This window comes from Arachis hypogaea, chromosome 7, assembly GCF_003086295.3.
Source record: "Arachis hypogaea cultivar Tifrunner chromosome 7, arahy.Tifrunner.gnm2.J5K5, whole genome shotgun sequence".
Taxonomy (NCBI): Eukaryota; Viridiplantae; Streptophyta; class Magnoliopsida; order Fabales; family Fabaceae; genus Arachis; species Arachis hypogaea.
The window spans coordinates 65,320,910-65,392,998 of NC_092042.1; the positions used below are offsets into that span (position 1 = coordinate 65,320,910).

Genomic DNA, 72,089 nt, shown 5'->3' on the forward strand with positions numbered 1-72,089 from the left:
ATGTGATGTTATTCATTGATGGGAAGGTTGAGAGGTTCCCGAAGATAGATATTGACCATATTTACTTCTTTGACAAACTCTTTTCAAAAGATTAGGAATACAGTGATTATAAGATAATATATTGATTTGATCCTGCTACTTCTGACTTTGAGTCCGAATTACACCCAATTAATGGAGATAAGGATATAAATGAGCTACAAAAGAATAAACAAAAGAATAAGAAAACTGAGAAATTTCACTTATACTTTGATCATCCAATAATGGACACTCTATTGTATCACTCAAAATTTGAGTTTAAGATTGATATAGATGAAGGTAATAATGACTCTAGTGATTACGGGTATGATAGCACAGAGGACAAGCCATATAAACCACTTCCACCAGAAATAGAGGATGAAAGTAAAGAAGATTGTATAATTGAGAAAAGGAAGATGTAAAAGAAAACAGAGAGAAAGTTGTTGTCTAAAAAGAAGGTAAAGACTCGCAGCAAAAAAAAGGGATCCAAAGCAAACAAAAAAAGCTTATGTTGAAGAAAGTTCCAGTAGACCCAACAATATTAGAAGAGAAAATTTTGATATGACCTATTGGGGCGGGTCAGAATCTATGGTGCCAAAATGTGCAACACCAAGGACTATAAAGCCCAATTCTAGAGCACTAAAAGTTGTCATGCCTAAACTTATTGATGCAAGGTCCAAATGTGTAGCAACAAAAATTTCCATGCCCAATTCTGGAGAGCTAAAAACTATTGAGCCCGAAGTAGGTGGATCAAATTTCGGGTGGCACACATAATGACGAAGAAAATAAAGATAATGAAGGGCATGAGAAAAAAGAGGAGGACCCTATCTTTGATGAAGAGTCTGAAACATTGTTAACACCAGAGAGCTTAGAGGATGAACGTGACAAATATGAATGGCCACAATTCAATGAGGAGGCCAAATTTGGTAAGGTCTGGTTTCAGTTAGGAATGGAGTTTGCAGCCTTTGAGTCATTCAAGAATGCATTGAAAGATCATGTGATTTATGAAGAGAGAAGGATTAGATACATTAAGAGTAATCAGAGAAGAGTTACATGTGACTGAGAACATGGGGTGGAAAAGGTAAAGAAGCCTAGGAAGAGAAGAAGAAGAAAGAAGAAGCTACCAATGAGTACAATGATAAAGAAGATAACAATGACGAAAAAGCTACCATCGGTGATGATAATAATGACGAAGAAGCTGCTATTGGATATGTTAACAATCATGAAGAAGATGCAATTGGAGTTGGGGATAAGAAGAAGCAACCTGGTGTGAGTAGTGCTAATAATATAGAAGCTACCAATGAAAGTAATGGGAGAGCGTTATTACTTGTGTTACAGATACTAACGAGGCTTCAAAGAGTCCACTTTGTCCCTGGCTCATATAATGCTCTTGGAATTCTCAGTCAGAAGCTATCAAATCAAAACGTACATTCCTAATCACACATGTGAAAGAGAATTCAAGAGTAACATGGCGGATCAGAAGTGGGTTGTAAATAAGCTGGAACAGAGGCTACAAATCCAACCCCACATGACACTCAATAAGGCTTATGACCACATAGAAATTGATTACAATGTAGTGGTGAATGGTAAGATGATTTACAAAACTCTTAAAGAGGCAAAAGATCGTGTAGTTGGTAATGAAAGTGTCTAATACAGTAAGCTGTGAGACTACTTACATGAATTGTTGAAGAGTAATTCGAGAAGCAGAGCCTTATTGGATGTGACTCCAATACCCCAATCTTCCTGTTGTTTGACAAACTACATATATGCCTCGATGTGTGTAAAAGAGAATTTAAGGTTGGTTATAGAAAGTGAAATGGTCTTGATGGTTGTTTCTTAAAGGGATATTTCGGAGACCAACTACTATGCACCATTTGTCAAGATGCTAATAATCACTTTTTTGTGATTGCATATCCTGTGATTTATAGTGACACAAAGGAACATTGGAAGTGGTTCCTCATATTGCTATAAGAAGATCTTAGAGATAAGTACATCCATGTCTGGAATTTCATATTGGATCAATAAAAGGTAACAATTCTAATCTTAGTTGTTATTTATATTTTTATTCTTAGTTAATTCAAATAAAAGTTGTAATCTTCTGTAAGACTCCTGATTTTAGAAATTAAATTATGAGCTAACCAAGGTTGCAAAAACCGGATTGGTCATTGAACCGACCGAGTAACTGGTTCAGTGATTCAATGGTTAATTGGGGTCGAACCGTGGTTGAACCGGTTTAATTAAAAGGCCAGGAATTTGGTTTTAGAAGAGTTATCTTAGCAATAGACAGTCTCATCGCATACAAGTTGTCTCTCAAATGTTGATACGGAACATCATCAAAACAAGTCTCAAGACACAAAATGCAGAAAAAAATGTTCTTCTTTCCAAGCTTATGTAGGGATGCCCTTGAGCTCTAACATTTCCTCCAAAAGTAACCAAATCCAAGATTCAATACTGCAGACTTCAAGAACCACCACAAACACTCAGATACAACGAGAATTGCTCTGAAATTACAAAAAAGTGAAAAACGCATGCTTCTAACGCTTCTTCCAGATCAAGATTCCACAAAAGCTCATGCTAGCTCAGCTCCAGGAATTCTAATTTCCACAACAGCAAGAAAGAAAAGATTTCTCATACTGACAATAGCAGGAATTCAAAAATTGAACTCTGCATTAAAAAAAATAAACAAGCAGATGAGCAGAAACCAGTACCTGGCAAACAGATCAATAGAGTAGTGGGTGAACAAGAAGGAGAGGTAGATCTCAGATCTGGCTGCCGTGATAACACTGGATCTCAGATCTGGGGAGCTGTAAACTTGCTGGCTACTGCTACTAATTGAGGGTTAGAGTCGAGGAGTTTATCGCCGACGACATTTAAGAAGCATGCAGGGACACTCGCCGCGGAGAACGGAGAGGCGAGCAGAGAGGCGATTTGGGCGGCGAGCTGACGACAGAGACGAAGAGGCAAGATGACCGATGTGCAACGGTAAAGTGGGCGCCGCGAGCGATGGCGATGTTTCACGATGAGGAGAAGAGGGTGAGTCGGTGAGAAACAGCTGTTGGTGGGGGTTGCTCTTATCTGAGTTCTCAGATTGGGGTCAGGTTGTGTGAATTGTGAAAGTGAAGGGAAAGGGAGCCTTCTGTACTGACCGTATGTGTTTTCTCTTTTTTTTTTTGTCTGTGTCAAAAATGACGCCGTTTCAAGCAACAATAAAAAACTGGAACCTTTAAAAACCCGGCCGGTTCACCGGTTCGACCGATTTTTTCACCGATTTTTTACAGAACGGTTTTAGGTGTCAACCAGACCGGCTAAGTGACTGGTTTCTGGTTAACCCGATTGAACCGGTTGGTCCGGTCCATTTTTTAGAACCATGGAGCTAACTAAGATTTATTGATATTTATTTATGATTTATACTTTCAAAAAATTATCTTATTAAAAGGTGGTTAAAGCTAAGTTATGAGGTTTTGAGTTTTAAATCAATTAGTACGCATATAATTTCATAATAATTAGATATTTTCTTATTTATGATTTGAAGCTTTAGTAATTGAAAGATAATGAGACTTTTGTATGCTATATTTTGAATATTTAGACTTTGAACCTTATTTTATAAATAAAGGAGAATTAATTTGATTATCTCCAATTTTCATTGAATTAGTATTTATTTGAAAATAATTTACAAGTTGATAATTAAATGTTATTTCAAAGATAATTATTTTGTATTTAATTTGGTTTTAAATTATTACTCTACCCTTTTATTTTTATTAAAATTCTTAACTCTACCAAACCCCAAACCCCCCCCCCCAAAACAAACCCTAATTTACACTACCCCTAATCCTAACACAACACACTCACACTCTCTCACAAACCCTAGCCGTCACTCACCTCATCCCTCACACCCACGGCACACACACAACAACACAACACACCCACGCAGAAGAAGAGAGAAAGGGAGGTGTCGCGCCTAGCTGCTGTCCAACTCATTCCACCGATGTGAATCTGTCACTGCTGTCATCGTCATTTGTGTTGCCATCGAGAAGAGCGAGAACTAGTAAGGAGTTCAACAAAGACCCGCAAGGGAGGAGGAGAAGGACGATGTCCTGCCATGCACCATCGTCATTGGAGCTAGGCCACCATCGCAGGAGGGAGGTCTCGCTACCAAGCCACCATCGCCAAAGCTCGTGTCGCCATTGTGCCTTCGTCGCCGTTGGGACGTGCCAAGAGGGAGATAGCCCACAAAGATAAAAGAAATGCGATGGTAGTGGGTAGTCACTGTGATGCCACCGCTGCCATTATTTTCGTCATTGTTGTTACTACTTGGGCGGTTATTAGAGGAAGCCGTCACTGCTGAATGTGTGAAAAAGCTGTGGAAGGAGTTGATCTGTGACTATTGTTGTTGCTTCGTCATTGTCGGGCTCCTTGTTGTCGTTCTAGTCATTGGAAAACATAACCGGAGCTATTGCAGCTTTGTTGTCTTATTTCTCTTTAGCCATAGTAAGTTCTTCTTGCCTTGAAACCCTCATCGCTAATGTAAGAGTGTTTTGTTATAAGTTTGTTAAAGATTATGAGGTTTTGGTAACGTAGGGTTGAGTTATGGGTATTGCATGTCGCGATTAAAGTTGCTACGAAAGTTGTTTGGAGCTGTGGTTGCGGTGATGAGCGGATGTTTTATACGCTTTTTGACATCATTTTCATATTATTTTAGTTATGTTTTGTTTAAGTTTCATTATATTTTCATAGGTTTTAGTGAAAAATTTATATTTTTGGATTCTACATTGAGTTGTTTTGTTTTATGATGATTTTAGGTAATTTCTGGCTGAAATTGATGTGCTTTGGCAAAGTCTGATTCAGAGGCAAGGAAAGCATAGCAGATGCTGTCAGAACCTTACCTCCATGCACTCAAACAAGCATTTCTAGATCAACAGAGGTCCAAATGATGTGTTCTCAGCAGCGTTGGAAAGATAACTTTTAGATCTTTCTAGCAATATATAATGGTCTATACTTTTCTTTAAAGGAGCCTGCCCATACTGAGCATTGAATGCCAAAGAGCTACCCCCTGGTTAGCGTTCAACGTCCCAAGGAGACAAGCCTGCGTTGAACGCCGAATAACCACCCCCTTTGGGGCGTTCATTGCCCACCAAGACACAAGGCAGCACCAAGCACCTCCTAATGGGCATTCAACGCCCATTCCTCAAGGTTGGACGCCAAGCTCAGCCTAAGTACTCAACCAAAGTGGGTCCAAGGATAGATTTTCGCACTTCTAGTCTAGTCTGTCATACTTTTTGTACTTCTTAATCATTAGATTAGTATTTAAAGGAGAAGATCACCCATGTTTAGGATTTTCTACCTCATCTTTACATTTTCACGTTTTACTTTCTGAAAAGCATGAGCAACTAAACCTCCTAAGTTAGGGTTTGGAGCTCTGCTGATTCTCATGGATTAATAATATTACTGTTCTATTTTGATACACGTCTGATTCTATTCAGTTGTGCATTTTCGTTCTTCATCTCATGAATTGAGGATGACCCGTGACAACCATCCTTGTTCTTCATGCGTTCCGTGTGAGTCCTGCCCGGATAGCATTGAACCACAAGCTAGAGGATGCACTACTGATTCCAAGAGCGTGCCTCGACGACTTTAGATATGTGACATATAATCCTGTTGACCATGGGTTATTAAGGTTTCTGTGGCATTAAGGCTATAGCATGAGAAGCAGTGTTCCCTGATCTGGAATATCCGACCTTGTCTATAGCATTTTGAGTAGGATTGTAAAGAGGAGTGGATTGCTTAGGTCTTCACCTTCGACTATGGTGGGAAGCCATGAGTTAACTTGATGAGGATGCTACATGAGTTGCTCGGATATAGTGGACTGCTATAGTTTAGAAGAGACTAGCTTGATGAGGATGCTACATGAGTTAGTCAATTACGGCTGCCATTGAATGAATCGTTCGTTGTTGAAGTAGACAGTAAGAAAGGTAAATCCAGAAAGAATATGCATCTCTGAAGCCTTAACTTATTAAACATCATTACTTTTACACTAATCTGGTATTTCGTTCTTTACTTTTCATTTATGCTTCTTAACAAACAACCATCTTTTCTAATCACCTGACTAAGATTTACAAGATAGCCATTACTTGCTCAATCCGACAATCTCCGTGGGATTCGACCTTCACTCACCTGAGGTATTACTTGGACGACCCGATGCACTTACCGGTTTAGTTGTGCGGAGTTCAATTTCATGCACCAAGATTTTGGCACCGTTACCAGGTATTGTTTTGAGTTTGACAAACTACTGGACTATCTTGTTGCTTAGATTAGGTACTTTTTGAGGTTTTATTGCTCTTCTACTTGTGTTTCTTGTTTTCTTTTTCAAAAACTTTTTCAAAACCTTTATCTCTTTTTGACCATTTATTTTCTTTTGATTTTCTTGTTTTGAGTCTTTCCTGCTTCTTATTCTTTTTCAAAAAAAATTCAAAAAAAAACCTTTTCTTTTCTTTAGTAATCTTTTTCTTTGTTTGAGTCTTATGTCAATTTTTAAGTTTGGTGTCCCTTCTTGTGTTCATCTTTTATTTAAATTTTTGAAATTGTCTTTAAGTGTTCATCTTAGTATTTGAATTGTTCTTGGTAATTTTTCTTGTTTGATTTCAAAAATTTTAAGTTTGGTGTCTTTTTTGGTGTTTTTCCTTTAATTTTCGAAAATTAGTGTCCTTTGATTTTAAAATTGTTAAGTTTGGTGTCTCTTAGTTGTTTTTCTTTTTCCTTAAAATTCGAAAATAAAAAAATTTCTTTTATCTTTCTTTAATTTTTCAAAAATCTTGACTAACTTTTCCTATCTTGTTTTAAAAATTTTAAGTTTGGTGTTTTCTTATTAGTAAAGTTTAAATTTTGAATTTCAAATCCCGTCTTTTCAAATCTTTATCTTATCTTTCTATCTTTCTTTAAATTTCAAAAATCCTATCTTATCTTACTTTAATTTCAAATTTTAAATTCAATTTCAAAATTTAAAATTTGAAAATTCAAATTTCAAATCTTATTTTTGCAAATTTTTCAATTCTCTATCATATCTTCTTGTTTTAAGTCTTTACTATCTTATCTTCTTTTTAATTTTAAAACTTTTAAATTTCAAATCTTTACCTTCTTTTAAAATTAAATTTCAAAATCAAATCTTTTAATTTGTTTTCAATTCTTGTTAGTTGGTTAGTTACTTGTTTTATCTTATTTTAATTTTGAAAGTTTGGTATCTCTTTAATTCATCTTTCTCTCTCTTATTTTTTTGAAAACTTTTTCACTTCTTTCTCTCTCTCCTTTTTCAAAAATTCTTACCTCTTTCTCTCTCTTCTATTTTCAAAAATCTTCTTTTTCCTTTTCTATTTATTTTTTTCGAAAACTCTTTTAACTTAAAAGATATCTTTCTTTTCTTCTCTTCTAACTCTCTCAAAGGACCTCTATACTCTGACATAGAGAATCATTTTCTTCTTTTCTTCTTGTATTCTTCCTTCTTGTTTATGAGCAGGAACAGAGATAAAGAACCTCTCTTTGATCCTAACCTTGAACTTGAGAGGACTCTAATGAGGAGTTTACAACAAGTAAGAGCACAGCACTCCGGAGGTAACTTTATAGAGCTTTTCGAACAAGAAGCTAAAATACAAACATGGCACCCAATCCTAATGGTGGAGGAGACGTAAGAAAGGTCCTAGGTGACTTCACTGCACCCACTTCTAACTTCTATGGAAGAAGCATCTCTATACCTACAATTGGTACAAATAACTTTGAGCTGAAGTCTCAACTGGTCACTTTAGTTCAACAGAACTGCCAGTTTCATGGACTTCCACAGGAAGATCCCAACAGATTCATCTTTGATTTCTTGCAGGTCTATGATACTGTCAAAACTAATGGAGTGGATCCTGAAATTTACAAGCTTATTCTTTTTTCTTTTGTTGTAAGGGACAGAGCTAGGTTATGGTTTGATTCTCAGCCTAAGAAAAGTATAGACTCTTGGAAAAAAGTGATCAATGCATTCTTCACCAAGTTCTTTCCACTTCAGAAGCTGAGCAAGCTCAGGGTGGAAGTTCAGACCTTCAGGCAGAAAGAGGGTGAATCCCTCTATGAGGTCTGGGAGAGGTATAAGCAATTAATCAGAAAGTGTCCTCCTAACATGATTTCAGACTAGACCATGTTAGATATCTTCTATGATGGTCTCTCTAAATTATCCAAGATGGCTTTAGACCACTCTGCTGGTGGATCACTCCACTTAAAGAAAACGCCTGAAGAGGCACAAGAACTCATTGACATGATTGCTAACAACTAGTTCATGTACACTTCTGAGAGGAACCCTATAAGCAATGGGGTAGCTCAGATGAGAGGAGTCCTGGAAGTTGACTCTCTAAATGTCATATTGGCAAAGAATAAGATCCTAACCCAACAGATCAACATGATCTCTCAGTATTTGACTGGATTATAGGCTGCAGTTGGTAGCACTCAAGAAGCCTCCTATGAAGGAGATGCATATGATCCAGATCAACCCATGATGGATGAGGTTAACTATTTGGGAAATCCTAATAATGAGCCTTTTGGCAACACCTACAACTCATCATGGAGGAATCATCCCAACTTTTCCTGGAAGGATCAACAAAAGCCTCAGCAAGGCTTCAATAATAATCAAGGTGGAAGAAACCAGAATATGTTTCTTAATAAACCATTCCCATCTTCTCAGCAACATATGAAAACTTCTAAGCAGAGCCTCTTTGACTTAGTGACTATAGTCTCCAATCTCTCTTAAACCACTCATAGTTTCATTACTAAAACAAGATCCTCCATTAGCAATTTGGAGGTACAGATTGGTTAGCTGAGTAAGAGAATCCCTGAGACTACTTGTAACACCCTTCTTAGTAACTCTGAAGTAAACCCAAGAGAAGAGTGCAAGGCCATCACTGCAGAAGTTGAGGCCAAAAATGAATAGGAGAAGCTGGCATTGAATGCCAACAAGGGAGTAGCTGGGCATTCAACGCCCAAAGAGGAGCAGTTATTAGCGTTGAACACCGGTAATGGAGTAGAGACTGGGCGTCCAACGCCCAAAAAAGGATAAATTCTGGCGTTGAACGCCACAATAGCAGAGGCTGGGTGTTCAACATCCACTAAGGATCCCCTTGTGGAAGAACTAAAGGAAACCAAGGCTCATGAGGAGACCATAGAGGTTTCCTTAAATGCCTGGTTGCAGATTAGAGAATCTGAAGAATACTCCTCCTCTGATGAGGAAGAAGAAACTAGGAAAGAGCAAATTGCTCGGTACCTAGGGATTCTGATGAAGTTGAGTGCCAAATTATTTGGAACAGAGACATTAGAGGAAGAATCTCCAGTGCTCACCAAGGAACTCAGTGCCTTAGTTCAGAAGAAACTACCTTAGAAGTTGCCGGATCCCGGATGCTTCCTAATTCCTTGCACCATAGAAACAATTACTTTTGAGAAGGCTTTATGTGAACTAGGGTCAAGCATAAATCTCATGCCTCTCTCTATAATGAAGAGGCTGGGAATCTTTGAAGTGCAAGCTTCTAAGATCTCATTGGAGATGGCAGACAAGTCACTGAAAAGGGCATATGGCCTGGTAGAGGATGTATTAGTAAAGATTGAAAACTTTTACATCCCTACAGATTTTATAATCTTAGATACTGGAGAGGACGAGGATGAATCCATCATCCTTGGAAGACCTTTCCTAGCTACAGCTAATGCCATAATTGATGTGGTAAAGGGAGAGCTAGTTCTGCAATTATGGGAGGATCACATCTTATTCAAGATGCCCAAACCTAACTCCTTCCCTAAGGGAGAGACAACTATGCAACACTTAGTGTTCCAACCCTCTCTCTCAGTACAGAGCTATATAGAGCCACCAGACACCAAATCTAAGTTTGTTGTTGTGAAACCATCCACAAGCACTAAGGATAAGGGTACTAAAAAGAAGGTACCTAAAGGCTGGAGGGATAAGAAAATTCCCACTGAAGGCCTCTCACCTGACATGAGAGTTATTTTCACAGACAGCCCAGTGATTCCACACTCTGTGAACAAGATCCTGTCTCTAGAACATGTGAAACTCATCCATGAGAGCACAGGGAAGAAGTTCACTATAAGGGGTGACATTCTGAGCCCCTATCTATCTCTGAAAAGGAGTTAACCGTCAAGCTAGTGACGTTAAAGAAGTGCTTGTTGGGAGGCAACCCAACCATAACTAGAGTCTTCCTATTTCTTCTTAAGTTTATTTATCTAAAATTAGTGTATTTTCATAATTGTTTTTTTAGTTGTGATCATGTGCAGTAGTTAGAACAGAGACAAAGACATCCAGAGATGGAAGCAGAACACCCTAGAGTACACCCTTTGGCAAGCAGGGCGTTCAACGCCCATGAGGGAGCAATATTACTGACGTTGAATGCCAAAGGAAAAGTCCCTAATGGGCATTCAATGCCCTATCTGGAGCAGGAAGCTGGCATTCAGAAGAGGCTGGGCGTTCAACGCCCTATATAGAGCAGGAAGCTGGCGTTGAACGCCAGCCAGGGAGCAAAGGTTGGGCGTTCAACGCCCATAAGGAGGCAGGGAATTCGAATTCCCTAGCCTCTCAAGATTAGTGAGTCCTACAGAATCTTCTCATACCCCACACTCTTCTCTCTCTTACTTTCCCTCTTCTCCATATACACTCCTCCCCATACACCCTCAATCAATTACATACACATCACCTTTTTCTCTTCCCAACACCCTTCATCACTACCATCTAACCATTCGCACCAACCCCACCCACTTCAAATTCAAAACATTTCCCTCCTAATTCCCCCACCCCATAACCGAACCCTAACACAAACCCCCTTATAAATACCCCTTCCATCACCCCTTCATACCCACACATACACAACCCTCATACACCATAAGCCTCCCACTTGGCCGAATCCCTCTCTCCCTCTATCTCCACTATTTTCTTCTTCTTCTACTCTATTCCTTTTCTCTTGTTATTTGCTTGAGGACGAGCAAAGCTTTTAAGTTTGGTGTTGGAAAAGCCTTGCTTTTTGCTTTCCATTCACACTTATGGCACCCAAGGTCGAAGAATCCTCTAGAAAGAAGAAAGAAAAAGCCATAGCTTTTGCTTTCGAACCTAGGAAAAATGAGAGATTCTTTACTAAGACTCATCAAGACCACTTCTATGAAGTAGTGGCAAAGAAGAGGGTGATTTCTGAAGTCCCCTTTAGGCTAAAAAAGAATGAGTACCCGAAGACCCAACAAGAAATCCAAAGAAGAGGTTGGAAAGTTCTTACTAACCCTATCTCAAAAGTTGGAATCTTAATGGTACAAGAGTTTTATGTCAATGCGTGGGTTACCAAAAATCATGACACTAGTATGAAGCCACACCCCAAAAATTAGCACACCATGGTTCGAGGGTGTCTCTTAGATTTCATCCCAGAAAGTGTAAGTTTGGTGCTCCAACTACCATTAATGCAAGGAAGCCCACACCCTTACACTAGAAGAGTCAATTTTGATCAAAGGCTGGACCAAGTCCTTTTAGACATTTGTGTGGAAGGAGCACAATAGAGAAGGGATGCTCCCGGCAAGCCTATCCAACTAAGAAGGCTTGTCCTCAAGCCCGTAGCTAGAGGATGGTTAGAATTGATCTAATGCTCTATCATCCCTACTAGCAACCAGTCCAAAGTGACCATTGACCGAACTATCATGATTCATTGCATCATGCTTGGGGATGAGGTGGAGGTACACGAGGTGATACCTCAAGAGCTGTACAAGGTGGCATAAAAGACCTCCACTAAAGCAAGGTTGACATTCCCTTACCTCATATGTCACTTATGCAATTCAGTTGGAATTGTCATAGAATGAGACATTCCCATTGAGGAGGACAAGCCCATTACTAAAAGAAGGATGGAGCATGTGGAGCTACCTCAATAAGAAATTCCTGAGACGCCTCAAGGGATGCATTTTCCTCTCCAAGAATATTGGAATCAACTGAATACTTCTCTAGGAGAATTAAGCTTCAATATGGATCAGCTGAGGATGGAACACCAAGAACATTCCACTATCCTCCATGAAATCAAAGAGGATCAAAGAGCTATAAGGGAGGAGCAACAGAGACAGGGGCGTGACATAGAAGAAATCAAGCGCTCCATTGATTCTCTAGAAGAAGCAGTAGTCGCCGTCACTAAGGTGGTCATGTTCCATATCCCCTTTTGTTTATGCTATTTTTCTGTTTTCTATTGTATTTCATTGTTTGTTTCTTGTTTCTAAGTGCATGATCATCCTGTGTTTTGTCTTAAGCTATGAAATATTCCATGCATCTCTCACCATACTTAAAAGAAAAATTTTATTTGAAAAAGAGAAGTAAGATGCATGAACTTGAGTTATATAATAAGAATAGTCCAATTAATTGATGTGGTGGCATTACTTTTACTTTCTAAATGCATGAATCAATAGTGCATATTTGATGTTGGAGTAAAGAATGTTAGTTCTCGAAAGAATGATGGAAAAGGTGAAGTATTATTGATAATATGAAAAATTCAATTATTGATTCTTGAAGCAAGAAAAAGCAGCAAAAAGAAAGAAAAAGAGAAAGAAATGAAAAAAAAAAAGAGAAAAAGCCAGTAGCTCTTTAAAACAAAAGGCAAGAGCAGGGATCCAAGGCTTTGAGCATCAATAGGTTAGGAGGGCCTAAAAGAAACAAAATCTTGGCCTAAAAAGTTCAAATGAGCTCCTCCCCTAACTAAATGCTTGTGGTGTGAAGGTGTCAAGTGAAAAGCTTGAGATTGAGCAGTTAAAGTCATGATTCCAAAACCAAAAGAATGTACCTAAGAACTCTGGACACCATTGGCTGGGGATTCTAGCAAAGCTAAATTACAATCTAATAGGGTTCACCCAGCTAAGTGTCTGTAGCGTTTATGTATCCGGTGGTAATACCGGAAAACAAAACGCTTAAGGTCACAGCCAGGCTCTAAAAGAAGCTGTGTTCAAGAATAAAAAGAACTAAACTAAGAAAGTCAATAATATCATCCAGATTCTGAATTCCTAAAAACACCAACACTTCTGAACTCCAAAGGATAGTGAGATGCCAAAACTGTTCAGAAGTAAATGGTTACTAGCCCCGCTCATCAATTAGAACTAAGCTTCGTTGAAAAACTCTAAGATCCATTGTATCTTTCTCTTCTTTCTGATCCTACTTTGTTTTGGTTCCTTGGGGACAAGCAACAGTTTAAGTTTGGTGTTTTGATGAGCGGATATTTTATACGCTTTTTGGCATCATTTTCGTATTGTTTTAGTTATGTTTTGTTTAAGTTTCATTATATTTTCATAGGTTTTAGTGCAAAATTCACATTTTTGGATTCTACTTTGAGTTTTTGTGTTTTATGATGATTTCAGGTCATTTCTAGCTGAAATTGAGGAGCTTTGGCAAAGTTTGATTCAGAGGCAAGGAAAGCATAACAGATGCTGTCAAAATCTGACATCCATGCACTCAAACAAACATTTCTGGAGTTATAGAGGTTTAAATGACACATTCTCAATGAAGTTGAAAAGCTAACTTCTAGAGCTTTCCAAAAATATATAATGGTTTATATTTTTTTTCGATGGGGCCTGCCCATATTGGGAGTTGAATGCCAAGGAGCTACCCCTGGCTGGCGTTCAACACCCCAAGGAGACAAGCCAGCGTTAAACGCTAAATAACCACCCCCTTTGGGGCGTTCAATGCCCACCAAGACACAAGGCAGCGTTAATCACCCCCTAATGGGCATTCAATGCCCATTCCTCAAGGTTGGACGCCAAGCTCAGCCCAAGTACTCAACCAAAGTGGGCCCAAGGTTGGATTTTTGCACCTCTAGTCTAGTCTATCAACTTTTTGTACTTCTTAGTTATTAGATTAGTATTTAAAGGAGAAAATCACCCATGTTTAGGATCTTCTGCCTCATCTTTACTTTTTCACATTTTACTTTCTGTAAAGCATGAGCAACTAAACCTCCTAAGTTAGGGTTAGGAGCTCTACTGATTCTCATGGATTAATAATATTACTATTCTATTTCAATACACATTTGATTCCATTCTCTTGTGCATTTTTGTTCTTCATCTCATGAATTGGGAATGACCCGTGACAATCTTCCTTGTTCTACATGGGTTCTGTGTGAGTCTTGCCCGGATAGCATTGAAGCACAAGCTAGAGAATGCACTGCGGATTCCAAGAGCGTGCCTAGGCGACTTTGGATATGTGACATATAATTCCGTGGACCATGGGTTACTGAGGTTTCTGTGGCATTAAGGCTAGAGCATAAGAAGCAGTGTTCCCTAATCCAAAAGATCTGACCTTGTCTGTGGCATTTTGAGTAGGATCGCGAAGGGGAGTGGATTACTTAGGTCTTCACCTTTGGCTATGGTAGGAAGCCATGAGTTAACTTGATGGGGATGCTACATGAGTTGCTCGGATATGGTGGACTGCTATGGTTTAGAAGAGACTAACTTGATGAGGATGCTACATGAGTTAGTCAATTACGACTGCCATTGAATGAATCGTTCGTTGTTGAAGTAGAGAGTAAGAAAGGTTAATCCAAAAAGAATACACATCTCCGAAGCCTTAACTAATTATCCATCATTGCTTTTACACTAATCTTGTATTTCATTCTTTACTTTTTATTTATGCTTCTCAACAAAAAACCATCTTTTCTAATTGCCTAACTAAGATTTACAAGATAGCCACTGCTTGCTCAATCCGAAAATCTTCATGAGATTTGACCCTCACTCACCTGAGATATTACTTGGATGACCCAGTGCACTTGCCGATTTAGTTGTGCGGAGTTAAATGCGCACCATGTGGCTACCACTGTTGCGGGTTGGAAGAATAAGGATTTTAACGCGTTTTATGGCTTAAAGGTTTCGACGATTCGAGGTTGGGATTTTTCTTAAAACATATTTTATATTACGGAATTGTTATAAATTGATATTGATGCGAAAAATATATATTTTGTTATTATATAAGTCTTATGGATTGACTGGTTTATTTTGGACGAATATGACTATTTATTTGATTGAATTATTAATTGATTGAGTTGGCGTGTGGTAGTTAATGAAAGTTGATTTGGAAAGTTGATTAATATATATATTGAAATGTGATTTTATGATGAAAATTAGATTTAATTTGTAAATTTATATTGAGATAAATGGTTTTGTATTGAAATTTTGATTTGTATGTTATATTGAGAAATGGTTTGATTTTTGAATTTGTTAGAAGGGTTGAGAAATGTAGTTTGGATGGAATCTTTGAAGGGTGCTAAAGTCTGGATTTTAGGGGAAGTGCTGCCAAAAAATTTATAAGTTTAGATTTAATTAAGTGATTGATTTAAAGATAAATGATTTTTGAGTCTTTTGAAAGAGGTTTAAACTTGAAATGGTTTTAAAATTAGTTCGAGGATTTTGGTTAAGTGAAAGTTAGACTTTATAAAAGAGAAATTATTTTAAGTGAAGTTATTTTGGAGTTTCCAAAAAATATTGCAAAAGTGGTATTGGTTTTAAAGGAAAAGAAATTTGGAAAAAGGATGAAATAAGGATTTAATTTGCTTTTCAAGAGAATGAATTTTGAAATTATTTATTTTCAAATGCACTAAGTGTTTGGGTAAAAAATGATTTTTGGTTAAATTCAACAGGCAATAACTTGGTCATTGGATCTCAAAAAATTGTGAAACTTAATTTGAATGAAAACTAGGTTTGTCTAGTTTATGACGTTCAAAAAACGGACGAAAAATTATTTCTGTAGTAAAAGTTACAAAGGTTTGAAAACTGGGCTTTAAAACTGAATTTTAGAATTTTGTTGGTGTGCGCACACACAGAGACATGTGTGCGCAATAGACAAGAGTGTGTTGGAGGTTGTGCATATGTACAAGGTGGTAAGTACGCATGCTAATTAAAAGTTGCAAGTACGCACAGGGTGGTGCGTACGCACCCGTCGAAAATTGGTTATGATCTGTGTGTACACACATAGGTATGCATGCGCACACATCCTGCGTTCTTGAAAGAACTTTGTTTTGACTGTTTAGCCTTTCCAACAAGTTTGTCATCCCCTATGGACCCATATGATGTTTGATAACTGATTTTTAAGCTTTGAAATGAGAGTGGGTAAATCCAATAGATTAAGTTTGTAAATCGTTTGTAAATCTAATTGTAAATTTTGATTGAATGAGATATGAAAATTATTCTTGGCGAGAAGTGGACTAAATATATTTTGTTATAGAAAGTAAATGGACCAACTATGATCCTTTAAAAGAAAAGGTGTTTGACTATGCTTATGCATGTGATTGAAAAGTGCGTCAGGCACTATATCCTAAGAGTGTGCATGGACACTATATCCCAATTGTATATGTTAGAGTGCGACCCCAGTAAGATGGTAGAAGGAAAAAATCCCCTTTTTTGTTCCTTTTGAGAATGTAAGATCGCCTCCAAAAAGATGATAGAAGGTTAAGATCCCCTTCCTGGTTCCTCCTGGATATGTGTGACATCCGAACAAAGGTTGTTTGGTTAATCCCGCTTATTCAAGGTATCCGGTAAGGATGCTTACTCGTCGTTTGATTAGATTGCAAGGACAATTTGGTGAATCCCGCTTACATTGGTAAGAACGTTCCGGACAAGGATGGTTGGTGAATCCCACTTGCTTTTACAGAACCTAAGAGTGAGGACAATTGTTTAATTCTGCTTCCTCAAGTCAGGTCTGGCAATATAATCGACACGTGAGCTCATGTTTAGTAGGACAAGCATACATCATGTGCATCTATGTGACATTATTTGAATGTGCATATTGTATTTGGTTTGCCTATTGAATATTTATGTTTAACTGCTAATTACCATACTTGCAGCACTTGCTCTTCATTGTGTTTAAACTCCATTACTTATGATTGTGACTAGTTAGCTCGGATTGTGATGATTTAAGTATTGATCTAATTACTTGGGCCGGAAGCCATCATTGATTATGTGATGGGTGGAAGGTCGTGATTGATTTGTGTTTGAGATTTAGCAAAGTATGAAAAATCAAGTTGGTTTAGCATAGACTTAATAAATCTATACTTAGAACAGGTTGGTCATTCATATAGATTAGGTAACTTTTAAGATTCTTATAAGAAAAACTTGAAACTAGATTTTTGGTCATCAATTATAGATTTTTGAAAAGGTTCATAAGACGAGCTATAATCATTACGGTTAAAAACAACTTTCTTTTATGTATCGTCTTATGACAATTCTGAAACTCCTTTGATGAGACCGTGTGGTTAGGTTCTCACTCTCCTACAACTTTATCTTTTCAGAAAATGGAAGAAGAAGCTTATGAAGAGATCTTTACGCTTTTGCTTATGCGATATTGTTGTATTATTTTAGTTATTATTTTCCCTCGCTATTATTTTTATGTTTTTGTAAATAGGGATATGAGTCGTGATTGTAATGACATGTCATGTTTATAAGTTACTTGTATAAAGAACTATTATTATTATTATTATTATTATTATTATTATTATTATTATTATTATTATTATTATTATTATTATTATTATTATTATTATTATATATGAAGTGTTGTGATTGGTTTTGTATGTGTGTACATACATTTTCAAGAAAAAGTATTTTCGGTTTTTAAAAGAAATGTTTGTACAATTTCGAATTAAATGCTTCTATCTTATTGTTAAATATATGGATGTTGTCGTAATGTCCTCGCTATCAGAGTAGCGCAATCGGAAGTATGACATTCTGATAGTACGGGTGTTATATCCCCAATTGTTATTATTGAGTAAATTCAAATAATAGTTGTTGTCCACACTTTTTATTGTTATCTAAGTCAAATAATAGTTACTGTCATCAATGGTTGTTGTTTAGCAATTTGAAATAATAGTTTATGTGACTTGTTCTTGTTACTTAATCCAAATAATATTTGTTGTTTTCATTTGTTATTGTTACTTGATTCAAATAATAATTGCAAAATCAATGATTGTTGTTTAGTAAATTGAAATAAGACTTGTTGTCCACAAGCCAATTACTTAGTAAATTTATTTAGGGACTGCTACCTGCATTGAAGGAAGTGAGGCTGCATGTTCATCACTGTAATTGTGTTAGGTATATTTGGAATAACTTTACCAATTGCTTCAAGGGCCTGCAAGTGAAGAATACGGTTTGGCATTGAGCAAAATACACAACTGATGTCGAATTCAAAATAAGTATGGAGAAATTGAAAAGAGTTAACAAGAATGCATGGCCTTATATGACAAAGTTTGAGCCCTCTTTTGGACAGCCATAGTCCAAAGGCAGATATCCAACAAATAGCATGTGTGAAGTTTGGAACTGAAGGATAGTTAACTATACGTCAAGATTATTTCAGAAACTTATATGGGAACTAAGTTGGCACCAAAACAACAAAAGCAACTTGATGACATCATGAAAGATGTGAGATTTTAGCATCCGATCTGGGTAAGTGATGATAAAAGCAAAATATTTGAAGTGCAGAGAGACTCCAAGAAGCTCTCTATGAACTTAGGCTGCAACAAATACACATGCAATAGATAGCAATTGACATGTTAAAATGTACTATTACTTATGTTAAATATAAATGTTTAATTAGTGTGCTAGCTACTGGTACTATTTCCCATCTATTCATGCACTTATTGCCATTGCTAGAAGAAATAGATCTGGCACCTATGAGCATCCATTACTAAAGCTTGGTGCAGCTAAAGCCACCTACCAACATTGTATCCAGTCTGTTAATAGCAAAGAGTACTCGAACAAGACAACTTATTTGGCTTTAATTTCACCTTGAATTATGAAGCCTATTGGTTGTCCTATCACAAAAAGAAAGAAGGACCCTTCTGAAAATCAGTCAAGTGCAACCAAGATAAGAAGAACTTTTAGAGTCACATGTAGTAAATGTGGAGAGTCTGGTCATAACTACAAGACCTATAAAAGTCCTCATACTCCTAACAAAAGAACTAACGGAAGAAATACAGCAAGAGCCAATGTTAGAACAACCACCCAAGTAGTAGAAGAGATTCAACTCTCTCAGTTGCCTCTACAAGCACAAGTAATCTTATTCATTGATACTCTTCATATTACCCCCTCAAGAGGATTTATTTGGTAATTTAAAAACTTTATAAGGATTGGTATGAAAATTTTAAAAAGTTAGAAAATGCATTATCTTTTAAAAAATCTGATAAAGATTGAATTGGATACTCATTTTATCAAATTGGTGCTAATGAGATTGCACAATCTCAAGGACCTTCAACCTTAGCAGGCACAACAGCCACCAATGTGGTGAGTTAATTTGGTCAATAAGTTTACAATTATTATATTATTAACCTAAGTTTATTTCTTATTTTAACCATGTTATCATTTCTTGTTTGGCAACTATAGAATGTTGGATCAATGCAACAATCTATTTGGAATGAATTTAATGCTCAAGCAAATGCAAGAGCAAAATAGCCTACTATTCAGCCATATTATGCTCCACCAATCCTATCTAGCACTCTACCACCAATTCAATTGCCTCAATCACGAGGTATCTTAGCAAAAACTATGGCCGCCGCAAGTAAAGAAGCTGCCTCAAGGATGTTTTAGTTTATATCTAATCCAAGATTCAAGGTACCAAAGAAGAAGTGATTCATATGTGCATAGTATTTAGTGGTTTTTTGTTTTACGGATGTATTTTGGAACAACTTTTAACTCGCCTTTTGATAATACTTTGTTATGATACATTATTATGGTACTTTCTTTTTATTCATCATCCTACTGCATGTATGAAAGTATGTTTAGTGTTGTTAGAATTGTCAATAATATGTTTCTTGAGATAATAATATGGTTGGTGTTTTCTTTTCGTTCATAGTCAATTTAGCATTGCCAAGAATAAGCTTCTTTAGACATTATCATATCAATTATTATGAGATAATGCTTCAAACATTATATGTTATCATCATAGTACTTACAAGTTTGTATTACTCTACATTTCAATCTTTGTCCATTCTATTCAATTTTTATTCATGAGTAAAATATGATAAATAATTGCCACTAATTTCCCTTGGAAGAAATCAGAACTATCACATTCATTGCTAAATTGGAATATACATACAAAGACCATTTAGTACAAATCCAAAGCTAATTTTCTACAACCGCCATACACAAAATACATAATCTAACATTTTTCAAGATTTTTCAAAGTAAGAAACCAAGCTAAGATCACAAATCCTATAACAAAATATGCTATATTGGAGATTGTGTTTCTCCACTCTATACTTGATAACGAATTATTATTTTTCTCTAAAGTATCCATTCTATTAATCTCCGCAGTTTTTTCTTAAACAAACCATCAACACCACTCATACCATGCAAAACACTAACATTTTCTATACTTTCATTGTTGCAACCAATATAAAAAATAGTCTCACCCCATGCAAAGAATTTGTAGTGATTAAACTTTTCCTATTCAACTAAAAATTGGAAAACCTCTTTTTATCTCAAATCCATGTTACATTCATATCACTCATATGATTATGCACAAAGTTGTATTATTAATTTACATTGTACTTTGGACATCCAAAAAAAATCTTCCTAGATTGTCCTCAGTCTATGACAAAGCTGAATTATTAATTTACCTGGGTGCTGTTTTCTACGATTTTGCTTGTGTCAAAGCCTATGTCGTTGCCGCCATCATGGGTACCTTTCCCGCTTTTCTGACGACGCTGCTGAGTTGATGCCGATGAGCTACCCACACTACGCGACATTAAACCTTGGTATGGTTCTAGAGATGAACATTTGTTACAATCAAGGTTATGTTCTAGTTAGGGATTTTGTACTAGGTTAGACGAAGAAGAAGCTTCTTCTCTCACACTACTAGAATTTAGACATTTACTAACATTTTTTATCTAACATTTTTTAAAATGTTAGCTATACTAATAAAATTATACTTTTAGTAACATTTGTAAAATAAATGTTAGAAAATATAATTTTTATTTTTAAAGAAAAAAAAAAGATACAAACGTTACTAAAAGGATGTTCTCTTCATTTTCCCCCAATTTGTCGTTCTCACTCCCACTCTCGAAGCTGTGTTAAACCACCTCTCGCTCCTCCTCTTCAATCTCTCGCTCTGCCTCTTCGATCTCACGGTTCGTGAATCGAAACCATAATCCGGTGTTTTCACTCTCACTCCAGCTCTCGCCTCTGGTTCATCCTCTCGCCCCGTCGTCTTCTCGCCTGCACCACCGTCTTCTCGCCTGCACAGCCATCTTCTCGCCGCGTCTGCTCGTCCCACGGCCTGGTAAGTTCCAGTTCTCTTGTTTTGTTAGTTTTTTGCTCCTTCAATCTTCTTTAATCTTTACGTAATAATTAATTTGATGTATAATTATTTGTTGATTTAAGTTTTTAATTGGTTATTTAGTAGTTAGGTTTTAAATTTAGGTTTTCATTTACCGATCTCGAAACATGTTTATTTGCTTATTAAGTTGTTAAAAATCATACATTATTAGGTTTTCATATCCTCTATTTTCTAGTTGCTTTTTCTTGCTAAGTTTGGATTCTAATTTCTAATTTATGTTTTGTTTGATATTGCCAGTTGGAAAAACTCATATATTGATTCCAAATAAAATTGTTGTATAAAGTAGTAATTAATTGGATACAAAATAAGATTTAAAAAAGATTTTATGATAACAATTCTAGTTCAAATGAAATCAAACATGTTTTATTCTTTTCTCAATAGAACTTTACCTCTTTCTGTTGCAAATTTGACTCAAGTTCATGAACTTGACGTGTTAAGAAATGACATAACAGGAATCTTAGACCCTCTTTTGTTTCTTGATTCAAGTGATGATCCAAAAAGAGGCCTAATTAGTATTAGAAATTGGGAAGCCTGGTAGATTTTTGGGTTGTTATTATCATCTACTTAGGACAAGCATATGCATTATTGAGTTGCATAGTGGAATAAAATATATAGTAGTAAGATTGATTTTGACTAGGGATTAATTTATGCAACTATTTCTAAGATTTTATAAATATTAATTGATCTGTTCATAAGAATTCAGCCTAATATCCGAAGAATAAATTGGCAAAAGTTAATTTTTGGTGTTAAAAAAAAAGTCAAAACAATAATTAGTCACTAGCATAATAGAAAGTTGATATCTTGACATAGCACTAACTATTTTAGATTTTATATGTGTGAGCAAAAACCTAGTTGATTCATGTAAAAAGTTATAGCTTTTAATATTGAATTGAATATGTCTCCGTGATGGATAAAAAAGCAATTAGAATTAACTGAGAAAACATGCCATGAGGGAACTTGACTTTGGAAAAGGACCACAGAAGAAATTGGCAAGAATGAATGGGAAGTATTATTATTTTTATTTCCTTATTCATGCTACCTATCTTTTTCTAATACAGTTAGCAATAATCTCACATGTCTTCTTCTTTAGAATATTTCTCTTTGAAAAGATATAAATTTGCGTTGGGATACAATTTTGTTTTTGGTTTCTCCCGAACATTTTTGTCGTATAAGTTATTTTCGTACAATGGAATTGTGAGTGCTATGAAAGTAAGTGAAGTATGAAGCTTATTTCGTTTCTTAATTCTTCAATTATAATAATAATAAGTTTTACTTAAGATTTGGTCGGGTAAATTTTTTATTTTTTAAAAATTTGTTTTTAAAATATAACTTTTAAATATTTAAAATAAATTTAATTTTATTCTTCTAATTAATACCTCTTTTGTTCATATGTAACTTTTGTTCATTAGATATCTCTTTTGTTCTTGGATGATGATTCATATGTAACTTTTGTTCATGGGATACAAGAGAATAGTTCATTGTTTAGATATACGACATTTTCACTTTTAGATAATTTATACCTCAGTTAATAAACTCTTTTTGCCTTGTAACTTGCAATTCAGTTTAGGTTGATGCCTATCTACAGCTACACTCATAGATGCCAAGTTAAAAATGGAAGCATTGGCAATTCTCTATCCTATGATCATACACATTTTCTTACATTTGTGTTTTCTGTAGGTATCCATCATATTGTGGATCAAATATATGGCCAAGCAGTGCACTACCAGAACTCGACGTGGGTATGGCCTGAAGCCCGAACAGATTTTGCATTTATAGTCTTTGTTTTCTAATGCCTAGGTTTATAGGTTGATGTGTTCATATAAATTTTTCTTTCCTGTGATTTTATCTTAATGAATGCATAGATAATTTGAAGAATATGAGCTGTGTACATGCAACAAGCAACTTATGTATTCTCATTTGTTTTTATTTATCTTTTACAGGTTTTTTTAATGGGTGTGTGGCTCCCTTTAAATATACAGCAGAGGTATCTCCTTTGGATAATTTCTTAATTTCTAAATAGTATTAAGTGGTGCTCATTTTATTTTATTTATCAAATTAAGTGGTTGTTATAATTCATTTGGTTCAAAACAAGGGTATTATGATTTTTCTAACTTGAGAGTCTGCTAATTGTGTAAATTCAAAATAATTAAAGAAAAAGGAGGAGGAACTGAAACTGAAAGCTCTTATTTACTACAGTATTAGTTAATTAGTTTTGGATTCTGTTTAGGTTTTTCTTGAATGCTTTTTCTCACTTTTTAGTCTCTAGGTATTCTACATAATTAATAATCTTTATCAATCCTGTGATTCTGGTTTATAATAATTTGGCATGGCTTAATTTTAGTCTCTAGGTATTATGACTTAATTTTGGCATGGCTTAATTTTCTGATATATGTTGACCAACAAGCATGTCTGGGAGATTAACAACTCAAAATTGGACTTAGAATGCTATGACTCTAAAACATTCAATGCTGAAACTGAGTGGTACAACAATCACCTTGCTTTGTTTGTAATATATGCTTCCAAAGTGTATCTAAAATTTTGCTTTGCAATTTACTTACTTTAGTCATAATGCTATTTCTTGCAGGAAGATAAAACTATATCCCAAAGAATACGGCCCTGGATTTGGCAGTCATCTTTCTTTATACTTAGCCTTATCTAACCCATCAACACTTTCTCCCGTTTCAAAAATATATGCACAGATAACATTACGCATAGTTGACCAAAAGCAAGCCAAGCATCACTTTGGAAAAGGTAGAGTTTAGTTCACCTTTAAAACTGTATGAAATTTCCCTGATGCCAGGGACACAAATTGATAGTTCAATTAATATTTGACACTACTAAAACATTTAATTCAATCCAATAACCTAAGTTCTCCTTTTCTCTACTTGCAGCTAATTACTAATTTAGTTCCTCAAACCATGAACGTGGTGGATCAAGATTGATTCCACTCAGTTACTTCACCAGTCAATACCAGGGTTTTCTAGTGAAGGATAGTTGCTTGGTGAAGTTGAGGTCCAAATTCTCGGGGTGGTTGAAGCATTGTCCTAAGTTTGTCTATAAAGTAGTCACAATGAAGCACCGACACTATTTCTATGTAATGGCTTACTTTTTTGATGAGTTATATTAATTGAGTGCTTAGGCAGCTAGGTTTTAGCACGTGTTATGTGTAGTATATTGTGTATTTAATCATGTAAGCATATTGAAGAAATAGAAAAATTGACTTATTAGACCAATTTTAATATTTAAATATTTTGAATTTAATTTGTAAAGTGTGTGTAGAAAATGTAATTGAAGAAAAAGATTTTAAGTCAATATTTTATGCATTTAAAATGTTACTAAAGATATATTATAATATTTTTTTGTTGTTAGCAAAGAAAATCTTTTGTAACATTTATTAGAGTATTGCTATAAAATATCTATTGTAATATTTTTTAAGTGTTACATAAAATATTTATTGTAATATTTTTTAAGTGTTACAGAAAATATCAATGGTAACATTTTTTTTAAGTGTTACAAAAATTATCTATGATAACATTTTTCTAAATGTTACAAAAAATATCTATTGTAACATTTCTTTAAGTGTTACCATGAATGGTCTATTGTAACATTTTTTATAATATTACTATAGAATATCTTTTGTAACATTTTTATTAAATGTTATTAAATCTTTAAAAAAATGTTAGTAAAATTCTTTAGTAACATAGGGTATATTTAACATTTGTTAAAATATTATTAATATACATAGGTAACATTTTAATATGATTTGGTAACACCTTTTAAATGTTAGTAAAAATCAATTATGTAGTAGTGTCAAGTCCTCAAAACACCCGTATTTTGTACCCAACAAAATGACATTGTTCACTCTACTGACATAGATATTGATCTGTACTCATCTTTCCACGTGGCACATAACAACCACATGTGAGACTTAGCAATATACATAAGCAATAAACGTTAGGGGCAAATGCACGAGGACTACATTGGCTGACAACATCTAACGTTGAGGATCGATTTTTGTATTTTAAATCTCTAAGTACTAAATTTTCTGGTCCAAAATTTTCTAGAAACTTATTTGGAGTATCATTCTAAATATATTATATAGGATTTAAATATATCAAGTTAATCTAGTTTATTTCGGGTCAATCTAGGATTGAATTGAGGTCCTTTACAATAAACTCGGTAAAATACTATGATCGAATTCATGTCTAATTAAACTCGATCTGATAATGTGCACCTCTATTTAAAAATTAGAAATTTTTCCGTCCAACTTAATTTCTAAAACTTTGCTATAGAGATCAATCTTTGTTACCCAAAAAATAATTTCAATAAAGTATTTTTTAGAGTATTATTTTTATTTTTATGAAAAATAGACTAATTTAAATTTAAAATATATATTACAATTGATAGATAAAATAAAACATATCTTTTAAAAAAAGACGATATCACCTTAACAAAAAATAATAAAATTTTACCACTCATGTATAATCATAAATAAAAATAATATAAAAATCAAGTTGAATTGATACTTGAACAACTCTGACATTTAGTCTCACATTTAATGTGAATTCTATGGTGTAGAAAAAGAAAATTTTTTACACATATATTAATGTGTTATCAAAATATATTATTGACAAGTGTCTAAAGTGAGCAAGACTATAAATGTGAATTCTATGGTGTAGAAAAAGAAAATTTTTTACACATATATTAATGTGTTATCAAAATATATTATTGACAAATGTCTAAAGTGAACAAGACTGAAGATAATTTTTATATATGATTAGCAAACTACAGTATTTGTTGTTTCCTTATGCGCATGTCCTAACTTAATTTGTAAACCTGATTGAACTATATTTTATTAGTGTTAATGTGACATGAGGCTGGGCCTTAGTTAAGAATGATTTTTTTTTTTGTAGAATCATGTAGATTATGGGTCAAGCCAGTTAAGTTTGTTTGAACTTCTGGTATTCTTTTTTTTGGACTAGAATGAGGCTTTGTTTATCAATATTATTTATATGTACATGAATTTTTTGTTTTAGACTATGAGACATATAGGCTGCGTTTGCTTATTGTCTTTCAAATACATGGACACAGACACAAAGGTAGCGTTTGTTTTCAGGTACTGAGACAGAGATTGAGAGACTGAGATTTAGTATCGTGTTTGTTAGTTTAGAGATTGGTACTAAAATTTCTGTCGCTGTCTCTAAAATTTCAGTATTTCAGTACCTCCAAAAAGTAGGGACACAGGAGACTGAAATTTTTAGAGATGGAGACGAAACTTTAATAACATTTTATACCTAAAATATTTTCATTTCAATTAATTAATTCCAATTTTACCCTTTGTGCAAATTAAATTAGAGTTTCATTCTTGTTTCAATTCCTGTCTCCCATTTTACACCAAACAGAATACTGAGATTTGTTTCAATCCCTGTCTCTTAGTCTCAGGCTCTCAGTTTCAGTATTTCTATCTCTGTCTCTCCACCAAACGCTACCAAAGAGACATATTCACAAAGATCCACAAAATTTGTATTGTCTTTGGTGATACTGGACAAGACACACCTGTATAAACTAAATATCAAATTTACCCTTATATTATTACGAATGCTTCATCATTACGACTATATCCACCATTACTTTCCAGTTTTTACTATCACCATCCTTCAATATCAATCTAAATTATTTCCAACAAGAACTTTTTCAATAATCAATTTAACCATTTTTTCAATTTAACCATTTTGAAAAACAAACTTTTTCCAAGAAAATTTTTTTTTTCACGTTGTAACAATCTCCTCTTATTTTTCAAATTTAAAAAACAAATCTAAAAAAACAGATATGAAAAACTTTGAATCACGCAGAGAGAAGAGTGAGAAAGGGAGGACGAATGTGGAGTAGAAGGCAGAGAGAAAAATGAGAAAGGGAAGACGATGATGGAGAAGAGGCGGAAAAAGGAGTGAGAAAGGGAGAACAAAGGTAGAGCAGAGGCGGAGAAAGGAGTAAGGAGGGGATGATGAATGTAGAGTAGACGCAGAGAGAAGAGTGAGAAGAGGAAGACAAAGAGAGGAGGGTGCGGCGACAGTGGGGATAGCAGTGGCAAAGAAAAAGACAACAGCAAAGAGAAAAAGAGAAAAAAATGAGAGAAAAGGAGGATGGTAGAATTTGAATAGAAAATAAAAAAGAGAAGAAAAAAGATGGATTAAGACCAGGGATAAGAATGTCATTTTAAAAAATTACTAAAAATTAAAGAGTAAATATTTGTGTCTTATTCAATGTGTCTCAGTGTCTCATTATTTTGAAGAACACCAAATACATGTATTTTAATTATGTTTGTGTGTCACTATGTCTTTCAAAATTTTGTGTTTTAGCAAACAAACAGTTAATGTGTATCACCGTATCTATATATTAGTGTCTGTATCCCATCAAATAAACGTAGCCATAAGTAATGATCTTTGTATTTTTTGTTATGTATTGTAAGAATCCTTTCTCAACATCAATAGAGTTATTTGTCTATTGTTAGTATTAGAGGTGACAGCAAAGGTGGAAACGGATTAGGATATTGGTTAAGTGCGTTGGATCGGTCTAATTTGTGAACCTTGATTCTAGTCCCAAAAAAAATCTGACAAAAAAAATATAAAGAAAAATTAAAAATCCAAAAAAAATACAAAGAAACATATTTCAGAATAATTTATTGGTAGTGTTACAATATTTTAATGTATAGTGTTAACGTAATTTATTTACAGTTATATTTGTTTATTTTCATAATAATAAATATTAATAAAATTAAAAAATTAACAATAATATTTAAAAGTAGTTAAAATAATATCGACAATAACAATAAATTCATAATAATGTTTGAAGATAATAATAATAGTAGTAAGAGTAATATACCAAAAATAATAATAACTATAATAAATTACCAACAACTATTATTACTGAGTTATAGTTTAATGTAGGACTTAGAATATAAAAATAATTGTTTATATAATTTATAGTATTAGAATATACATGTTATGATTTAGAATGCATGGTTTAAATATTTGAGCTTTAATATGTTGTCATTTAGGGTTGTTTGACAATAAAACCACTGGCACCAACATTCAAAATCCATAACGAAACTCTAAACTAAACTCACATAACATTCCCGTCTCATAATGTCACGGTGTTTAAAGAACCCAGTTCTAATTCAATGCCCACTATGGCAAAAAACAACCAAAAAAGCCCAAATACCCCTGGCCCAATATCTTCTACTCAGGCTAAACTAAACTAATTAACATAGTGTAGCAAAAGCCAAGGTGTGCCAGTAGCAAACAGGATATGCTTTATATTAATATTTGTCATGAAACAATATTTATTTAGACATTTGTCAAAATCCTAACGTGACAGCAATAATACATTTAATCTCTAAGGTAGTAAGGTATTGCATCACCTTTGAATTCTGTTCTGTATACAGATTACCTAGCTGGAAGTATGAGCATTTCAGGAATCAGAGCGCATGTGTTCTACTGATCCATTTTGATCCTTACCATCTCCACGTGCTAATATGATTATCTAACACATTATCTTTGTTACAAGGATGAACGTAGTCTAGTACTACTTCATTAGGTAATTGCTTTTAGTATTAGCTATCTATGAAACCAATCCCTTCTACTTTTGTTAATTTGATAGATATGTGGATCTCAATGAATAGCATTACAAGTGACCAAGAAGGAACAAATTACAAAGAACTTTCATTTCGCATTTACGGAGTAGTGCTATGCTATCAATTTTGTCCTTGAAATGGGCAAATATACTTCCATTATACTAGAACATAGTCCAAATGTGTTTGATCAGCTTTAACGAGATTTTTCTCAAAATTGAATGAAATTAGGAAATCCAATAAATCTGATATCTTTTCTCTGCATCTTTTCTTCTTGTTTGCATAAAGCCTTGTGTTGATTTTCACTTTTGCATTCTTGGTTACCTCAACAAGAAAATTGCAGTCTGGTGATAAGCTTGCCAAGAAACCCAATAGATGCGACAGAGGCAATTGCTGGTTATGTCTGTCTCCGATTACAAAATCTTTCTTTCAGAATTTTTATTTTTCTCTATAACTTTCTAATAACTTAACATAGTTTTGTATTGCGGATGAAATCTGGTAAAAAAACAAAATTGAAAAGTCGATTCCATCTAGGATGTAAAAAAGTGAAATGTATTTCATTATTTGATATATAAAGTGGAAAGAAACTTCTCAACATACTGAATTCATTGACAGGGTTGGAGCCTTGGAGGAAATGCAACTTCTGATCTTCTATCTTGTTTGAATCTGAGTGATTGGATCACACATTCACTCTATTGACACAACAAGGTACCTATATGCTCTTCTCCTTTGTCTCACACTGAAGAACTTGCATGGGACCGGTTCAAGATCTTTACAGACAGCATTGGCATAAAAGGAAATGTGGTTGCTGATGAAGAAGACTTATCTTGAATTGAGGTTTTTAATGAATGAATTCTCATCTTTATTCGCCAATAATGTAACATTTTCATCCAGATTATTCACAAATAGGGTATGCTTTCTCTTGATAAATTGTTAGGTTTTGTTTTTTCTTTTTCGTCAGGCTTTTGTAGTAAGCTCAAATAAACGAGTACATAGACTTCTTTCTTCTATCATTTCACTCACATTCTTAATGGATGAATAGCCTTTATTTCAGTGACCTAATCAAATCATGTGCATTATATTTACTTGGTTTCTGACATCTTAATCTTGTTTTGGACATTGCATATTATTGAAAAATCAAGTAAAAACACGAATTCGATTCAAACTGAATACAACTCATTTGATTTGTGTGCATCAATGAAGAAAATGGGAAGAATCTTCTGTCTTTTTCTTTTCTTCAGAATCTCCCATCTTAAAGTTTATATCATTGCACCAAATTCTTAGATCTCACACTTGTAAACCCACCCATTATTGTGAATTAAGCTTAATTTCGAATGTATCACATCTGCCACAGTTTTCGGTATGCTTTGTTTAAAACTTAAGCTAGGTAACACTATTTTCCTTCCTCTTTCCATATACTCTTTCGGAGCTTGAGGTTCCTGACAATTTTACATTAGAGAAATTTATTTCCTTAACATAAAGTTCACGTTCCTCGACGGATAATCAGATATTCACATTCAAGCAGCACCGGCGTTTGAGGGTCTTACTATATAACGGTCATTGATGTCGCTCACTCTCAGCTCGAAATAATAAATAATTAGTTAACTAAAAATGATAATATAATGAAAGTTAGGTCTTTTTGGTAGACAGTTAGAAATTCATTTGATAATTGATACGGAATTAAAACATTCGAACAATTTTTAAAAAAAATTCCAAACATATGTATTATGTAACCCTGTCAGACCTTTAAACTTTGATTATCAATACCTCTATGCAGTGAAAATTTACAAAACTGCAAGTTTCAACTCATTCTAAATCAAGATACATAAATTCACGAAGTTACAAGTTTCAGTCAGCTAATTCTAAATCTTCAAGATACACCAATTACAATTGTTTTGGCAAGAAATATATATTCTTTCCAGAGTACAATGTGTACAATGGAAGTTTAGGAAGTATTAGAGATATGATCATTAGTGTTACATTGTCCTGTCAAGTTACGCTTTTGGGATGAGTGAGTTCATGGCATGGTATTAGAGTTCTAGATCTGAAAGGTCAAGGGTTCGTGATGTTCATTTTATTCATGGAACAAAGGTTTAACCCATTGTACACATTGTACATTTAAGCCATTGGCTCCCTAGCACTACCCTTAAAAAAAAAGGGTAAAATTTCAGTACCACTACTAAGACCCTAACCTCTGAAGAGCTTCTTGAGCTTTACGCAACTGTGGCTCCGCCTTCAGAGCCTCCATGTAAGCCTCAATAGCTTCTTTCTCCATTTTCTTTCCTTCATAGTACTTTCCCAACAGAAACAACGCCTTCGCGTTCTTCGGGCTAATCCTCAGGGCCTCCTGCAGATCCGCCATCGCGGGATCAGCCCGCCCTCGCTGGCCCGGGCCCATCGTCATCCTCAGCTCGGCCCGCTTCACCAGCGCGTCGGCCCTCTCGCCGTCACTGAGCGACCGGGCCAAGGCGGGGGACAACGCGGCGTCGAGGGAATCGATCGCGGCGGCGCTGAGGCCGCGGAGGTCGAGGGCGAGAGCGATGAGGAGATGGGCGGCGGCGTCGGTAGGGTCGAGAGCGATGGCCTGGCGGGCCTCGTCCTGGGCCTGTTTGGCGAGGGAGGAGGCTGAGGATCGGGAAGGGGATGCCCGGGCCTTGGCGAGGATCTGGGCCCCGCGGACAAAGTGGTGATTGGCCTGGACGTGGGCCTGGTTGCGGTTTCGGAGAGTGGAGAAAAGCTTCTTTGGGGCGTCGTGAATGAAGTAGAAGGAGAAGGCCATAAGGACGACGAGAAGGATCTGTAAAACGACGTCGTTGACGGATGAGTCTTTGTTGCTGTCCATTAGCCTGAGCCCTGAAGCCTGAAGCGTGGATTTGGGATGGAAAAGGGGGTGGGGGGTTTCCTAGTTTCCTTTGACTTGAAAAAGTGGTTTTAGTTTTACACTTGGCTACACCATATTTCATTGGCTTTCTCCTTTTTCTCGATCCCCCTTCTGTATTATAAAGTGCAGTGTCCTATTATTTAGAACTTAGCAGTAATTTAGGACTTATAAATAAGACACTGAACTTGTAATTTTTATCTTAGGAAGGACTTGGATAAAAGCATTTAAATGTCTCTTTATAAAAATATTTTCAAGTAATTAAAATTTAATATATATAATTTATTAAAAATATTATTTTTATTAAAATTAAATTAGATAAATTAATTTGATAAAAAATTTAATATATTATATTTTAAATTAGTCTAAATTAATATTTTTTTATAAAAAATAACTACAATATTTCTATTATAAAAAATAACTAAAATACTTTTATTATATATATATATATATATATATATATATAATCCTAAATTTTAATCATTTTTTTTTGTGTCGTTATAGGGTTAGAATTTAGGATTTTTAAAATTAAAAAATATATATAATAAAAATTTTAGTTATTTTCTATAATAAAATTATCGTAGTCATTTTCTATTAAAAAAATATTAATTTAGATCAGTTTAAGGTTTGGTTTACTGATTTTTCGACTAAATTAATTTGTCTGATGTAATTTTAACAAAAAGAATATAGTTTAATCGATTATATGTATTAAATTTTAGTTAATAAAAAATATCTTTAAAAAAAGACGTTTTAAGCATCTTTATCAAAGTGGCTCCCTTTATCTTAATTCACTAAGTTAGTTCAAAATTGTAATTTGTTGAATTGTGAAACAAAATATAAAACCTAATTAGTAAAATATAAAAATTATAAAAAATTTAATAGCAAAAATTAATTTTACAAATAATAAAATAAAAAGTAATTATTTAAATTAATCTCTAAAATTTTTGAAATCGAATATTTTAGTCTCTTAAGTTTTAAAATACATAAAATAATCATCAACGTTTATTTCCGTTAGATAATACAGTCTCTTTTCGTTAGTCGATTGCTGACGTGGAACGTTAACTCACAAACATAACCGTTAAGTATTCACATGTGCATTTTGAACCAATGAGTCTCCATAGTAAAATGCAAAAGAGTCCTCGAAAATTTTTTAAAATCTCAAAATTTTATTAATAGAAGTCTTCTATCGTCCACACTATACTTCTAATTGAAATCTACAAATTTAAATACCATGTTAAACTATACTCTCATCAGTAACAAATTCATGTCGATCATGACTTTCAACGAGAAAGAAACTAGTTCAGTCATATTTTCAACAACGAATTCAACTTTCAGCAACAAAATCAAAGTGCAGTGATGAATTACAGCAACAAAACTGAAAAAGAAAGAACAAAAAATTTGCTTTGAACTCACCAAATCGAAAATTTGCGCCAAAAAAGCTGACGGCGAGACTCAAAACAAGAAGCGACAATGACGACCAATCTCAGGACCAGCTGCTTCTGCTGCTGGCGAGCACGAACGCGAGAAGGCGTTCAAGTGATGAGACAGGGAGCGACGACGACGACCACTCCGAGAGCGACCCACTTCACTGAACCAGCTTGCCGGAGCAACCCGTGCTGAAGAATTATTAGAAGCAATTTAACTGCTCAATCTGAGCCAATTCTTCTTCAAGTTTTCAACGACATGTTTGTCTAAATGTGTTAGCATCTTCGTCATTGGCTCAGGCTTAGACCATCTGTGCTGTCTTGCCTTACTTCTCTGCTCTGACCGTTGTACTCCGCATCTAAGTTGTCTTTAGTGTTGGCTCCTCCGTTAAGATACACGAACCAAGAAAAAGGAAATCCAATTGCCTTATTACTAGCTACAATGGAGGGAATATAATTTTTTTTTTTTTGGTCAAGTGGATTGGACAGCCTCCAATTCTAAGCATTACACTCATGTATTACACACTCACATAACCCACTCACACACACTACATGGAGATACACACAAATGGTTCAATATTCCTCCACGAGAAATAATTTCAATTCGGATTAGAGTAGCTAGTGGGCTGGGGAATCATTGTTTATGGGCTTGGGTTTGGTTTCGGTTGGTTTTCCAAACCGAACACGTTCAAATATATATATATATATATTTCTGTGTCCCTATTCATGTATAGTGTTAATATTAGCCCACAAGTTAGGTGAAAAACTGTTCACCTCATTGAACAAATCCATCCAAGTAAATAATGACCATATAAATTCAAAGGATTATTATTATTGTTACCAGCTAGTGTATTATTAATAATGTACAATAGTGAATAGTTAAAATTCCTATTTATAGTAATACTAATTGAAAGTTGAATTCTTTTTTTTTATTGCATTAATCAAAGGCATAGCTTCAAAATTTAAAACCATCAAATCAGGGATAAGTATTCAACAACTGCATTAATTAATACAAGAGACGAGAAGAATACAAAAAGAGATTAAAAATATACAATTAATTCTATACATTCACAATTATTACCTTTAGGCATGTACACACTCTTCAGAGTCTATAGTTTGAGACTTTAGTGTGTCGCATGATAAGGGTAAACGGCATCACACTAGGTGTGACAGTTGATATACTAAAATGATTAATTATAAAAAAATTGAAATCAAGCATGTAAACAAAAGCTTTTGCAAAACATGACAACTGCTTTTATGAGGAGTCAAGCCAAGTTACTACAAATAAAAAACTTTACCATAAAAAAAAAAAAAGAGTAAAGGATTTGGAAACAAGGTCAACATACTACATGTCCTTTCATATTTGCTTTGGTCAATTTTGATTCCACAAATGAAAGCATCTCAATTCAAATACAATTGCCATTCTCCCAAATTAAACAAGATGTGATGTACAATCTCACAATAATCTGCAACAGGTGAATTTTAACCATAGTAAATAGAAAATGAAGTAGATCAGTCCAAAATTACCAAGCACAATAGAAAATTGCTCAAGATTAATTCGAAAGGCAAAGAAAGTAAGCGTATGAACTATGGAGATTGTTTTAAACTAAAAAATTATAATAAACCTTAAAAAGCATAAAATTCTTATTACTTTATAAATAGTGATATGATGTGTTGGAACTACATTTTAGCAACTTTAATTACACATGAAACTAAATAAAACCGAAAGTATTCGTACATTCATTTCAAGTTCAAAATATGTCACATCCTGACTTCTATCAAATACTAAGAGGAAAAATAGAAGCTTACTAGTATCTATCACACAGACAGTTCAGAGAGAAAGAGGCTGCCTGCAAAACTATTTAAAACACTTTATGCTCAATGAAGTCCTGAAGAGCAATTATTTTGATAGAATTGGACTTCAAACTCTTTATTGCTTTAGTAGTTGCTATAGCTCCATTAATCGTTGTGACAATAGGAACCTTGTAATCCAAAGCCATCCTTCTCAGAGTTAAACCATCTATCCGATCAAGTGCATCACCAGAACTCGTTATCACCATTAGCTGAATGTCTCCATTGGCAATCATGTCACCAGCATGAGGCCTACCTTCATGCATCTTCAGCACTCTCTCAGCTTGGATATTAGCTGATTTAAGAGCAAGAGCCGTTCCAGAAGTAGCAAGTCTTAAAACCAACCTCGACGAAGGTCTTTGCTATCTTCTCAAGGTGAGGCTTCGTTAAATCATTTAAGCTAAGGAACACAATACTAGAAGTTGGTAACTTCTGGCTGGAAGCAATTTGAGCCTGAGCAAATGCAGTATTATACAAAGAGTCAATACCCATGACCTCACCAGTACTTCGCATCTCAGGACTTAGAAGCACAGCACAGCCTGCGAATTTTGATAAGGGAAGAATAGCTTCCTTGATACACACATATTTAGGAATGACCTCTTCTGTGAACTGTATATCAGAGAGACTTTCCAGACATGAGAAGGGAAGCATATTTAGCCAACGGGTGACCAATTACTTTTGATACAAATGGGACAGTGTGAGAAGCTCGAGGGCTGGCCTCGAGCAAAAATAAATCCTCTGAATTAATAATTGCATACTGACAATTCATGAGTACCCAGACATCCAGTCGTTTTGCCAATTTTTCAGTCCATCACGTGATTATCTCCAAGCAAGAATATGGAACAGTTCTTGTGGGAATAGAGCAGGCAGAGTCACCAGAATGTACCCAGCCTGTTCAATGTGCTCCATTATCCCACCAATGACCATATTGCCATGTGAGTCAGTCAGTGCACCAACGTCAATTTCAATGGCATTAGATAAATACTTCTCAATTACTACAGGTGGTTCTGGATCCACCTCAACAGCAGTTTCAAGATAAGTCACAAGTTTATCATTACTATAAACAATCTCCATTGCTCAACCTCCCAGAACATAGGAAGGGCGAACAACAACTGGGTATCCAATCTCTGTCGCATTGGCGAGTGCATCTTTTTCACTCCTGGAAATTCCTCCCTTTGGCTATTAAATCTTTAATTCATTGAGCATCACATTAAACCTTTTTCTGTCCTCAGCAGCACCTATGGAATCAGGGGATATTCTCCAAATGTGTACATGACCAAGCCCACTGGCACATGCTGGCTTGTGTTCATCCAGGTATTATTGTATGGGGAGAGACAATTTCAATGGTGCTTGACCTCCAAATTGCACAATGATACCATTAGGTCTTTCCAAGTCAATAATGTTCAAAAACATCTTCAACGGTCAAGAGTTCAAAGTATAGACGATCACTGGTGTCTTAATTTGTAGAGACTGTCTGAGGATTTGAATTCACCATGATTGTCTCATATAGAGAGAGACAGAACATAAAGCCAGCACACATACCAAGCCAAAAGACAAGGCATGTAATGTAACATTTGAATTCAATATTTCATCAAGATCAAAGGCTTAACTCGTGCAATTCATCAGATTTACTCTCACATTAAGGTAACATTTTTTGCATTTAGAGAGAGAAAAATGAAGCAAGTAGAGAGATAAAGAAGAGTTATGTATTTTGTCTTTACTTCGTTTTTGAGACGCAAATTTGCAACCAGTAAAGCAGGAATATTCAAATCTGTGGAATCTAATCAACATAAAATAGAAGAAAACTCCTAAGAGCAAAGGATGCATGACAAGCAGCAATAGTCAAACTCAATCCCTTGACCAATTCTATTTGGTCCCCCACCCAAAATTAAAACATTCTTTCTTTTAGTGGGAGCTGACTCACACCCAAAATCATAAGAAGAATACATATAAAGAGTATTAGCTTCAAATTCTGCAGCACAGGTATCAACTCGCTTATATGCTGGAGTAACACCCAGAGACAGTCGCCTGCACCGAACTTCCATCTCAGTAGATTTAGTTGCAAATGCTATCTGTTTATCACTAAACCCTCTTTTCTTAACATCATAGAAATCAACATTCGTCGAGTCAGACAAATTGTGGGACATCAAGAAATTTTCCACATCAACTAGCTCCTAGAGCTAAGTGAGAAACCATTAGTCAATATAACTCAGCTCGAAAATTTCATCCATGCTCATGCCTTTTTTCATTGCAGCATATATGGCATGAATGCGTTCAGGGTTAGGAACTCGAATACTATACTTCAATCATTCCCAGTCATAGTCCAACTTTTTCACTTTTGAACAACCCCATCTAGGGTATCCGTGTTCCAGTGACAGGACAACTTTTTGAAAGGACTCTTGGAAGATTCTCCATATAGCCATTGCCTACCAACAGACTTCATCTCTGTTGTCAATATTGATTTTGAACCAGGAAATTTATCAAAAGAAAACCGAGGAATCTGAAATATAAATAGCCATGGGAGAGAAGTGCATGAGATTCAGAAACAAGTTTGAATAAAATTTATCAAACATATAACAAAAAAGATATTGTTAATGATTCATCAACATAATACTGATATTTGATAACCTAGTATAAATGTTGGTTTATCAGATTACAGCTCTATGATTGGCTGATGCAAACAAAACTTCAAGATAAACTACAAGGAACGAAGATTCAGAACTTAAAATACAATATCAACAACCAAGACTTGTTCTACAAGCATATAAGGGATGTAATAATGCTGCCAAAGAAACTAATAAAATATAAGTCCTGGACAGCAATAGAATTTACATTAGTTCTACTATAAATGTTCAACAACCAAACTACAATCAAAAATGAAAATACATGATGAAATTATCATCGAGTCACTAACCTTTATAACCACATAATCTATGGGGGGCTCATAATCAGCAATGTCCTTTTTTGTTGTATTATTTGGGATTTGATCCAGTGAATACCCTACAGACAACTTTGTTGCCATTTTTGCTATCAAAAATCCAGTAGCCTTCGACGCCAGGGCCAAGGACCTTGAGACTCTCGGATTCATCTCGATCACCATCACCTCACCATTTATAGGGTTGATAGCAAACTGCACATTGGATCCCCCACATTCCACCCCAATCTCTCTAGTTATAGCAATGGAGTAATCTCGATTGCGCTGATACTCCTTATCGGTAAGGGTCTGTGCTGGTGTAACAGTGATTGAATCACCGGTATGAACTCCCATGGGATCAATATTCTCAATGGAACATATAATAACCACATTGTTAGCCAAGTCCCTTATAAACTCAAGCTCATACCCCTTTCACCTCAACGAGGACTTCTCAATCAAAACCTGACTTGTCAAACTAGCAGCAATTCCAACCTTGCAAATCTCCTCAAACTCTTTCCTATTCTAAGCAATCACACCACCTGTTCCACCGAACATAAAAGCAGGCCAGGCCTAATGATCAGCGAAAACTCGCCAATCTCATTAGCAATTTCCATACACTCCCTAATGATGGTTCCTATCCCAGAAAGCAGGGTCTTAATCCCTATGTTCTTCATAGTCTGCTTAAACAAATCCTTATCCTCAACCTTCTTAATAGTCTCCAGCTTCGCCGAATCAATTCCACACCGTTTTTCTCCAAGCACTGCTCTCAGAGAGCTTCACAACGAGGTTAAGGGTGGTTTGGCCACCCATGGTGGGAAGCAGAGGGTCAGGGTGCTTCACTTCAAGAACCTGCTCAACCTAATCAACCAATATATCATGCAAACATGCAACAGTAGCAATTATTGTTTATTAATTGGATTTAAAATTAAAAAAAGCAAGATATGAACAATGACCAAATTATAAGATAATTTTCATTTAACAAATACCAACAGGAAAAACTATTCTCACTAAGAGGGAAAACAGAACCTTACTAGTATATATCACATAGCCACTTAGGAGAGAAAGAGATTGCTGCAAAACTATTCTGACTCTTTACACTCAACGAAGTCTTGTAGAGCAATCATTTTGATAGAATTGGATTTCAAACTCTTTATTGCTTCAGCAGTTGCAATAGCGCCGTTAACCGTTGTGACAATAGGAACCTTGTAATCCAAAGCCATTCTTCTCAGAGCTAAACCATCTATCTGATCAAGTGCATCACCAGAACTCGTTATCACCATGAGCTGAATGTCTCCATTGGCAATCATGTCACCAGCATGAGGCCTACCTTCATGCATCTTCAGCACTCGCTCAGTTTGGATATTAGCTGATTTAAGAGCATGAGCTGTTCCAGAAGTAGCAACAATCTTAAAACCAGCCTCGACGAAGGTCTTTGCAATCTTCTCAAGGTGACGCTTTGTTAAATCATTTAAGCTAAGAAACACAATTCCAGAAGTTGGTAACTTCTGGCCAGCAGCAATTTGAGCCTTAGCAAATGCAGTATTATACAGAGAGTCAATACCCATGACCTCACCAGTACTTCGCATCTCAGGACTTAGAAGCACATCACAGCCTGCGAATTTCGAAAAGGGAAGAACAGCTTCCTTAACGGACACATATTTAGGAATGACCTATTTTGTAAACTGTATATCATAGAGAGACTTTCCAGACATGACAAGGGAAGTGTATTTAGCCAACGGATGACCTATTGCTTTTGATACAAATGGAACGGTGCGAGAAGCTCGAGGGTTGGCCTCAAGCAAAAATACCTCCTCTGAATTATTAATTGCATACTGACAATTCATGAGCCCACAGACACCCAGTCGTTTCGCCAATTTTTCAGTCCATGATCTGATTGTCTCCAAGCAAGAAGACGGAACAGTTCTTGTGGGAATAGAGCAGGCAGAGTCACCAGAATGTACCCCAGCCTGTTCAATGTGCTCCATTATCCCACCAATGACCACATTGCCATGTGAGTCAGCCAGTGCATCAACGTCAATCTCAATGGCATCAGATAAATACTTGTCAATTAATACAGGGCGCTCTGGATCCACCTCAACAGCAGTTTCAAGATAAGTCACAAGTTTATCATCACTATAAACAATCTCCATTGCTCGACCTCCCAGAACATAGGAAGGGCGAACAACAACTGGGTATCCAATCTCTGCCGCAATGGCGAGTGCATCTTTCTCACTCCTGGCAATTCCTCCTTTTGGCTGTTCAATCTTTAATTCATTGAGCATCACATTAAACCTTTCTCTGTCCTCAGCGGCATCTATGGAATCAGGGGATGTTCCCCATATACGTACATGACCAAGTCCACTGGCACATGCTGGCTTGTGTTCATCCAGGTATTGTTGTATGGAGAGAGACAATTTCAATGGTGTTTGACCTCCAAATTGCACAATGATACCATCAGGTCTTTCCAATTCAATAATGTTCAAAACATCTTCAACGGTCAAGGGTTCAAAGTATAGACGATCACTGGTGTCATAATCTGTAGAGACTGTCTCAGGATTTGAATTCACCATGATTGTCTCATATCCTGCATCCTGCAAATATAGAGAGAGACAGAATACGGGAAGATTAATCATTTTAAAAGCATATGCCAAACCGAAAGTCAGGACACATACCAAGCAAAAAAGACAAGTCATGTAATGTACATTTGAATTCAATATGTCATCAAGATCAAAGGCTTAACTCGTGCAATTCATTAATTTTACTCTCACCTTAAGTTTACAGTTTCACTTTTAGAAAGAAAAAATAAAGCAGGCAGAGAGATAAAAAAGAGTTATATATTTTCTCTTTACTTGGTTTCTGAGCCGCATATTTGCAACCAGTAAAGTAAGAATGTTTGAATGTGGAATCTAATCAACATAAAATAGAAGAAAACACACCTGAAGAGCAAAGGATGCATGACAGCAACAATAGTCAAACTCAATCCCTTGGCCAATTCTATTTGGTCCACCACCCAAAATTAAAACCTTCTTTCTTTTAGTGGGAGCAGACTCGCACTCAAAATCATAAGAGGAATACATATAAGGAGTATTAGCTTCAAATTCTGCAGCACAGGTATCAACTCGCTTATATGCTGGAGTAACACCCAGAGACAATCGCCTGCACCGAACTTCCTTTTCAGCAGATTTAGTTGCAAATGCTATCTGTTTATCACTAAACCCTCTTTTCTTAACCTCATGAAAATTAACATTCGTCAAATCAAACAAATAGTGGGACATCAAGAAATTTTCCACATCAACTAGCTCCTTGAGCTGAGTAAGAAACCATTTGTCAATGTAACTCAACTCGAAAATTTCATCAATGCTCATGCCTTTTTTCATTGCAGCATATATGGCATGGATGCGTTCGGGGTTAGGAACTCGAAGACTGTACTTCAATTGTTCCCAGTCATAGTCCAACTCTTTCACTTTCGAACAACCCCATCCAGGGTATCCGTGTTCCAGTGAGCGGACAGCTTTTTGAAAGGACTCTTGGAAGGTTCTCCCTATAGCCATTGCCTCACCAACAGACTTCATCTGCGTTGTCAATATTGGCTTTGAACCAGGGAACTTCTCAAAAGCAAACCGAGGAATCTAAAATATAAAAAACCATGGGAGAAAAGTACATATGGGATTAAAAAATAAGTTTGAATAAAGATTATCAAACATATAACAAAATAGATATTGTCAATGATTCATCAAGATAATACTAATATTTGATGACCTAGCATAAATATTGGTTTATCAGATTACAACGCTATAAGCTATTGCAAACAAAACTTTTAAGATAAATTACAAGGCAAGAAGATTCAAGACTTCAAATATAATATCAACAACCAAGACTTTTTCTACAAGCATATAAGGGGTGTAATAATGCTGCTAAAGAAACTAATAAAATACAAGCCCTCAACAACAATAGAATTGACATTAGTTCTGCTGTAAATGTTCAACAACCAAACTACATTCAAAAGTGAAAATGGATGATGAAATTATCAACGAGTCACTAACCTTTGTAACCACATAATCTTTCGAGGGCTCAAAACTAGCCGGAGTCTTTTTTGTTATATCATTTGGAATTTAATCCAGTGAATAGCCTACAGACAATTTTGCTGCTATTTTTGCTATTGGAAATCCGGTAGCCTTCGATGCCAGGGCCAAGGACCTTGAGACTCTCGGATTCATCTCGATCACCATCACCTCACCATTCACAGGGTTGACAGCAAACTGCACATTGGATCCCCCACATTCCACCCCAATCTCTCTAATTATAGCAATGGAGTAATCTCGAAGGCGCTGATACTCCTTATCGGTAAGAGTCTGTGCAGGTGCAACAGTAATTGAGTCTCCGGTATGAACTCCCATGGGATCAATATTCTCAATGGAACATATAATAACCACATTGTCAGCCAAATCCCTCATAACCTCAAGCTCATACTCCTTCCACCCCAACAAGGACTTCTCAATCAAAACTTGACTGGTTAAACTAGCAGCAATCCCAGCCTTACAAATCTCCTCAAACTCTTCTCTATTGTAAGCAATCCCACCACCCGTTCCACCTAACGTAAAGGCAGGCCTAACAATCAATGGAAACTCGCCAATCTCATTGGCAATTTCCATGCACTCCCTAATGGTGGTTCCTATCCCGGAAGGCGGAGTCTTAATCCCTATATCCTTCATAGCCTGCTTAAACAAATCCCTATCTTCGGCCTTCTTAATAGCCTCCAGCTTGGCCCCAATCAATTCCACACCGTATTTCTCCAAGGCGCCGCTCTCAGAGAGAGCCACAGCCAGGTTGAGGGCAGTTTGGCCACCCATGGTGGGAAGCAGGGCGTCGGGACGCTCCGCTTCGAGAACCTGCTCAACTAATTCAGGAGTCATAGGGGTAATATAGGTCCTGTCAGCCATATCAGGATCAGTCATTATAGTAGCAGGATTTGAATTTATTAGAATAACTTCATACCCTTCTTCTTTGAGAGCCTTGCATGCTTGCGTTCCACTGTAATCGAACTCGCATGCTTGACCAATGACGATTGGTCCAGCTCCAAGGATCAGAATTTTTTTTATGTCTGTTCGTTTTCCAACTTTGGTCGCAGTGTCAGCAGCGAGAGCAGGAGCAGCAACAGCCGCTGCAGCGGCGGTGGAAGACACGTGACGGTGTTCGTTGGAACACAAAATTGATTTTCTTTTGCCATAGATTGTGGAAAGGGGAAAGAAGCGGATCTGGAAGGTTGCTTTTGGTGCTTTAAAGCGAGAAGAGGAGGAAGAGAAGGAAGGGGAACGGGAGAGGAAGGGAAGAGGGAAATTGTCCAGGCGAATAATGCAACTTCCGATTCCCATTAGCAGAGAGAAAGAGGGTTTAGGTTTTGGCGTGCGATGAAGCCAACCCTTTCGCAGAGAGGAAGAGGGTTTACTTTCGCAGGGGTGAAGAGGGTTTAGTAAGGGTTTAGGTTTAGTAAGGGTGTGGAGTGTGGGTGCAGCGTATTCTCTGTGATTAGCATGATAGGGATGCTCAACTTTTGTTGCCCTGGTAAGTCCCACTCACAATTGTCATTTCATCTTATTTAATTACAGTTTGTCTAGTGAGTAAATCTTTGCAATTGAAACTGTTATGATTAATTGATTATACCACCAAGTCAATCTTATCTTAGTCATATTGTTGAACCGTTACATTATCCTGCATCTATAGCGTTATAATTATATTCCTGATTAATTTTATTTTACTATGTTAATCTTGCACATATTGGATGCTGTCTCCAACTTCCAATAGACACTTCTTCTTGTGCAATTTTTTGTTCAGATATGCATCTGATTATCCAGCAAGAAATAAATCTAAAAAAAAAAAGAAGAAAACGAAAATCCAAATGATATTGTTCTACTCGATGAATAAATGTTCATGTGAGTTGAAAACCATTTCCAGAAGATGGTTCTGTTTTTACATAGGTTGAATTATTATGAACTGCAATTGTCTTGGAAACTATTTGACTTTCAAAATTTGAAAACACCCCCTACCACCTGGTGTATTTGTTCGATGTTAATTCTCTCATTCTTAAATTAGGTCTTATATTTGTTTCTCCCTTGTTCTAGTTGACTTGTTCTAGCTGACTGGATTTGTTATTGATCAGGGCCTAGCTGCCTTAATTGGATTCTTTGTTGGGCTCACCCTCGCAATCAATGGAGTTGTGTTCTTGTGGTTTTATGGTAGCTTTTTGTTGGGAAAACACAACACAGGTTTAAATCAAGAACCTGTCTAACAGCGGAAGCACCAAAAATAATTTTTCCACAACCTGTGCAATTAAATGGGCAACACCAAAGATACTCCAAAAAGCAAATATAATAGCAGAAATTAAATAATCAAACACCAGAATTTTAACGTGGGAAAACCCCCAAAAGAGGGACAAAAAATCTACGGGACCTAGTCCAAAAAAATCTTCCACTATTAGAATAATGGGTACACAAATAGTCTTCCTAGTGACACTAGAGCATCTCAATAATCAAACAAAATACATCACCAAAACTGGTGGAATCAACATAAACCATCCACAAAAGTGGGTATCTCAAATCAGGCAAAAGAGAAGGCAATACAACTAACAAGTTATATCCTAATGTTCATTTCTACACCAGGAATAACATACTAAAATTTCATAAGAAATGGAGCAAGTTTACCAAGTCAATGTGATCAAGGTTGACATGCCCTTTTCCCCAATTTTCTTCTTCCCTTGACGATGATGCTCTCTGTTTCTTTCTTTCTTTTCAAAAATGAAAAGATCCAACTCTCTCACTCTCTCACCGTGGCTTAGCCACTTTTTCTCTTTATTTTTTTTTTGTTTTAAAGTTGTGGGCCCCACTTGGTTAGGGACCCACCAACAAATCTCTCCCTCACCAACTCAAGTGGGGATAGGCTGCTCCACCAAGCCCGCCTTCTCTTTGCAGGAATCAAACTTCACTGCAGGTAAACTCTTAGTCATCATATCTGAACCATTATCATCAGTATGGATCTTCTCAAGTGCATATGACTTCATCTCAAGCGCTTGACGTATCCAATGATACCTCACCTCTATGTGCTTCGATCTAGAATGAAACGTCGGATTCTTGCTGAGATGGATAGCACTCTGACTGTCACAAAATAACACAAACTTCTCTTGATTGATGCCTAACTCTTGTAGGAATTTCTTCATCCACAAGAGTTCCTTAGAAGCTTCAACAACGGCAATGTATTCTGCCTCTGTAGTAGACAAAGCAACACATTTCTGAAGTCGAGATTGCCACGACACAGCTCCCCCTGCAAAAGTCATCATATAACCAGAAGTAGACTTCCTTGAATCAAGATCCCCAGCCATATCTGCATCTGTGTAACCATCCAACACAGGTTGGCCACTTCCAAAGCATAAACAAACTCTGGAAGTACCATTAAGGTATCTGAGAATCCACTTCACTGCTTGCCAATGTTCCTTGCCAGGATTAGAGAGAAACCGACTAACAACTCCAACGGTATGAGCAATATCCGGCCTGGTGCAAACCATAGCATACATCAAACTGCCAACTGCAGATGCATATGGAATCTTCTTCATTTCCGCTTTCTCTTTCTCACTTGTAGGACATTGCTGCGAACTCAGCTTGAAATGACTAGCAAGTGGAGTACTAATAGGTTTGGAATTACTCATGCTAAACATCTCTAAAACCTTCTCAATATACTTCTGCTGTGACAACCACAGTTTCCCATTCTTCCTGTCACGAGTGATACTCATGCCAAGGATTTTCTTTGCAGGACCCAAATCCTTCATAGCAAAGGATCTGTTCAAGTCTTTCTTAAGACTTTCAATCTTCTTAGTGTCATGACCAACAATCAACATGTCATCAACATAAAGCAAGAGAATTATAAAATCACCATCAGAGAATTTCTTAACATAGATACAATGATCAGAAGAAGTCTTACTGTACCCATGACCTTCCATGAAGGAATCAAACTTCGTGTACCACTGCCTTGGCGCTTGCTTCAGCCCATATAAGCTCTTCTTCAACTTGCATACAAGGTGTTCCTTTCCTTTAACCTCAAAACCCTCTGGTTGCTCCATATAGATTTCTTTATCTATGTCACCGTGAAGGAATGCAGTCTTCACATCAAGCTGCTCAACCTCTAAATTCAAGCTAGCCGCCAATCCAAGCACAACTCGAATAGAGGACATCTTCACAACTGGAGAGAAAATCTCCTCAAAATCAATACCTTTCTTTTGCTCAAAGCCTTTCACAACCAATCGAGCTTTGTACCTTGGTCGTGAGACATTTTCATCCGCTTTCAACTTGAACACCCATTTATTCTTGAATGCTCTCTTACCCTTCGGCAACTTCACCAATTCAAAAGTATGATTCTCATGCAAAGATTTCATTTCTTCTTGCATGGCCTTCAACCAATCTTCCTTATGCTCATCAGACATAGCTTCTTGGTAGCTCTCTGGCTCCCCAGTCTCAGTGTTCATCACATACTCATGAGGAGAGTATTTCTGAAAAAGATGACGCTCTCTAGTAGATCTTCTCAATTCATGCTCAACTGGTGGTTCAGGTGGTACTTCAACATCTGGTGGAACTTCTGCATTTGGCACCTCAGGTTGAGGTGTAGGTTCATCATGCAAATCATCACCATCATTATCAACTTGTACATCTCCCCCATCAACAGGAGGTCAAGTGGAAGGACCAGGTTCATCATCAGCAGAACGTCTAACAGTTACTGTTGGCTTATCTGTCTTCTCAAGATCTTCAATAGTTTGGTCTTCAAGAAAAATTACATCTCGACTTCTAATTATCTTCTTGCTCACCGGATCCCATAATCTGTAACCAAAGTCTTCGTGACCATAACCCATGAAGATACACTGTTTTGACTTTCCATCAAGTTTAGACCTTTCATCTCTTGGAATGTGAACAAAAGCCCTGCAGCCGAACACTCTCAAGTGACTATAGGAGACATCTTTTCCTCTCCAAACTTTCTCTGGAACATCACCATTAAGTGGAACTGAAGGAGAAAAGTTGATCAGATCTACTGCAGTTCTCATCGCTTCACCCCAAAAGGATTTTGGCAACTTTGCATATGAGAGAGCATACACCTTACTCTATCATTGATAGTACGATTCATTCTCTCAGCAACTCCATTGTGTTGAGGAGTCTTAGGAACCGTCTTCTCAAGCTTGATCCCATGTCCTTTACAATACTCTTCAAATGGACCCCTGTATTCACCACCATTATCTGCTCGAACACATTTCAATTTCCTTCATGTTTCTCTTTCAACACTTGCATGAAAGTGTTTGAAGATACCGAGCACCTGGTCTTTAGATTTCAAAACAAAAGCCCACACTTTTCGAGAATAATCATCAATAAAAGTAACAAAATATGATGCACTACCTAGTGTCTTAGCATCCATATTGCAAACATCAGTGTGAACTAAATCTAGAACATGTGATCTCCTATGAGGTCCAGAATTATGGAATGATACTCTAGCATGCTTTCCAACAAAACAATGAGTGCAAGTATTTAAAGTTGTACCTTTCACTGGAAGTGAGTGCTTTTTAGCCAAGACGCTTAGTCCTTTCTCGCTCAAGTGAGCAAGACGTATATGCCACAAATCAGAAGAGGAATCATCAGCTACATTCATCTCTTCTTTGCACAACTTTGCTTGCAACTGGTAGAGAGTAGTAAGACTATTGTCTTCTCTAGCAACAATGAGAGCCCCTTTGGTAATCTTGCATTTTCCACTACCAAAGGAAGTGCAATACCCCTCTTGATCCAATGCCTTCACTGAAATGAGATTGAACCGCATATCTGGCACATGCCTAACATTCTTCAACTGCAATTTGCATCCCATGTTAGTTTCAAGCCACATATCACCCATACTAATGATATCACACACTCCTTTATCTCCCAATTTGATCTTGCCAAAATTTCCAACAGTATAGGAAGTGAAAAAATTCACGCTTTGGAGTGACATAACATGAGGCACCAGAGTCCATAATCCAAGTGGAATCATCACAGACAAGATTCACATAATTTTCATCATATGTGATAAGAACATCTTCATAAACAATAGCAGTAGTTTCTTTATCACTATCTTTACCTTTGTCTTCGTTTCTTCCCCTTGATTGTTCTCTTTTCAAGAACCTACAATACCTCTTGATATGTCCCAGCTTGCCACAATGGTGACAAATGAACTCTTTTCTTAGCTTGTACTTTCCTCTTGACTTGCTTCGACTCTCTGACCTGTCAGAACTGTGAGGTTTTCTACTTTGACTTCTCCCCCGTGACTCTGAAACAAGTGCTTCTGACTGGGAAGAGGCATTAGTCAAACCTCGCTCTCTTCTTCTAGCTTCTTCATTCAACATGCTCTCTTTAACCATTGCTAACGTCAACTTTCCTTTTGGAGCTGAGTTAGTCAGTGTCATAACCAGAACTTCCCAACTATCAGGCAAAGAGCTCAACAACAACAAGGCTTGCAACTCATCATTCAAAGTGATTTCATTATTTGTCAGTTGGTTCACCGTCTCCTGAAAAATACTCAAGTGCTCTGGCATTGATTTACCTTCAACATACTTCATATTGACAAGCTTCCTAATCAAGAATGCTTTGATTTGCACATTCTTTTTCTCATATAACTCCTTCAATTTCTTTCACATCTTCTCAGCATGGTGTCAACATGTGGATACACACTAAGATCAAGCCATTGCCTAATCAAAGCAACTGCCTTCCGATTCAGTTTCTTCCATTCAGCATCGGATTTATCCCCTTCCACAGGATCATACAAGTCCTTGCTATACAGCATATCTTCCATGAGGGTCTTCCAAATTGAATAATTTTGGGAATTCAATTTGACCATATTCGGTCCATGAGTATTTTCCACCATTTAATCAGCACAGAAATAAACAACCTGGCTTTGATACCACTTTGTTGGGAAAACTCAACACAGGTTTAAATCAAGAACCTGTCTAACAGCGGAAGCACCAAAAATAATTTTTCCACAACCTGTGCAATTAAATGGGCAACACCAAAGATACTCCAAAAAGCAAATATAATGGCAGAAATTAAATAATCAAACACCAGAATTTTAACGTGGGAAAACCCCCAAAAGAGGGACAAAAAACCCACGGGACCTAGTCCAGAAAAATCTTCCACTATCAGAATAATGGGTACACAAATAGTCTTCCTAGTGACACTAGGGCATCTCAACAATCAAACAAAATACATCACCAAAACTGGTGAAATCAACATAAATCCTCCACAAAAGTGGGTATCTCAAATCAGGCAAAAGAGAAGGCAATACAACTAACAAGTTATATCCTAATGTTCATCTCTACACCGGGAATAACATACTAAAATTTCATAAGAAATGGAGCAATTTTACCAAGTCAATGATCAAGGTTGACATGCCCTTTTTCCCAATTTTCTTCTTCCCTCGACGCCGATGCTCTCTGTTTCTTTCTTTCTTTTCAAAAATGAAAAGATCCAACTCTCTCTCACTCTCTCACCGTGGCTTAGCCACTTTTTCTCTTTATTTTTTTTGTTTTAAAGTTGTGAGCCCCACTTGGTTGGGGACCACCAACACTTTTGGACCATCACATTTTTCGTCATCCTTGGAGGTGATTATTTTTCCTGTGTCTGTTGCTTTGAACGTCTTCTATCTATCTTCTCCTCTACAAGGGATCATATTACAAAAGAATAGATATGCATTGAAAATGTTGATATACACCAGTTGATATAATTCGTTTGCTATTGGCTTTTAATTTAGCTTTTATCTCAAGTGATATGTTGATATACTTGCTCAAGAAAAACATGGAATAAGTAGGTCCAATCCTTTTAAATAAAGAGCTGGAATGCATGCTTAATCAGGTTTCTCTAATGATGAGACAACACAGCGGGAGACCCTTCAACTAGTGGAGTGGATTCTGATTTGACGTCTGAAGATGAAGTACTGCTCTGATCACTATTCAGCGTTGGGTATCAAAATATAGATGTTTCAGTACTGAAACGGGAATATAGGAAGAAGAAGGTTGTCATTCTCATCCCAACTATCTTTAAATTTGTTTTTTTAATCTTCTCTTTTTATTTTCTTTTATATTTTTTGAATGAGTCTAAGCTTTTATGCTATTGGAGTTTGGTTAGATATTTAGTTGCTTATAGTATGCAAGTCAAATTTCCTTCAATAACTTCACTAATTTTTGCTTTATAATTCTCGTTATTCCACTGGTTATCAATCAATATTGGTTCATCCCGACAAAAATATGGGTAATGAAAAAGCTGCAGAAGCTTTCAAGAAACTTCAGAATGCATACGAGGTAAACTTTTTTTTGCTTTTGCGAAAAGCATATGATGACGAGTTAAGGAAAGAAGAGCTTTGAGTGTATTTCGCAAATTTCATAATGATTCTCAAAAGGTATGATTTATGCCTTTTGCAGATATTTGAGTACTGAGGAAACTAGAGAGAAATTCTATCTTATTCTTAGAGTGAAGTACCAACTCGGCCCCTGTCCATTTTCAAGAATGACAACGTGAGCCCTCAAAATAAAATCGATCCAGTTCAGTCCCTGTCCCCGATTTCCGTCACACAAGGCAGTCCCCATGCGTTTTTCTCCGGCGAGACTTGACGGAAAATGCTGAGCTGGTTCGTTCGGCGCGTGACATGTCATATGAGGTGGATGACGTGTTCAATCAGTGCTAAGATGAAGAAGTTGAGATGGACAGGGGTTAATTTGTCCTACCCAGTCACCATATAAACAATGTCGTTTTAGTGGGAAGCAATGTTTCAGTTGCTTTTGAAAAGGTAGGTTTCCATAAAACCCCTACCCCCAGCCTTGACATTTACAAGAAAATCCTAGGTCAAAAACTTCTTCACTTCTCGAAACCATTGTGGACGCTGTGTTGGTGGAGGGAAGCGCTGACGTTGTTGCTTACAGTGCTGACGATGTCATAGTTCACGACGGTTTGGTGGTGCTGTTGACGGAGCTGGACGGAATTGTGTCAAGACGTTGCAGACAGTTTAGGTTAGTGATTTTATATGAAGCATTTGTCCCTTGTGCATTGTGTGGTCCTCCCAAATTGATTCTGCTTCTGACAAGGAACCATTGTTGTATGCAACCATTTGTGGTCCTAGTCATGGAAAAGTTCAAATAACCCTGAACTTTGTGCATTTTCGAAAAAATTAAATAATATAGTGGTGGTCATTCTTATTTAAACATGTTTATTGTTAGGGAGATTTTATTAAAGCTTGAATAAACTGATTGCAGATGTCAGAATATATGGTCATTCCTGTGTTTCACCATGGGAGGAGATTTGTCAGAAACTCTGAATGTGATTTCTGCTACTTGGATGGTAAAGTGAAGAGATTTTCCCCCTTAGACTTGGATTACGTAAATTTTTTTGACTTGGTTGAATTATTTAAAGAATTGGGTTACCAGGAGTATAAGCAGATGTTCTGGCTTGATATAGGAGAACCGAATATGGAAGCTAGACTCCATGTAATTAAAGAAGATGTAGGAATTAATCAGATGAGGGAGGGTAAATTGAGGTACAGGAAAACTGATGAGCTATACATCTACTTTGAACACGATGTGGACATGCCTGATGTAGTTGAAGAAGATGTGGCTGAGGAGACTGTTGTGTTGGATTAATCATCATCATCGTCATCAACTGATGATGGATATGAGACAAGAGAGGATGATCCTTACAAGCCTCCTCCCCCTGGATTTGAGACAAATGACAGTGGTAGTGAAGAAGAATACAAGAGGAAGAAAAAGGTTCTAAAAAATGGAGTTTCAGCAAAGAAAAAGACGAGTAATGAGGCTGCTGGGTATGAAACTGAAGATAAAAATACAGAAGAGGAAAAAAGAACTAAGAAGAAGAATAGTGTGCCTAAAAAAACGGTGTCACCTAAAAAGAATGAGGGTAAGAAGGGTGGTTTAAGTAGTAATACCCCAAGACAATCACCAAGAACTGCTAAGAAGAGAACATCTAAAAAATATTCTGGTGTTAGAAGGAGGCATATCTTAAGAGATGGACTAGGCAAGAAGGGGATGGAGGGCCAAAGTAGAGAACCTAGACCAAGTGTTGGGGCTGGACAAACAGACCAGAAAGATGGGCCTGTAGGTGAGGGTCCTAGTATGGGTGATGGCCTAGTAACCGAAGCTCAGTCCCAACTGAGGTGGAGATGGATAGTGATTATGAGAAACCATATGAGTATGAGAGTGAGGCCTTCAAGAGCCCATTTTCTTCTGAGGATGAGGGAAGGACAGCATATGATTCCTTTAGTGAGGATACTGAGTATGGAGAGGTAGTGTTTAAGGTTAGTTAGATGTTCCCTACAATGGAAACGTTCAAGAAGGCTTTAAAAGACTACTTTGTATTTGAGGAAAAGGATGTGCTATATATTAAAAATGAAAAGCATAGGCTGAGGGCAGCATGTGCTGCTGAGGATTGTCCATGGCTGATTTTCACATCCTGGAATAGTGCTAGTAGGTGTTTCCAGGTAAAAACTCTGATAAATGAGCACACATGTGCCAGAGACTATGGCAGCAACATGACAGATAGGGGCTGGGTGACATCGAAGCTCATTAAGAGACTACTTATCCATCCTGATATGAAACCAAGGCAGGCAACGGATCACATGATTGAGGAGTACAATGTGCAACTTAATCATAGAATGATTGCGAGGGCCTTGAAAGTAGATAGAGAGGTGGTCATTGGTAATGCACGAGCACAGTATGAAAAAGTTAGAAACTACTTGAGTGAGATTCATCGAAGTAATCCTAGGTCCACAGCATTGATGGAGACAATACCACAACCTGAAGCCCTCCCATTGTTTGATAGGTTATACATTAGCTTAGACGCTTCCAAGAAGGGTTTCATTCAGGGTTGTAGGCCGTTAATTGGTCTAGATGGCTGTTTCTTGAAAGGGTGTTATGGCGGACAATTGTTGAGTGCAGTGGGCCAAGACGCGAACAACCATTTTTTTGTCATAGCATACGCTGTTGTCCCTAATGAATGTAAGGACACCTGGAAGTGGTTCCTAACGTTATTGCAAGATGATTTGGGGTTGGTGACGCATCATGGATGGAATTTTATCAGTGATCAGTAGAAGGTAATTCAATTAGTTCGTTTGTTATCTTTTATGAAGAAATTCAATTAATTCAAGTGATGTGTACACTATTTAACTGTTTCTGTGTGACTAACGCTTGCAGGGCTAGAGTTAGTTATCAAGGAAGTAATGCCTAATGCACACCACCGCAATTGTGTGCTACATATTTGGAAAAACTTTATCAAGCATTTCAAAGACCAACAAACAAAGCAAATGGTATGGGAAGCAGCAAGATGCACAACATTCTAGGAATTCAATGCATGCATGGAGAAAATGAAGAAAATCAATCATGCCTGGATTTGTACATCATTCATATAACCTTGTGGATTGCATGTCTGGATTGTGCTTCTTGTTAGGCATGCCTTGCTGTCATGCTATTGCAGCAATGTATAACATTGATCTGAAGCCAGAGGATTATGTGCATAAATGGCTCACCATGCAATCAATCAAAGCAACATATATGTATTGCATCAAACCAGTAAATTCAGAGGAGTACTAGACCCCATGTGATGCTCCAAGGATGGAACCACCCAACATCAATAGACCAGCTCATCGCCCCAAGATGAAGAAGAAGGTAGATCCTGTAGAACCTGATATGCACGCCACTAAAGCCAAGAAAACCTTTGAAGTGATGTGCAGCAAGTGTAGACAGCTTGGGCATTACTACAAGACCTGTAAGAATGACCTAAAGGATCCAAACTGGCAGCCATTGACAAAGAAGGAGAGAAGTGCTGGTAAAGGGAAACGGTTGCAGATTGTACCCTTTGTCCCAAACCAGAACAGAGGCCAGGTAATTAGGGTTCGATTTGGAACACTATATTAGTTGTTAAGGGTTTAAGTGTCTCATTTAAAAATTGTGGGAGGTTTAGGTGTCTCGTTTAAATATTGTGAGGGGTTTATGTATCTCACTATTGGTTGTTTATATGATTAGGATGTAGGATCTAATGTCAATCTGAACAGTGATACTATATAACCTTCCCCACTTGTGGATCCACTGGTAATATCTTTTAACATGTTCCTTATCCATATTTTTGTTTAGATGACAGATTAGACTCTCCTTACACTAATACTACTGTGATAGACAAATGCAAAGAAGAACAAGAAGAAATTTCCAAAGACAATGCATAAGAAGGGTAATTCTGACCAACAGGAATAGGGAGATGAAATTCCCATTTCACAAAATGCACCCCAGCCATATGAGGTATAGTCATTGGTCAATGTTGTTTTAAGCTATTTGTTTATTATATACTCATTAAATTTTTGTTACAGGTTGAAAGAGAGGCTATGAACCTGAATCAACCACCCCCACAACCCTGCTCCACCCCCAACCTCAGTTATGCCCAGAGAAGAAAGCACCATGTTGTTAGGCCCCCAACTGCTCCTATCTCGGCTCCACCTTCATTTGGACAACCTACTCCACCATCAATTCAAACAACATCAGGTCTTAGACCATGTGTTCCAACCGGTCAGGCTGTGAACCCGAGGACAACAACTACTATGTTCCCTTTCAACAAAGTGTTCCTTCTGCTGAGACCATGGCTGCAGCAAGTTCCAAGACTGCAATAAGACTTTTCAAGTTCATTCCTACCCCTGGGTTTATACCTCCGAGGAAGACTTGATATCTGTATGTTGCTGTTGACATAGATGATAAGAATGACTCCTTTTGTTATTAGTTTAAGTGTCAATGTTTACAATCTAGAAAATATTTTGGAAGCTTTTAAGTGTTTTGTGTACATGTTTTATATAAAGCATCTTTTGGGTTTGTTTATCCAACATTTTTCAGTAAAAAATCTGTATGACTACATGCTGCCAGAATTCATCAAAGTAGTAACAAACCCTTTTTTCTTGGATCAAATCATAATCTCATCTGAAACAACATATATACTTCTAAAGTAATATAACTTACAATGTAAACAACATACACTTCTAAAAAACAACACACTTTGAACCTAGTATCACAGAAGGTTCCTGCTACTCATATGCCTTACAACAATTTAGAGATCACAATTCCAAATACAAAAGCAATAACCAAAGCTTTAACACTAACACCGCTAGAACCACTATTGGCATTACAATTTTTAGCTTCCAATTCTAATCCACTAACTCTAGCTCCCTCAGTTTTCTAGCATCAACACCAGCAGCATTAGGAATCTGACTTTGATCTCGCGTCCAACCCTCTATATCAGGAGAGTTTCTGGGAAACTCTTCAAACGATGCAACATAATCATCCAACCATGCAAAAAATTTACAATGCGATTTTGTGCTCTGTAGAATATACCCACAACTCAAATACTAGATCACTTCGAGTTAAAATCAACTAAACTTAAATTAAATTTCAGATTACCTTGAAGTGTGGACATCCCAAAAATAACCGGTTAGGGTTTAGTTTTGTTGAAGAGAGAAACAGAATAGCATGCGCCCCACACCGGCATCGTGGAGCAATGAACTTCTTCTTCTTCTTCGGTGCAGCAACACTTCCTGCAGATACACTTAGAGGACTTCTGCCTTCATCTTTAAAAACTTCTCTTCCACTCCCATCAATGGAACTCGACGGTGGTTCGTTGCTGCTGCTCATGGCTCTGTTAGGGTTTTCTTTTAAATGTGAAGGTTGGAGGAGGAAACCCACCTTTTCAAAAGCAACTGAAACGTTGCTTCCCACTAAAACGACGTCGTTTATATGGTGACTGGATATGACAAATTAGTCCATGTCCATCTCAACTTCTCCATCTCAGCACTGACTGAACATGTCATCCACCTCATATGACATGTCACGCACTAAAATAGCCAGCTCAGCATTTTTTGTCAAGTCTCGCTGAAGAAAAACGCATGGGGACCGCCTTGTGTGACGGAAATCGGGGACAGGAACCGAACTGGATCGATTTTATTTTGAGGGGTCGCGTTGTCATTCTTGGAAATAGACAGGGATCGGGTTGGTGCTTCACTCTTATTCTTATAACTCTTAAGACATCATGGTCAGGATCAAAGTTCACGAGTATTGGGGGGAATAAGAACCACAACTATTTTGTTTATATTTTATTGCCCCCATCTAACAGCCAATTGTTATAAATCTTGTTTCTATTGTTATAGCTTACAGATAAAACAAAATATGCAGTGTGTGCGTGCACATGCACACGCTCACTCTGATGTTGCAGACCATTTATTGAACCTAATAGACAATAGTTTTTTATTATTCTCTTGTCTAACATTAGCTGTGGTTTCAACTGATGTTCCAGAATGGTAGGCACAGATTTTTTGCTTCAGGATTGGCACGATTAGATGCAAATGGTGAGGACCCATTTGGTGATTCGAGGCGGATAGCCTGCAAAAGATGTGGTGGCTTTCATGTTTGGATACACACCAAGAAACAAAAGTCTCGAGCTAGATGGTGCCAGGTGTTTCCTCTATCTTTTCTTTAATACTTAAACCATACATAGAATAAATAATTGGCAGTCTTTACATCTTTGCAAGAGATTGCCAACATTCTGTCGGGTTATGGATGGGTGGAACAATCTTCCCAACCATTGCAGAAGGTATAGATTCATTTACCTGACTGTGGAGATACCTTATAACTTGTATTTGAATTTCACATTTTGTGAGCATTACTTACCGTAAGAAACATTATTTTTCTTAACAATTTGAATTGTTTTATCTTTAGGTTGATACCCCTGCTGCATATGTATGTGCTGATAGCAGGATATATAATCAAGTTCCTTTTTTTAGGACTTGCTTGTAGAAAGAATTTATTCACAGAAGATACCAATGGTGGTTTCAAAAGAAAAAGCCTCTGATCGTGCAAATATTGCAGCATTGAACTGTTCTGATATGTGGCGACGGGGGTGATGGAGGCTGCTGTTGGATCCGTAGAACTGCATCCACCGCAGAACGACGGTGCAGACGTTCCTTCGCTGGCAGGTGTTGCAAATAAAGCATGGTTTGTTCTCTCTGTCACACACTTTTTTATTATTTGATTTATTTTTTTACATTGTTTTTTTTAATTATTGAAATGCAGCGTCTTATATTAACGAAGTTTATACCAGTGTTAATAGATCGATGGTGAGGAATCGGCGCCAGAGATGGTGATGCAAAGCGCCACGGTGGCGCACACGAAGTATGTAGCAGCGACGGCCCAACCCCCACTATTCTGAATCAAACAGGTTTGCCCAGGAAAGGCCAACTCGTGCAGTGGCTCACTCCACCTCAAATGACTTCAAGCTTAAATACCGTGAGATTGGTTAAGTTTTTCTGCTCAATGTTTTCCACTAATCTTTTTATGTTTCTGGTGTGTAGGTATGGCCAGTTAAAGATTGTCATCTTGGTTTAATAAATTATTTTTATTCTAAATTTTAGTTGTGTTTTTTGGAGCAAAAAGATTTCAGTGGCTGGTGATGTAGAGAATTGTCTTCCTTAGTTATTATAGTTTTTCTGTGTTTGTATATCTGGTTTTTATTTTCTATTTTATTTTCATTAGAGAACTATCTTTTTATTTTCTATTTTTATTCATTATGCTATGTTTGGGTCTTGGTGATGACTAATGCAGATACAGTTGGTTTAGGATGTTCTTCGGTGCAGATACAGTTGGTTTAGGATGTTCTCTAACTGTTGTTGCAGAAAAAAATAGCCCCTTGGATATTTTTGCCGAAAAAAGAGAAGAGAAGAAAAAATGCTTAGTACACAGATGGAGGCACTTGGTTTAGGCAGTGACTTGACAACTTTTGATGATTGCTCGGTTGAGGTTACGTTAATCTTCGGTAAGTATAGATGATTTGTGTGTGAACGACTTTTGTAAGAACAATGCCTTGAGATAAAGACTAATTCTTTGTGTTTTTATGTGTTTGAATTAAGAAACAACAGGTTGAAAAGCAATCTTTTTTATTGGAATTGTCCGTGATTCCTTTAAAAGAAGAGGTTAGTTTAGTAATTTGATCTCTACTGGGTTCCAAGTTTGGTAGTTTTGATGAAATTATTGATGCTCTTAATGCTTCATTGCAAAGGCTTATGATTTAGAATTTTCTGGATAGAAATGTAATTTAGAATTGCATATCAATTCTCTATAGGTTTCTTAGATCAGACTATTCTTTTATTTCTATTTACTTGATACAAAAATACAAATCTTTCTTAAAAAAGTTTTAGTATATATTTTTCTCTATCATACAATTTCATTGAACTTTGATTTTCACAATGATTAATTTCTGGCTTTACACTAACTTCAGTATTGGCCTAGATGGTAAAACGGTGATATTTGTTCCTGTATGCGGCAAATTTGATAACGGTTTAAAAGCTTGCGACGTTGATGTTAACAAACTCACAACATTGATGCTAGGCAAATACTCTTTGAAAAATTGAAACTCTTCAACAATGAATATGATTCTTGGCAAAAATAAAGCTGATTTTTTATACATGTTCTTAAACTGGGTGAAATTCTGAATGCCTATACGAAGACAAATGGCAAGCTAATATTAACAATGTTAAGGACGTAAATTTAGGTAAACTTAAATAGTAAAACACAACTCAAATTCGATTTAGTCAGTAAACATGTAAACTTTAGAATTTGACAGGTGATAGGTGACAGGTGCTGCATGCAACGAACCAGTTCATTACGACGTCATTGTTCATTGGGGATTTGGACCTTGAGGTCGACAAGAGGCACCTCCACAGTTTGTTCAACCAGATCCGACAAGTGATTTCGGTTCAACTAGGAATGAGGTACTTAAAATTATTCATATTTTTAATTTATTTCTTCCTTATGCCGAGAAAAATAGGCGACGGCCCATTTTGTTTTTGTTTTTGTTTTGATTTCCTAAAAGTTTTGTTTGTGTTGAAAAGGTTTGCAACTTATGTGATTGTGATTTAGAGTTCAAGTGTATAATGATATTAATAAAAATGAGAATTTTGATTTGGTTGTGAAGGGACTATGTGACTGGGTTTCACAAGCTCAAGAAGAAGAGGAGAACGATGACACAAAAGCAGTTCTAAGAAGGAAACATATGGGACTATGCATTTGATTACTAACCTTTACACTTATATATATATATATATATATATATATATATATATATTGCAATGATGAAACAGTTGTTTTCACTAACTGAAATTTGGTTACTCTGAATGGATTCAATTTGATACATCAGCTGTTCAAATACTTCGCTAACAAAAATGAAAAAGAAATTTGTTTCAAACCCGTTTAGTTTGCTTATTGAGAGTCCATTCTTGAGAATGTTTGCATTGTAATTTTGGTATGTTTGAAACAAAATATCAAAGAGCATCCTGAGTTTTGCTTTCTTTTGATTATAATGCATTCCCTTTTTAAAAAATGCCAATTGCAGTTAAAAAATGATGCAAAAGAGGAGCTCAAAATTGGATTTTAATATTTTTGACAAAGGTCAAAATGGTTTTATATCAGCCTGTGAGGTATATACTATTATTGTAATTTTCTATTTTTCTTATATTTTTAATATAAAATAAATAATTTTCTATCAACTGACGGTGATTGTTGATGCAGCTGCAAGTAGAGATGGCAATATGTACTCTATCCGCGGGTATCCAATCCGACCCCACTCGGTCGGATAGGGTTGCCAATACGATCCGCAGCTGGTAGGATAGGATGCGGGTAGGGTTCTCGTGCAGGTAGGATAGGGTGCGGGTTGAGCCTTAACCCTACCCGACCAACTCGCACTATATATATATATATATATATATATATAAATATGTTTTAAGTGGATGTTGAACCAAAGACCTCTCACTAAATACAAAAGATCCTTGGCCACTAAAAAAAATCAGTTCTATTTTGAATTATCATCAAGTTATATAATAATAATATATATTTTCTGTAACTCGCGGGTAGGGTCGGGTACTCGCAGGTTAAGAGCGGATATGGTTAGGGTTGAGTTTATATAAAAATCTCAACCTGCGGATAGGGTTAAGGTTGAATCCAAACCCTACTGTACCCATCCCATTGCCACCCCTAGCTACAAGGAGAAAGAACAGTGGCACGGTGAGTGGTGTTATTGCTGTCAGTGAAGAAGGTGCAGTTGTCAACAAGTTGAAACACTGGTCAAAAGAATGGAGAGCTCTGAGATCCTGTCATCGGCGGTGTGGGTAATTTTTCTTTTTTAAAAGTAGAAATTTATTTTTATTTTTCTTTCTTTTAAAAAAAATTACAAAAAATGCCATTAGGGTTCGGAATTCAAGCAGAGAGAAATCTATAACTATAACAATTTGACAATTGTACATATTTCTTTTCACTCATTTTGTAAAATAAATAATTTTTTTCTTTTTTAAACTTCAAAATGGAAAATTGATTATGTGAGGGTGCTCAATCAAGTCCTTCCAAATGATTTTTGCAACTTATGAGTGCTCTTCCAATTCACTATTTGTTCTTTTTTTTTCTTTATCTGACCTTGCATATCTGAGTTTGATGTGATGATTTTGGGTATTGTCAATGTATTTTTTTTTTACTTTTCATGTGAGTTGTTGTTCTTCTTTCATAGACTAATTTTTTCTTTTGCAACTAATATACATATATTGACTTTGATTGCTTCAATAGTACAACTATACTTAATTCTAAGCATTGATTCACATCTTGACTGTGATAATTTGAGATTCCAGCATTATGAAGTGTTCGAAATGCATGAATTAGAGTATGTATTATAAGACATCTATTCTTATACCGTTGTACAGTGTTATAATTTATTTGTCCTTAGAAATTTAATTTATTTTTGTGTAATATATTTGGGATATTAGTGTACTTATTTTCATGGATAACTTTTTATGACTTGAGAGTTGAAATTGCCATTCTAAGAAATAGTTGCCAATATTGAATCTAGCTGTAAGTTATGGCTTGCTGAAAAATTATTAAGAAATTAAATTCAATTTTAGAATATATTTCTCAAAATTTACAATTGAGGGATTAATTTCATGTTCCTTTAAAAATTGAAATAAAAATTTTGGTAATAAGCTTTATGTAAAGAACTCATCCAATTAATATTCATTATCAAAATTTAAAGGGATACTTGACTTTATTATTAGTTTTTACTTTTGTCAAGATATATATTTATATTTGTGATTCTTTAGTGTGTGATTTTAAAAATTATGAAGTGCAGAGTATGGAGGAGAACAGCAGCTTAAGGGTCATTTGTTTTACGACAAATAATTTTAATGTGGATTACTTTTTGTAGGTAAGTTTAAGTCTTGCCAGTTCTATTTATTTTTTAAAGGTTGGCTTTTAAGATTTGTTTTTTGGTTTCGCTCATTTTGATTTTTTTTTTTGCTTTGTTTTGTTCTAATATTAAAAGATTAGTTCGTGTGAATGGAATGTTCACTATTTTTTATTCATATTTTCTAAAAGGATTTAGTATGTTATTTTTCACCATTCAGGAATTAGGTTGAATAACTTCTGTATGTTGAAAATTCATAGTTATGCATGTATCAGATGTATATTAGATAAAATATTGTTGTGTTTCTTTTTTGTTTATGTATTGTGGAAGCATTTTTACGAGGTGACACTTTGTTTGATAGTGATTTTTATTGATTTAAAGTTGATTGAGTTAAGTTATTATAGTGTATTAGGCATTGGAAATTGATCTGTAAATTTATTAATATTTAATGTCTATGACCAATTTAAGTCTAACAAAATAATCTCATTTCATATTATAAGTATTAGAACTAATAACATTGTCATAAATAATTGGGTATTAGGTAAGAAAGATATTATATTTTTGCTCCATTTACGTTTAATTTTGAGATTGGGTTATTATCTTTTATTGGATTTATTGAACTTAATTTTAACACTTTTAAACAGTTAGCTTGGATGTATGTGTATGTTTTAGCTATCCGTAAACCTTTTGAACTTGATTTTCACATGGCCTGTAGTTTTTTTTTATGGTATTTTGTTAAATGAAAAGATTCTACTAACTGTATTATATTATTGGTTGTTATTTAATTTTATTATTTTTGACTATATGCGCCGAATTGATTATGCTGCACAAATGTATAACTTATATAATTTTTAGACAATTAAATACTATGATCTTCATAATTAATTTTTGTCCATTTCTATGCTGAGTTATTTTTTATTACTTGATAATTGATTTTTGTTCCTTTTTAGATCTACATTTTAATTTGTGCCCTTTCTTCTTGGTATATTGATCTTTTGTAACAAAAATGATTTTATTGGAATGGTAGTTTATTTAAAATTGTTGTGAATATTTTTTAGATCTTTTTAGGATTTTTTTATTGTTGCTTTATTTTTTTAATAGGCAAAAAATTAACATATTCACATGGATGGTTGAAATAATTTTGGATAGAAAAATTCTAAAGGCAAGTTGTTGTTTTAACAAATGTGATGTTGTTGTATAACTAATGATACATGTTTATCTATCGGAATATGCGAGAATAAGTAGGTAATTAATATCTTTCATATTCTTCATATAGAATTTTACTATCAGTTATTCTTTTATTTAGATCTGTTAATATTTTTTTTAATTCTTATTCTTTACAAATTTTTTACAAATTGGTAAATTATGTAATTTGCAAGAAGTTTATTTTTTGTACACTCATGATAGAATGTGTAGGCTTTATAAGATACATAACCTATTTTAATTTGTCACTTTAAGTTCTATCATCTATTTTAGCTATCTATTACCATACTAGTTTTATAAGTGTAGTTGCTATCTTTCTTCAAAGTTTTAGCCGCACATTCTTAAATAGAAAGCATATTCAAATCATAGGATAAACAATTATTTTTGTGATATTATTTTCAGTTACATTGGATCTGAGCAACTTCCGATGAAATATCAAGAGCTAAGTAACAATAGAGAATTTAAAAATATGAATATTATTGAGTTTTTAGTTACTGAAGTAGGTCTCATACATTGTTATTGTGTTTTCTTTCCTTTTTTAGTTTTTCATTTCAAATAGGAGAATTCAAAGTATTGTGTTATTAGAATGTGTAACATCTCTTAGGATTCCTCTTTTCTCAATACTTTTATGTTCAAACATCTTATGTGAAACTAAATAAACTCTCTTTAAATTAAAAAAAAAATCATATTAGTGGCACTTAAATTGGCATTTCATTTTAATATCAAATAGTTGAATCAAATAAATATCAATTTCAATGTGCGATTGAGAAAGATTATATAATGGAGTGAACTGATGAATTTATAAAACAGCAAACCAAAAAAATTGTTTTGTTGCATTGCGTTTTGACAAGGTATTAGTTTTTAAAAGGTAATATCTCAATTTTATCGTTTTCTAACACAGATGAATTGTTTTATATTATGAAGTAGAATAATTGAAAAGAAATGTCTATATCACATAAGAATTTGTCTTTTTTATGTTATGTTATTTTATCAATTACTCTAATAAGAAAGTGCATATCTCAATTGCTATTCTTTATCATCTTTCTAATAAAATTGATATTCCTACTATGTTTTTCTTTGTCTATGCCTTTAGGCTCTAGCTGAGTAATTTTACTTCTTTATAATATTTTAAAATAATTAACATGAATCACACTTATAGATCATCAATTTAATTAATATAATAACTTCAAATTTTATTAATGATCACTTAACATCAAATAAATAGCGTGAATATACTCCTATTTTATATACATGTTTTTTTAAGATAGTACAAATGATAAGTATTTCTCGTACCGTATTAATTAAAGAATAAAATTTTAAGATTTTATTTTTAAAAAATAAAAATTATTTTAAGTTGGTAAAATAAATAAATAATTAAATTTTATTTAACTCACCAAATAATAGTAATAAAAAATATTAACTATCAAATAGGCAGAAATTCAAAAAGCATGTAAAAATTAGATCGTATCAAAATTATTTATTTTTTCCTACTTCACTATTTTTTTTATAGTTAGTGTTTTTAATAATAATAATAATAATAATAATAATAATAATAATAATAATAATAATCTTTTTTATAGAATAGAAAAATATCTCATATTTAAATTTTTTTTGTAATTTTTATATTTGTGTTCGCGATGATGGTAGTATATATTATTATTATTATTATTTTTGTAGGAAGTATTTTTATCTTTTTATTTTTAGATATGTAAAAATCATCTATTGTATAATTAAACAAATAAATAAAATTTATTGTCTTAACTGCTATAAATAATAAATTAAATTTATTTTTTATTTTATTCAAAATTTAGGTGGTGAAAGATATATTATAATAAAAGGTAAGATATATTATGAATTTATTAGTAATGAATATTTAAAAGAAATAATTTAACTGATTAATTTTTGTTATTCTCGATATATGTATATCTTTATAATAAACACTATTTTGATACCAGTATTTTCTTAATAATTATACACAGATTTTTTTTGTTTTGTTAATTAAAAATAATTTAAATGTCATTAATTAATGATAAATATATTATTATACAGGTATAAAAAATATTTAGTGTATAAATAATATTTTTTATATATTTATATTTTAATTAATATAATTATGTTTCTTTCTTCATTAAAACAGGAATTTCTTTAAAATGATACACAATTTATTATATTTGTTATTTGTGTGATTAAAATATAAACTATTTTGATTGAAATTTTAATTTTTTTTATAATATAATAGAAATTGGATAACCATATTTATTTAAACACACAAACATAATAATTTTTATATTTAAGTAAAATTTATTAGAATAAACTAAAAAATAACAAAATTATTTTAACTTTTATAAGCATAGAATAAAATACTCTTCTACACTAAATAATAGAATTTTACATATAAAAATTTTTAAATTAAAAATAATAACTATTAATATCAATAAATAAATATTAATAAATTTTTATAATAAAATAATATTCGTGTCGGGTATGTAGCACGAGTTTTACACTAGTTGAGATTAAAGATCCAGCAAATATTTTTCCGTAAGTTTTTAGTATTTTACACTTTAATTGTAGGGCATGAGATGTCCAGCAAATATTTTTACGTAAATTTTTAAATTTTTATTTTACTATTTAAAAAATAAAAAATAGGTAACTAATATATTCGATAAAATACTTTTTTAATTTTAATATGAGGCTAGGTTTGGTGTATTCTATGGTTATTGGGGTCTGGCGTGTATTACATGGGTGTGGGGGCTGCGTAGGTGAAATCGGATGGTCCGATTTAGGGGGCATGTAATCGGACGGTCCGATTACTGGCGTAGAGGGTAAACAAATCGGACCGTCCGATTTGCGTACCACAGCCACGCGTCGCGCATGCATCAACCAGCCAGTGGACTCTCATGACATTCGAGTAATACCCCAGTCATCCATCCAAGTGCCCCACTTCGTTCAACACTCACTTTCCACCTTTCCATCTCTTTCAAACCCCATTCCGTTTCTTCCATTGAAGCTCTAGCAGAAGCAAAAAAAATCTAAAGAAGGGAGACCAAAATAAATAATGCCAAAGAGACGAAGAACAAAAAATGTTAATCGTCCAAAGTTACACATTGTTATTTATCTTGATTATTCTAATTATGTAAGTTTGTTTTACTAAATTATTTTTTTAATTTAAATAGTAATAATTAGGTTAAGTTAAATATTTTATTCGAATATTTAGTTAGTGTATACTGTTAGTTAGTTCAAGTGTTATAGTTGTGTAAATATAATTAGTGAACTAAGTATTATAGATTATTTTTTCTGAGATATATATTATTATTATTATTATTATTATTATTATGGTGGCTGTTAATTTAGTTTTAGGTTACTAATTTAATCTAGTTTAGGTAGTTAATTACGTTAGGAACAATGTGGTTAGTTAATAGAATATATCATGTATGGTTGTTAATTTTTTTATATATGCCAGTACAGTGATAATAATAATAATAATAATAATAATAATAATAATAATAATAATAATAATATAACAAAGATGAGGAATCAGTTATATTAATATAAATTAGGTATTATTAATAATTATTATTATAAACCAAATAAGATTTAGTTTAGATGTTAAAATATATATTTTTATTGCCGTCGACTAATAATAATAATTAGATTTAATTTTAAATTTATTTGAGTTTAACATTCTATTTAGACTAAACGAATGAAAATTGTTATTAAGAAATAAATAGGATTTAGATATTAAAAAAATAGTTTTGATAGAAATAATAGTAATAAATAGATGTATATTTTACATTTATTTAAGGTTCATTAGTTATGTTATGTTGCTTATGTGACAATGAGAAGGGTAGAATGTTAAATATTGTATGTTAATTAAGTATGGTTATGGTTGATTAATGTGATATATGGTAATATTTTGTAGGGTTCACGGATGTTAATATGTGATCATTATTTGCCACCGGATCTATATAATCCAATTGTGGAGAGGCATTTGTGGAAGATAGGATTTTATCACGTTTTTCAGATCGGAGTTGTCCAATGTTAGTTAGCATTGATTAATACTTCCTGTTGTTATTTTAGGTCATGTATTATTTTAATTTGCATGTACTATGATCATTGGAGTTTATGTAATGAACTATTTTATTTGACATGTACTATGTTAAGTAGAGTTTATGTAACTAAATATGTTTTGATTTCGTATAACATGTTTATATAATGGGTTCAGATATTCATGCAACAAGATCATAAATTCATATAAACAAGTTCATAGAATAAGTTCATACAACAAGTTCATAAATGTCAGACATACATATAACAAGGCCATATAATATGTTCAAATAGTCATGCTGTCCATCATCATAAATTAATATAACAAGTTTTATGTGGTTGGATCTGCACTTGCACCACCACGTTGACGACATCTGCTACGGCTGTGGCCCTCGACTCCACATTGCTTACAGCGCCTCGGTGCACGCAACATCCAAGTGTCCATCTCATTCAAGAAGCGGGTCATCTTTGGCCGGCCTTTGGCAACACATCTGAGAAACGGATTGCCTACGAATCGAGGTCCAGTATAAACAGGCCATATCGTCAGATTTTCTAGCGGCCTAAACCTTGCTCTGTAAACTCTTTGAATTTGGTCCATCTTGTATACTTCATGAACGTACACCTGCCAATCAACTCGCTGATTTGCATAATAAGCAAATACATGTCGACACGGAATGCGATCCACTTGGAATTCACCACAGTCGCATACTCTTCGACGTAAGTCGACTGCATACTCCACTCCACTAGGCATCTCACGTACCTCAAATACCTCATTCTGTCTATCAAAGCAACTAACCTGGATGTTTTCCGATGCCCGCTGATTTGCATGCAATTTAGTAGTCACAATCTCAGAGAACACATGTCCAGCATTAATACGAGCCTCAGCCTCGGCTCTTTTTCGCGTGAACAACTCATTAAGCCTGTAAAACGTTGCCTTAACAAGTGCAGTGACTGAGAGATTATGCACTCCTTTCAAAATCGAGTTGATGCACTCCACTAGATTGGTTGTCATATGACCCCATCGGTAACCACCATCAAATGCCAAGGCATACTGTTCATGTGGTATCCTGTCTAGCCAATTACTGTACGCCTCACCGCGTTCGCGCAATCGCTGATAACGTATCTCGTACTCGCGAATCGTCCTCGAATATCCTGTGTTACACAAAAGGCCTCATCATAAAATCATGAATTATAACATAATATTAGAAATAACAAATTTGTTTTATTCAAAATTACCTATGTTGACGATAAGCTTCTGCAAGTACGGAGCCTTGAACTTTCTCAGGAAGTTTGACTCTATATGCCTGATACAAAACATGTGGAAAGCCCTAGGAGGAGACCAGGCTCCGTTACTCCGAATAATACCTGAGTTGATGGATTCATGTCTGTCAGAGATAAGGCCCACACCGTCACGCGTCACCACATGCTGTCGCAAGTTACTGAGAAAAAGTGCCACGCGTCAGATGTCTCTCCCTCCACTATCGCAAACGCAATGGTCACAATATTGTTGTTGCCGTCCTAAGAAACTGCAACCAACAGACAATCTTTATATTTTCTATACAAATGCGTTCCGTCTACCTGCACTATTGGCTTTCAATGTCTGAATGCTCTAATACAAGGGTAATAACTCCAGAAGACTCGATGTAAGACACGGATGTCAGGAACCAAGTCATCACCCTGGTACGCAGGCATTGTTTCAAAGTGAACGACCGCCGATGGCTCTTTGTGACACATGGCCTCAAACCATATGGGCAAAGTTTCATACGAAGCTTCCCACCCGCCGAAAATTGACTCCACTGCCTTCTGCTTTGCTAACCAGGCTTTGCGATAACTTACGGTGTAATTAAACTTCGACTGTACTTCCGCAATGACTGATTTGACCTTTATAGATGGGTCAACTTCTACCAAAGGCTTAATTGCTTCTGCAATTGTGTCGGAACCCAATTTCGAATGATCTTGAGAAATGGTGGCTCGAGTACACGTGTGACTACCATTGTCCTCCTTATCTCCCAGAAATACTTTTTGCACATTTTACTCACCTTGATCAGCCAGTCACAACCAGCACTGTACTGTGTACATTTAGCATAGAATGTTGTTGGCTCCGACTTGTACACCCGATAATCTACGCTTCGACGGATTGTGTAATCTTTTATTGCCTTAATCACTGTCTCCCTAGAACTGAATTCCATCCCCACGATGAATTCACCATCTGCTACAGCAGGAAACTCTGCTACATTCACACCACAAATGATGTATTCTGATTAATAATTATAAATTACACATATAAATATAAATCAGTAATTAAATATAGAAAAAATAAAAAATCAACCAAAAAACTAAACGCTAATTACCATAGTTAGCAGCACTGAACCGGTTATCAACCAGGTCATACGACTGGGTCACTAGTTTACCCGGTTGACCTGGTTATAATTAAATCAAATTATAGAATTATAAAATAAAATTAAAATTAAAATGAAAAAAAAGATAACACAATCAATATCAATATATCAACATATTTATATCCTATGGGCTGTTACTTGTTTTTAATTCGTGTCCATGTGCGGTCCAACCGACCAACCGAACCAGTCAGATGGCCGGTTCACCTGGTCCGGTCGAATCGGTCTGGTCAGTCAACCCGGTCCAGTCCGGTCCGATCCGGTCGAATCGATCCGCTCTGGTTTAACCGGTCCAGCCCCGATCCGGTTCAGTCCGACCCTGTCGAACGAGCTGATCCATTCCGATTTTGCCAACTACGCTAGTTACCAGATAAAAAAATCTTGCACAATCAACTACCATTTCTACTGATCACATGTTGGTCATGCTAGTTAATCAATCTATCATATTAATCTATCATACATTGTATCAAAACTACATACCTGCATTCATATACTCAGGAAATTCCGATGTATGCATGGCCTCCAAATCCAACGAGCGCATGAAAGTAGGCTTCACAAACAGATGCTGGTTTACTAGTGCATTTGCCACATCCGCCACATCTGCCTGCATAGTGTTGTCAGCCTGATCTTCGTCTCCACCCGGATCAAGGCATTCATAATTACTTTCGAACTCATACTCACTGTCACTGTTATAATTTTCTATCTCAATATTCCGGTCTGCTTCCGACTGCTCGAACTCACTATACAGCCCGATGAACGACATCCGTAAGTGGGTTTCCATGTACACTGAAAACATATCCTGCATGCTCGCTTCATCGGTTACATATTTGGTTTGAAACTGAACGAACCCACCAAATACAGATACTGGGTTCCTGTACAAAATGCACGATATTCTCCTACGTATCTAAGAATCCATCTTCTCACAAATTACACCTTTTAATTCTTCACACGACAACGTGAATGGAATAACAATATCCAATGGATTTTCACACACAAATTTTACACCTTCAGCTGTTTGTAATAAAATCTGCCTATGATAATAAACCTTTAACAATACTCTATCATTCATTATGATATACTCACACACGAAACACTCTCAAACTTGGAAAAATAGGATTTTCAAACAATGAAGATGAGAGCTGGTTCGAAACAATGAAAAAGAAGAAGAAAGAATTAAAGGGGTTTTAGAGGAGAGATTTCAGAGACTAACAAGAAATAGAGACTTCAGGTAATGTTGAGGTATATATAAAACCAGAAATTGGACGGTCCGACCGCATCTCAACAGTAAAGTTTTATTACGCATTGAAATCGGACCGTCTGATTTTAATCACATTCGAATTGACCATCCGATTTTAGTGAACCATTCATAAATATTTCAGCCTCATGTAATTGGACACGGTCCGATTACTATGTTCAAATTCTCTCATTACCCACAAATTATATCGTCCGATTTGTGCACTCCTTTCTCCCCAAAGAAATCGGACAATCCGATTTCCAGCCCCTATTCAGCCAAACCGTAACGTTGAGTTACACACATCACATTATCATATTAAAATCAGCATCACTGGTTGTGAGTGCCCACAAGAAAGACAATAAAGATAACAGCCATAGCTTTGTTTCCAACCCCAACGAGTCCACTGGCTTCTTCCCAGAAGCAGTACTCCTTAAAAAAGTGAGCTTTTTTACGCACACCAACTGTTTGTTTAATTGTTTTTTTTTTCTTTCTCGTTTTTCTGTGGGTTTTCTTGCGTTGAGAACAAGATACCCTTTTGGATATTCGTTCACCTTAAGCTTCTAGCGGTATAAATTGCTTTGTTTCTATTAGTACTGTGCACTTCTAATGATTGAAAGTCATTTCTTTCTATTGTAAAAGCAAAATTCTTATCTGTTTTCTGTTTTGTTCAAAAGGAAGAATTTCAATCATGATAGAAGGTAAAGAAATGGATTACTTTTCCTACTCTCTTTTATAGGAAGAATTGCTAGAGTAAGAAATTTTGCCAACTTTAGAACTTGCTAGATTGTATGATATGATTATTGAGGATTGACTCTTGGATGAATCATTAATTATACAGTTATATATATACTATTTAGTTTCTTCCAACTATGACCTTGATTTTGGTGAAGAATTTGGGGAGTATTGTTTAGGTGTGTAGCATGACATAGTTTTTGGGGAGACTCGGAAGGAATATGCTGCATCCTTTCCATGTTTTGTATATATTATTCGGTTTAGTTGTTACTTGTTTATAATCTGTATACGGAGATTCGAGAAGGATTATGTTGCATCATTTCCATGTTTTGTTTATATTATTCTGTTAGTTTTTTAGAGTTGGTATTTGTTCTTTGTGAGATGGAATTTCTCATTGGTATGGATGTTGTGTTTTTATCTATTTTCAGAAATCAATCTAGGAAGATGGCAAGGTTCTGCCGGAGTTCGAAGATGCTGAAGAAAGTGAGTGGTTGTGTTTCTGCTATTCATTCAGTTCTGTTCTGTCTTATGGATTACTGTTCCCAGATTATTCGCTTTTCCTTTTTTTATTTTTTATTTTTTTTTCCAGGAACACTTTTTGAAGCACTTATGCTTGAGCTGGATAGCGATACGAGTGTTGATCAAAGTATGTTGATTTGTTTACCTTTCTATTAGGCAGAATTATAAGTCCTTTTTAGTTAAAGACAAAGAAAATGGAATTTCTTTTGGTTGATCAATTTCCTTTTCTATAAAGATAGTCAAAATTTCATATGTATTTGTATCTATCGATGTAATTGAACACAGCTGGTTGCTAAATTATCTGTTTTACACGAGTAAGTGGGAAAATGAAAGAGCTTTTTGCCAATGTTTGTCTAGTTCTGATGGAGAAAGTAAAATGTTCTACCTTACAATGTCTTGCTGCTTTGTCTGTGCAGTGCGCCATTATGAGATTGTTTACTTGATTCATGAAAAGCACGAGGAACAAGTTGCAGCTGTCAACGAGAAAATTCAAGGTAATATTTTCCTTTACATGTGTGTATATTTTTAGCCATTCATGTTCCCTGAATGCCTGTAGAATTACTTCAATAGTTTTCTGTTTGAGTGTAACTGATCCGTCTAATTAACTCTAATAGA

General features: G+C 35.5%; 2 protein-coding genes, 2 long non-coding RNA genes, 1 other non-coding gene and 3 pseudogenes across 5 annotated transcripts; 4 read left to right on the forward strand and 4 right to left on the reverse strand.

Annotated features, from left to right (window-relative positions):
* Positions 1-8,062: 8,062 nt before the first annotated feature.
* On the reverse strand, positions 8,063-8,171 carry LOC112704723 (small nucleolar RNA R71). The gene has a single exon (XR_003155333.1). It is a non-coding gene; the product is annotated as a small nucleolar RNA R71 (small nucleolar RNA).
* A 12,870-nt stretch (positions 8,172-21,041) lies between these two features.
* Positions 21,042-24,667, forward strand: LOC112704116 (uncharacterized). Its single transcript, XR_003154786.3, has 5 exons — positions 21,042-21,298; positions 23,033-23,094; positions 23,296-23,339; positions 23,940-24,106; positions 24,247-24,667. It is a non-coding gene; the product is annotated as an uncharacterized lncRNA (long non-coding RNA).
* A 4,135-nt stretch (positions 24,668-28,802) lies between these two features.
* LOC140174242 (uncharacterized) lies at positions 28,803-29,995 on the forward strand. Its single transcript, XR_011863506.1, has 2 exons — positions 28,803-28,951; positions 29,601-29,995. It is a non-coding gene; the product is annotated as an uncharacterized lncRNA (long non-coding RNA).
* Positions 29,996-31,164: 1,169 nt separating this feature from the next.
* Positions 31,165-31,827, reverse strand: LOC112701546 (uncharacterized). Its single transcript, XM_025752292.1, has one exon. The coding sequence runs from the start codon at positions 31,825-31,827 to the stop codon at positions 31,165-31,167; it is 663 nt and encodes a 220-aa protein (XP_025608077.1).
* Positions 31,828-35,012: 3,185 nt separating this feature from the next.
* On the reverse strand, positions 35,013-38,506 carry LOC140173139 (carbamoyl phosphate synthase arginine-specific large chain, chloroplastic-like; annotated as a pseudogene).
* Positions 38,482-43,606, reverse strand: LOC112703273 (carbamoyl phosphate synthase arginine-specific large chain, chloroplastic-like; annotated as a pseudogene).
* Positions 43,607-52,422: 8,816 nt separating this feature from the next.
* On the forward strand, positions 52,423-53,692 carry LOC140174387 (uncharacterized). The gene is made up of 2 exons (XM_072198836.1): positions 52,423-53,101; positions 53,550-53,692. Exons 1-2 carry the CDS (start codon positions 52,423-52,425, stop codon positions 53,690-53,692), a joined length of 822 nt encoding a protein of 273 aa, XP_072054937.1.
* A 16,528-nt stretch (positions 53,693-70,220) lies between these two features.
* The window catches only part of LOC112701547 (protein REGULATOR OF FATTY ACID COMPOSITION 3, chloroplastic-like), a 3,022-nt pseudogene continuing 1,153 nt past the window's right edge, over positions 70,221-72,089 (forward strand).

Bases quoted from the DNA above. Each gene is read 5' to 3' on its own strand.
- LOC112701546 (XM_025752292.1), bottom strand. From the start codon at position 31,827: ATGGACAGCAACAAAGACTCATCCGTCAACGACGTCGTTTTACAGATC.
- LOC140174387 (XM_072198836.1), top strand. From the start codon at position 52,423: ATGGAAACGTTCAAGAAGGCTTTAAAAGACTACTTTGTATTTGAGGAA. The intron at 53,102-53,549 runs GTAAGGACACCT...GCTTCTTGTTAG, and splicing joins CGCTGTTGTCCCTAATGAAT to GCATGCCTTGCTGTCATGCT.